Source organism: Anguilla anguilla, chromosome 8, assembly GCF_013347855.1.
Source record: "Anguilla anguilla isolate fAngAng1 chromosome 8, fAngAng1.pri, whole genome shotgun sequence".
Classification (NCBI taxonomy): domain Eukaryota; kingdom Metazoa; phylum Chordata; class Actinopteri; order Anguilliformes; family Anguillidae; genus Anguilla; species Anguilla anguilla.
Window position 1 is genome coordinate 4,634,839 of NC_049208.1, and position 72,089 is coordinate 4,706,927.

General features: G+C 39.4%; 2 protein-coding genes across 2 annotated transcripts; both read left to right on the plus strand.

Moving 5' to 3' along the window:
- Positions 1-17,618: 17,618 nt before the first annotated feature.
- LOC118233488 (probable E3 ubiquitin-protein ligase ARI7) lies at positions 17,619-33,986 on the plus strand. Its single transcript, XM_035429286.1, has 4 exons — positions 17,619-17,824; positions 27,366-27,479; positions 29,551-29,792; positions 33,052-33,986. The coding sequence occupies exons 1-4, from the start codon at positions 17,755-17,757 to the stop codon at positions 33,505-33,507; spliced, it is 882 nt and encodes a 293-aa protein (XP_035285177.1). The 5' UTR covers positions 17,619-17,754; the 3' UTR covers positions 33,508-33,986.
- Positions 33,987-49,716: 15,730 nt separating this feature from the next.
- On the plus strand, positions 49,717-53,769 carry LOC118233489 (putative ubiquitin carboxyl-terminal hydrolase 50). Its single transcript, XM_035429287.1, has 9 exons — positions 49,717-49,765; positions 50,362-50,480; positions 50,827-50,897; positions 51,270-51,395; positions 51,628-51,711; positions 52,156-52,272; positions 52,911-53,039; positions 53,537-53,568; positions 53,733-53,769. The coding sequence occupies exons 1-9, from the start codon at positions 49,734-49,736 to the stop codon at positions 53,767-53,769; spliced, it is 747 nt and encodes a 248-aa protein (XP_035285178.1). The 5' UTR covers positions 49,717-49,733.
- Positions 53,770-72,089: the final 18,320 nt, after the last annotated feature.

Consider the following 72,089-nt stretch of genomic DNA (forward strand, 5'->3'; position numbering starts at 1 on the left):
TTGATTCCTCTTTCCTCATATCTCATCCCTGTGTTGTCTTTACATTACAGGCATTTTGCAGACTCACCAGAGCAACTTACACAACTTTGACATAGTATTTACATTGTATCCATTTATACAGTTGGATATATACTAAAGCAATGCAGGTTATCAAAGTATCAAACCAGCGACCTTTAGGTTACAAGACCAGTTCTTCTTGTGTCCTCTGTTGGGTGGAGTTAGGGGGAGAGGAAGGTAAATTATAAAAAGCTGCAAGTGAAAATAAGTGCTTGGAATGAGCCCTAACTAAAAACTAGATTCTATCTTATGCTGGTAGCTACAGTTTTCACCTGGAAAGTCCCTGGAATTCAAACAACTTTCACCACTTTCATGTTTACAGTAAATCATGTGATTTGCAAACAACTGGTGCCCTTTCACATTTACGGGAAGTCACATGATTTATATACTGGTATCAATCCTATCTCAATTTACGATTATATTATGATTATGTATTATGTTTCGATTGTATGATTTCTTGTAAACCTGAAAATCTCTAGTTGTTTGCTTCATCTGGTCTGAGGTGCTTGAGCCCTCTGTCACATCTTTACTGGGGGCGACATAGCTCAGGAGATAAGAGCAGTTGTCTGGCAGTCGGAGGGTTGCCGGTTTGCTCCCCGCCCTGGGCATGTTGAAGTGTCCCTGAGCAAGACACCTTACCCCTAATTGCTCTGGTGAATGAGAGGCATCAATTGTAAAGCGCTTTGGATAAAAGTGCTATATAAATGCAGTCCATTTACTTTATGATGGAATTCCCTTTATGATGTTCAAGGCAACATCACGGTCCTGCAAATTCCTCCTATACAACATCAGGAGGATTCGACCATACCTGACGACGCACTCCACCCAGCTGCTCGTCCAGGCTACGGTGACCTCTCGCCTTGATTACTGCAACTCTCTCCTTGCAAACCTGCCAGCTTGTGCCATACAGCCACTACAGATGATTCAGAATGCCGCTGCCCGACTCATCTACAACCTCCCCAAATTCTCCCATGTCACTCCTCTGCTGCGATCACTTCACTGGCTACCGGTCGCTGCCAGGATCCGATTCAAAGCCCTGACCCTTGCCTACACTGCCGCCAACAGGGCAGCCCCCATCTACTTGCAGGACATGACTCAATTCTATGTGCCTGCTCGACCACTCCGCTCTGCGGCAGCAGGGCGTCTTGCAACCCCTCCCACCCGCCCAAAGGGATCACAGAGCTTCTCCACCCTAGCTCCCCAGTGGTGGAACGAACTCCCCGTCCCTCTCCGAACCTCCCCCTCACTATCCATCTTCCGCCGTGGCCTGAAGACTCATCTCTTCAGACTATACCTAGAATAACCACCACCACGCTGTATATATTTAAAAAAATAAAATAAAATAAAAAAACCCTTTTCCTATCACTTGTTACATGTTGCCCCTTCCCTGCACTTCTTGGTAAATTGTATTCGTCCTAATACTGTAGCTTATTCTTCTGCCTAGTTTGGCTTTGCAGATGTTAGACCAGGATAGTGTTCTTTGTTCTCGGCTAGAAATAGCTTTACAAAATAAGTAATTGTACCTTACTGAACCCGTGTTCAGCAGTTGTCTACGATCATGAAAATGCACTTCTTGTACGTCGCTTTGGATAAAAGCGTCTGCTAAATGAATGTAATGTAATGTAATTCCCCATCTGCACACTTAAATGACAGGTTTTTAAGAGTACACAAAGACAATACTGACTTCAGAGAAATCAAACTCTGCATGGAAGTATTGTTTTGAGGGACAAAACACTTAGACCCTGTACACATGAAGCTTTTTCAAAATATTTTGGGAGCAATATAGACCCAAATGAAGAAAAAAAAATCCAGTTTGTCCTAGACACTCATTTGAAAAATGCCAGTTTGTACCTGTATATAATTTCAGTCTTTTTCACTGTACCATGTTTCTACTTATTAGGGGTCTGGGCAGCTAAGCATTATATGATGAAAAACACATTTTCAATGTACAAAAATGTTACTCACACATTTAAAGCACTGTCTATAAGTCATTAAATCAAAGTGGCATAATCTAGGCCTGCCATTAAAAGCATTGATATCAAAATTACACTAAGTTACAAGAAACAATATTGGCTATCTTACCTTACACAAATTAAACAAGCTGTATTCCATAGCAATGCTACCCAATGTTTCCTAAATTGTTTCAAGTAACTTGGCCCTTACTGTTTTTAATTCATGTTTTTAAGGGCTGAGAGTCTGAGGTCATTGTGGTTATTTTTGTATGGAACCTTAAAAAGTGCCAAACTCTCAGTGCTGTATACTGTACGTATGGGGCATTCCGCTCCAACAAGCTGTAACTTGGCAGGATGGCATACCTGCGTAGGAATTTCTTAACAAAAATTATGGTGTTGCAGATAACAATAAACAACAAATTCAGGAGCTTCTTTTTATAATTTAATAATACAACCAGTCGGGAAGAGGTACAAGTACAATCTTCAAAAATATAAAGTCCAGTACATGAGTTTATATAGCTTTCAAAGAACTGTGGTTTCAACCTATGATATCAATTCAGTCACCATATACAACAAATTCCATTTGTGGCTAATTATAGTTTGGGGTCAGGAGTTTATACTTATAGGCTGGACATGTGAGCTTCCTCCAACTTAACAGTGTCAGGGGTCCTTTTGTTCCCATTACATTACATTAGAGGCATTTGGCAAACGCTCTTATCCAGAGCGACATACAACAAAGTGTATAACCATAACCAGGAACAAGTATGACGAAACCCCTAGAGAGAAGTACCGGTCCAAGTGCAGGGAACAACCGCATAGTTCAACTTGGACCCTGAAGGTTAAACTGATTAACACTTGGTGCTCTTGATCTTAAATGTTTACTGCAGTTGGGTTCTGTCTCTTTCTTATAACAGATTAACTGTAAGGGGAGAAGCAGTGTACAATAGGCTAGACATTCAACACTTCTTGAATTATATTAATCAAATTATCATTTGGTCAGTATTACATTTTTTATATATATAACTGCTTATATAACGCTTTGTATAGTTAAACTTTTCAAGCATGACCCTTCACCTAACATCCCAATTCCATACATTAGAAGCAATATTCTATACATTCTATACATCATTCTCTTAAAATGAGTTCTATCAAATATTACAAGACTGAGGATAAACATATTTCTTTCTGATTTCAGAGTGGCATTCCTGATCCTGATCCCTATGTACTGCGTATTGCAGCTGTATTTTATTTTGTAAAGTTAAATGTTTGAGTTCATTTTTTGTTTCGCAGTTCTGCTGCCTTTCTAATGAATTAAAATTAAAGTTACAGTATTAACAACTAACATTTGACACATTAATGATAAAAATCAGCGTTGCTACATATACACCGTTATGTAAATTATTTGCTTCCAGAAACCTGGTCACCCGAATGTAAGTTAAATGCAATTTGGAAACAAAAACATGAAAATATAATACTTATATTTACAATGCGATATCTTGCTTAATATACAGACAGCAACGACACAGATTAACTAATGTTCCTTCACAATATGTGTCTGCAGGCCTGCACGTGGATGCTACTGCTCGTTGAAGGCAGCAGATGTTTCTCGTGGGATTGATTGCTCATGGGACCGACTGAGACTTCCATCCCCCTGGCATGCGGGTGACCATCATCACTGTGGACATGTTCTGGATACCATAATCAGAAAACATCTTCTCGTCTTCCATCGGCGTAGATGCAAAAACCAAACGCAATGAATCAGTTTCCATACCTAAACGATGATTTAAAAGGTATTAGAGCTCACATTAAGTCTCAAGCAGCAAGAACTATATTAATGCCTATTAAACCTCTACAAGTTAATGTACCTTTTATGTTAATGATTAAAAAATGATAAAGGATTATGTGCCCTGTAGTATTACAATATTTAGCCATCTGTAAAGAAATTTCATAAGTAAGTGTATGTATATGGCAAACTGTGATGCAAGAATGCAGAATACTCATTTACACCTTTCACACTATATGAAACACTGAAGGTTAAATCAGAAAATTTAGCAATGGTAATTGAGTTCTGGTAATTAAAATGTGTTGGTCATCAAAGTAAAAGATATAACATTAAAGTAACAAGCTATTGGAAGTTGGATGTTTGTATCTGTGAGTGCCATATTTCTGATTTATAAAAAATTCCATGATGTTTAGTGGAAGAATGGTTCAGTTTAACAACTAAATCACCAACACAAATGAACTCTGCTCAGGTGTTATCCTGCAATAAAAACATACATTTATTCATAGACCTTAGCAGTGTTTCAGTGCAAGGAGTTAAGATATTTTGAATTTAGCTACTGCTAAACTCTCATGTTTTAAATAACACAATACAATCATGATAGCTGTGATAATTAGGGAAGCACAATTTTGAAAATAAGTTGATTACCTGAATTTTCTAAATGTTCAGAAATTATTTTTTGCTTCAGCTCCAGAGTTGTAGTGTTGTCAAACTTTGTCTGTGAACACTTAAATTTAATCGCTGTGGTTTTATCACTGAATCCCTTCACTATGATTTGGAAAATCCCGTTTTTCTTCTCCTCAACCAGCGCGTGCTGCACAAGGTGACTTGTTCTCTCAGTTTGGCTTGCTACTCCTGCCATCTTGAGCTTCTCCTCAACCAGCTCGTGCTGCACAAGGTGACTTGTTCTCTCAGTTTGGCCTGCTACTCCTGCCATCTTGAGCTTCTCCTCAACCAGCTCGTGCACAAGGTGACTTGATTCTGATGCCCCCATTGCTGTTGCCGCCCCTGGCAGACATTGGATGTGTCAGTGATGATACAGTCCCATCCCACAGAACTTATAAACACCCACTGTCATCTGACTAACTGAGGGCTTGATCATTTTAAAGGAAATATGTACCACCTGTGTGTCACATGAAAGCAAGATACACCCAATACATGGGTGGCAGTGTAGCGTAATGATTAGGGACCTGTGTTTATAACTCCATGGTTGTGCATTTCAATCCCAGTTGGGCCACAGCCATTGTGATGTTGAATCAAGTATTTACTTGATACAGTAAACATCTACCTGTACAAATTGATAGTTTCTAATAGTATATAAGTTGCTATTGATTAGTTTCTGCAATCATTTTGCAACTAATAAAAGTGTAGGCAATTCTGAAATAGGATTTATATGTGCAATATTAATTAACTCTCTCCATTATTTTGACTTTTTTTCTAAAGGAGTTGTCCTTTAACTCTGGGTAGTGCTAGTTTAATATATGACTCTGGTACAAGCTAGAACATTGGTGGCAGACCACCACTAACAGGGCTCATTCCAATCGCTTATTTTCACTCCTTGCATCTCTTTCCTCACTTTCATTCCTCTCTCCCCAGCTCCATCCACCGAAGGATGCAAGAAAGAGATGCGAGGATAAGTTATGAGGACGTAGGAATCAAGGAAGCATGCATTCGGCAATTGGAACATCCTTGCTCAGTCAAGCATCTGTTTGAAGTGACATCATTTACAGTCATCAATTACAGATGTGTAAAATGTGTAGAGGTGGATCCACTAGTCGATCACTTATACATCACATGTACCAAAAAAGACTTCCACAAAGGCTGCACTTGTGTTTCCTCTCTGAAGCATCGTCTGGAAGCTTATTTTATCTGACCTTGTCTCCTTGGTCCTCGTGTGACTTAAAAATCGATACATTTCAACCATCTTTAAGGACATTCCAATCTGTTAAATGCTCATTTAAGGACCGAGGAGGCTCCAGGAGGATGCTTCAGCAAGGATACACAAGTGCAGCCTTTGCGGTCTTTATTTTGAATGAGTGACACATAAATCATCCACCTGTGGATCCACCTCTCCACATCTGCTACATCTGTAATTGACGTGGCTTCAGTCTGATGCTTGAGTAAGCAAGGACATTCCATTTGCTTAACAAATGTTGCCTCGATTCCTCCATCCTCCATGGAAAGTGTCACTTGAAATTTTTTTTTAAAGGCATGAGTCTACCCTTCACTCCATGACAAATCGTGGACATTATTAGTAGGGATTCAGCAATACTCGAATAATGCATTCTCTTGTAATGTTTTCTCCTCCCAAGTTTGCCCAATATAATTATAATTAATTAATAAAACACTATAATTAATAAATACAAACGTTGAAAAAAATTTCCAGCTTTTTATTTAAGACTCACCTAAAAAGAGGTCCATAGCAGGTTTTGCAACTCAAATTTAGTTGTGTCTTTTATTTCAAGAAAATAGTTTAGCAATATATGATTTCATAATCTTTATAAAATTAGGTTGTTAGTGGTGCATACATCGATGGTATAATGCTGGATATGTCTGACACCGCTGTCAGCTCATATGCAGGATCTTGTCTTCACAAAATACAACTTGGGGAAATTTGAGTAAGAGCATAATAGCTGAAGCAGGGCTCGAAATTGCCACCATTTTGGTCGCATATGCTCCCGAAAATTAATCTGTGCGACCTCGAAATATAATTGGGAGCATTTGTGCGAGTGCACTTATTTGTTCTGGTGCGACCTTTTTTTTTTTTTTTTTTTCCAGTCGAACGTCTCTGTCCCTGTACATTCGCTAGTTAGTACTCTCAGTATGTGCCTTGTGAGCTGACAGTGACCCTTCTAACCAATCGTGAGCTTGACATTCTTACCTTAATGCTGATTTTAAATTGGCTAATATTAGCCTTAAATCACTTCGTTTCGCTGCACTCCACTGTCACGCGACAGAGAGAGCTTAACGCGTTAACTAATGTTACCTGAAGACAAAAGTGTTCAATTTGTGCGCATTATCGATACCTGAAAAGTTGAAGCGAACGATTAGGGCATTTTTTTAGAAACGTTAGTGTTTTGTGTAGCGACCCGGTTGAAACAGCTAATTTCTCTGATGCAGTTTACTGGCGGTTGATTTAATTAGCGGTATTAATGTGACGAGAAGAGCTTTGTCGTTTGAATGCAAGATAGCCTATATTGTTTGTAGTACTGTAACTTGCTGTCATTTTGATATCAATACTTTTAATCGCAGGCCTGGATTTTGGCAGTCTGAATGAATGAGTTATAGACGGGGTATACCTTGTATGTGTGAGTAACTTTGCATTTTTGTACGTTGAAAACGTGTTTTTTATGAGATATGAATATAAGAGAATTAAGCACTTTGATGAGGAGTGACAACTGTATTTCACTGCGGTGTGAATGCAGCCATCTTGTCCTTATTTTATTATTCATGATTTTTTCATTGTTTCTAAGCTAATATATATATTTTTTTTTTTTTTAGATACTGTGCTTTGATGACTGTTATAGCTCAAACGGCAACCAGTCCAGTTTAGCGGCACCTCAGTCCATTGGGTAATTAAAATACGAGATAAAACAAAGTATGCTTTTTATTATGTTCTTAACTGGATTGTTTCTGGTGGAACATGTGGCCTGTTGTTTTTATTACCTTCTCTCCTGTTCATTATTAATTTTCATTTTTTTACTCAAGGTAACACCCCAGACAGCACACAGAGAAAAGCGGCATAGGGTGACATAGACATTCTGTCGCATTCCATCTGTGGGAGGTAGGTTGGCCAGACGTATATATGTCTATGGGTTGGCCATTACGGTCACACGGGGCGACACAGGAGGGAGATAAACCGTTGTCGCTTATGGGCGTTCCTGGCTTGTGGTTACCAGGTTACAGAACTGAACAAGTAGGCTAGACACAAAAAATAAACTTTTTTCCCCAATCAATTTTTTTTTTTTTTTTTTTGCCACGGACACGTTGATGACCCCTGCTCTAGTCTAATTTCTCTTGTCGCTGTAAATCGCCAACTCTCATTGAAAATGAACGGTCGCCGGTCTCTCTCCTGTGTCGCCCCGTGTTACCACGGGGTTTAGGGACATATCGCAGCTACGCTGCATCAGAGCGCCTATGTCCGCCTTACGTCGCTGTGCTGTCAGGGACATGGCAAGAAATATTTTACTTACTGGTTTGTATTAGCAGGCTACTCTGTGCCAACAAGTTGGCCTGTGTTTCTCCACATCATTTTGGATATCAGGCGCCAACTTTAAAGCCCTTAACGTATGTTTATAATTTGTATGTAAATTTGTATTTGTAAAAAATGCCTGTAATATAATATATAATATATATATATTATATATATATATATATATATATATATATATATGTATGTAACTTTCCTTCAAATCATTCTGATAGCATAAAGGTTAGTCTGTAGGGAGTCCATCACTGCAAATATTGCTTTAGTTTGGGTTCCTTTTACATTCTGTTCATTATGTCTGTCGCCGGTACAACTTAATGCGAAAAGTGCCGTGTAGATTTCATTTTCGTCTGGAGACGCGCGAAAGTAAAACTAAATAAATAAACTCATTCACTCCTTTCTGTTCTCTGTAGACATGGACACTGTCTCAATGTAAACCTTTCTTAATTCACGGGAAATAAAACACCCCATACTCACAATTTAATAAGAGACAGTTCCACAAATAACTAAAATGCAATCCATCGATACACTGAAAAACATCCATATCCTGTATCCTCCGTCTGTTAACATGTCGTGTTAATTTTGCCAAGTATACATATCGCTGCGTAGCCGGCGTTTCAATAATTGTACCAATCTGAGAACAACAAATTTACAGCTACGTTGTGAATAGGCTACGTACAGAATACTTTTATTTTATTATACATTTATTTTGTCTGACAAGGAAATGTTTTATGGACTCACCCGATTTACTGTCGAGAGCACAGATCATGTTCTTAAGAGTAGACTAGGTTATTCTAAAACATACCAACTAATGACTAAAAATAGCCTACAACCTTCTCGTGATTTGTTTTTTCTGCATGCGTGTTGTTGTTGTCTTTTAATATGGCGGTTTATTATAATAAACAACTTTTTAACGTAAAAAATAAATATATGTGTGTCAGTATTTGTTGGCCAACTTAGTCGCTAGACATATGTTTCCGATGTCGAATTTAATCGCGTATTGTTGATTAGCATTATGAAATTAAAGGGTAATAATTTAAAACAGTGCGCTTTTACGGACCACATTTTAATATCGTTCTATGCAGTTATCGTTTAAACAATTTTCATTATATGATGAAGAAAATCCATCATACATATCTAAATGCCAAAATTACTGTCTGACGAATTATTACTATTGGCCTACAGTACAAATCTTATTGTTCAGAGGCATGAATGCAAAAATACATTTTCCTCTTTTTTAGATGTTACATTAAAGTTACATTTTACCTTGGTATAACTCGTGTGTTTCTTGCGTTCTTCCTCAGTTCTTCAATTGCGCGATCAAAACAGAAGAGCTTTGCAACATCACACACTGATATAGGCTTATGCCGATTATATCTAGCGTCATTCTGACGCGGAAGGGCAGAATTTTGCTTTCAGTTTCATTCTGACGCTGGTTTGAAGTTCAACCAAATGACACATATCCAGTTTTAGTTTATTGTTAACAACGGGTTCAACAGTGTTTCGTTTTAAAAAATGATTATCACAACCATCGTAGGGGGTTGTACTTTCTAACGTCAAAGTTCTAAAGGTTATTTTGCAGTAGAATCCCGTGTTGTGAAAGAGACTATGACCCTGTACACGCGGAGCTTTCAAATCCGTTGTACAACGAATTCTACACGACAGTTGCGGTACAACGGAATTTAATTATGCGTATGCAGACCTACGCCTCAAAACGTTTACAGAATCGTTGTAGCAAAAACACATTCAGGAAGTAGCCTAGTGTACAACCAAGCGGCCAAAACCAGACTTCGGCTGTGTCCCAAACCGCAAACTTCCATGCTCCACACTACCGTGCTCCGGAATACGCACTCCAGGCAATGCTTGGGACTATGCACTCCGAACCATGGAAGTGCAGTAGCACGGAGAAACAGTTAAATGAGTGGGATGCACTTCGTGATGACATCTGACCCATAACCTTTAACCTTTGCCGTAACTATCGGTAAAATTCCGGTAATAAACCTGAGAGGAATAACGTGAGAGTGAGAGGGCATATTATCGACCATCTGAAATGCTACCGCATTTATTTCATATTTAATCAAGCGGACTGGACCTTACCTATTTAAATGCAAGTCTTGTAAAAATTACACATAACTGTGAAAAATGGGAAAAAAATCTTACTTAATACATATACATTTTAGTTATATTGATATTCTAATTAATTCCATAATCGCGAACATTAAGTAGTGCAAATGTCGCTTCTTCTTAATGGCTATTTTGCTTCCTGCTACTTGGGTTACAACTGTGAATATGTAACGGATCGCTAGAAATGCTAGTAGGGACCAGCCTTTTTCATATTAACCTGAAATACACACGACGGGACACTTCTACGATCTCAAGTAAAGACAAGTTCCATTAATCTCTATGCAGTGGTAGATACACGTCCCCGTAGCAGCTAAAGCTAGCACTGGGCAACCTCGGACTTATTTGCCGGCACAGAAAAAAATCGCGAAAGTACTGAAAAAATTACATACGGAGGATAACAAGGACGTTTTTTTCTACATAACTAGGTACAGGTTGTTACTTATATTTCGCCTATTTTATATAGACTACAGTTGAAAATCTGATGTTTTTCTGTCTACCGAACGAACCCGGTCGATAGATGCTCACACTGAAGTAGTAGTAGGCTACTGAAATATTATGATCTAGACTAACCAGTAGGCTAATATCAGCAACTTTTTGCGAGCTAGCCACTTCAATTGAATTCTCCTTTTTGCTGTCAGAAGAGCAGTGGAAGGCAACGATAGCTTGGAAAATATGAATTGCAGTTTGGATAGCTTTCAGTGTACTGTCAACCACATAATAAAGTTGCCATTTCATTGTAAACAGTCGTGTCTGTTTTTTCATTATTTTCGCGCTGTGTAGCCTACTCAGTTAGGCAACATTTATGGAGCCAGTCATGTTTGTGGTGGCTACTCCATAGGCAAGGGGTGTATTTCAAATTAAATGAAAAGATGGGCAGTGGCGAGGATAAAACGGCAGTTTATAATTCAAAACGGGACCCGACGATTAGCACGTATTCAGTATAGCTAGTTACACTCGTTAAAAGTACATATCTTTAAACGAAAAAAACAACTGATACTTTACATATTGGGTTATTAATTAACACTGTACCACTTTATTTATATACCAACTCCTGTGTACCATTTTCCTATGACATGATTTCAGTTTCCAATCCGAGAAAGTAGCCTACACTAGACTGTCATCCGCCATTACCGTTGTTTTTGACAGTTTTCGCGAAAGGAATTATGGGATTTTTCCCAGTCGGAGCATGCACGGATGCACACTTCAAATTTTGATCAAATGGAGTGCGCATCCGGGTACTTTATCCGTGCTCCGCACTACCGAACTTCGGTTTGGACTCGCACTCCAAGATGGAGGCATGCTCGCTATGCGCACTCGGAGCATGGAAGTATGCGGTTTGGGACACAGCCTTCGTTTTTGAAGCTCATTTCCTGGTGTTGTAGTTCCTGGTTGCTCACTAGCGCCACTACGGATGGCTCCAGTATAGGTGTTTTCATATCCGGTTTCCATGTAAGTCTACGGTACAAATGCGATCAAAATACAAAGTCAATAATTTTTTCTCACAAGAACAAATAGTCATAATATGTGTATTTTATTCGTCTTATGACTCTCCATGGGTCGATTTCATGATTTATTGTGTCAATTGGGCACAGTGCCAATATTTGTTCTGGACCAATGAGGTACAGCTTGCGTCACTTCCGGATTACTGCGGAGGACTCAGCTACAGTAGGGGCTACAATCTGTGGTCACTGGGGTGGGAGGTGGCGTGTCTTGGCCTTGACATTGCGGCTCCGACCACGGTCCACCTGTGCGAAGTCAGAAAATGCAGGCATCCCATTTTGTAGTGGTTTCATTATAGCGTGTGCTATTTACAGCTGCACTAGACGACCATAAAATAATCCTCCTCTGAAGTTTTGCGGTAGCCGAGTCATTTTTACTATTTCCTTTAGCCCACTTAACCAAATAATTAGTTGGCAGAAAGCGTAATCAGCTAACGCTTATTTGCTATATGTGGTAGTCCAGTAGCCTATGCTAAAACAGTTCGCTACTTCGGCTACCAAGCCATTTGACTAGCTAGCTAACCCTAACCGGCAAATATTCCATCTGTCAAACGTGTTTGACGGCTTGTCAGTCGTGTACATTCCGTAAATGTCTACCTGGGCTATGCTGCACGAATGTGACAAAGCTAGAAGCTAGCAAGAAAATAATAATAGTTAGAAATTCAATGTACATTATTTTTGTCTTTATGCAACAGGTGGAAAACTTGCTCTTCAAAGTGCGTTGTCATATTTACACGCCTGTAGATCAGTTATTAAAATACTTGGTAGATTTGTTAATCACCACTGACAGTGTTATTTTTATTCGGTAAAAATGACTTGCAAACGATCGGCCCAGCAAGCAAACACCGCAAACGGCGATGGAGTAGTAGCAGTTAATGGCTCGTTAACTGATTGTGGCGAAAACCTACGACGATAACTTGCTTGGTTAACAGCAGGTCTACCAGACAGTTATATGAAAATTTGCCTAGTCAAATCACCAGTAGTCTACACATCTCTGATTGAGTGACCATCAGTGCAGTCGATGTTCTTCCCCTGTAGTTCATATTGCCAATGCGTGAGCTAACCACGGATAGCTTACCTAGCTCACTGGAAAGCTGATATGCTAGCTAAGCATATTAGTTTTGCCGAGAAACATAAATTGAAGATAACTGAACATAATTGTATTATTAATGTCATACGTATACCGTGATTACATGACACAGTACAGTCACGGATGGAAATTAAACTCCGTAAACATCAGATCATATATTTTAAAACATAGTGGCAGAGTCAGCTAGCCTCAAGTTCGTTCTGCAATCGTTCGTTCAGGCTGATGGGCTTTTCCGCACCGGACTGTCAATCACATTGTAAAAATCACAAGACCGCTTAACTCTATGGTTTTGGCTCCAAATCGAGAACATGGCTGCGCCCGCCATTGAGCTTCAAAACGTGTTTTACAGACCCACGGAGAGGCAATGGGTGACGTCACAGTAGCTTTGTCCATATTTTTTACAGTCTCTGTGTACAACGCATATCGGTTGTAGCTGTTACAACAAATTTGATCGGGGCTGCAAAAATGATCCCGGTGACGCAATGACATTCTAAAACCACCGTAACATAGTCCTCAGAAGTCGTATAGTCATTCCCTTCGGTTCGTTGGCATTTTCGAGACTTCCGGTTCAAAAAATAGACAAATGGCTGGCTATTTCCGAATTCCTTTAACCCTCCTGTTATCTTCAAATTTACTAACATATTTTATCCTTGGGGTCTACCTAAAGGACTACCTAAATAGCCCTTTAATCCCCCCCCCCCCCCCCCCCCCCCCCATACAAATCACCATAAAATCTTACTGATTGACCTAAAATTGGGAAGAATTTCTTTTTGTTGTTTTAATGTTTTTTCTCACTGTCCCCAACATGGCAACCTTCCTTTTCAGCAATTCCTCACCCAGGGCATATGATGTGAAAAAATGATCACATGTAATGGTATGACCATTCAGTCATTCAGCCATGTCTAGTACCACCCTTATGCCCTGGTTTTTTTTCAGGTGCTTCCCCAGGGGATTTACCAGTGTACACCGGCATATTCCGGGCATAGCTGGATTGTGCATCACATGCTGCCCATATTTTGATGCCGTGTTTGGCCGGTTTGCTTGGTATGTATTGTCTGAAGGGACAGCGCCCACGAAACGCAAACAGACATTCATCCACAGTCACGTGGGGGCCTGGATTGTAAAGAAAGGGTAATTGCTGAACCCACTTGTCCCATACATCCCGTATTGCTGCAAGTTGGTCACGCTCTCGTCGGCCCTGACTTGTTTCTCTGTCATCAAAGCGTATGACACGGGTGAAAACATGGAATGTCTTTAGAGACATGGTGGCTGGAAATATTGCCCTTCCAGTGTCAGCATTCCAAAGACTTGGCCTTTTGACTTTGGTACACTCCTACCAAAATGAGCAATCCAATGTAGGCTTGCAAGTGGGTCACATCCAAGTCTTTCCAACTGTCCCCATGCATGCGACTCCTCTCTAAGTTTGTCATCTCAAGTATATCCTTTTCGATCGATGGTGTTACAAAAAGCTCAAATGCTGATTTTATGTCTTGGACATGGCTGACAACATATCTGGTGGGGCCTGGAACCATTCTGATGAAATTAGCAGCACTAAGTCTACCCTGTCGTTCAAGTAGGGAGAGGGACCATAATAACTTTTCATTTTTTGAAGGTAACATGTCTGCTGGTGGTTGAGAGACAACAGGAGGGTCAACACTAAGGGCTTCATTCTCATCAGAGGAGGATGCCTCATAACCAGGGTCCTCCTCAACATTATCCTCTGTCTTAGACACATTCTCCTCTATGTCACTTTCACTGTCAAAGAGCTGTGACAAAATCTCATTGGCAGAAAATCTTTGCTTAGAGGTCATTTTTATTATTATTATAAGTATTATTATTATTATTAACCTTTATTTAACCAGGTAAAAAAAAAAACTTGGATTAAAAATCTCTGTTTCAAGATTTTTTTTAGTTCTTTGGGGTCAAATTGACCCCAAAGAACACGGATGCATACAAAATGGGTATAGGACATTGAAAACATATAGTCGTTAATTTTATGTTTAGGCCTACCCAGTTGTCCCCATTAAATTAGGAAAAGTCATTAAATAGGCCTATGAAGCAAAAAAATGATGTCAATCATTTATTTCGAGACGTTAAACATTGAATTGGGTCGAACTGACCCCAAAGATAATAGGAGGGTTAAAATAAATTATGACATTTGGACGTTTCTTTGTATATGAAAAAATAATGCTTTTTACCAATTTTTTATAATCTAAAAAATTCTGTATCATTTTAAAGGAGTACCATGGTGATTTTCACACTTTCTCGGTTTTATGTGCTATTTGCACAAGAGGCATTAAAGAAACACAGTGAGTGAAGTATTAAATATGTCCGTTCTTGTATTTTTGGAGAAATATGCGTTTTAAATGTATCGTCCTATTTTCAACCGATTGAGAAAGTTGTCAACTTGATGCGTCACGAACACAGTAACCACTCCCCTCGCCCCGTAAACCTATGGTAAACTCGATATTTTTTACAGTCTCTGCTACAGTCTCATAGTTTGCGCAGCTGGCTTGCGGGCAAGACAATGCAAATATTTGACTAACGTTAGGTTCACTTAAATTAGAGTGCCTTTTTAGGACTATTAGATTGTTTCTGGTTATATTCATTTAGCTATCTAGATAGCTAACGTTAGCTAGCTAGGTAGTTTGCTTTCATAAGGAACTGTTATCGATAACGTTAGCTAGCTAGTTTGCTTTTATGAGGACGTTATAGTTGTGCTTTTATCTTAACTTGGCTAGCTAGATAGCAAAATTATAATTGGATATAAGTCAACGTCCATACCTTAGCTATCTATCGATACTTGATATACTACTAAGCTAGCTAGCTTGTGAAAAGTCTCCCAAAAAGAGCGTTTATCATGGGGGTAGCTATGGTAACGGGGCACGGTCTGTCAATCATAGCTAACTGACAGTTCTCATTACCACGCCCACACGGTTCGGGTGAACTTTTATTTAGGCTTAGAAAAAAACGTTTTAAAGTACATTGAAATGACTGAATAATTTTTTAAAAAATATGCACATTTGTTTTGTTGTTGCCTAAAGACAACTGGGAAGTGTCACGTTCAACCACCATGTTACTCCTTTAAAAAGCCACTTGCTAACGGCTAAGTGGTAGCCACCGAGATGACCCGTCGCACAATTACATCACACATAGAACTGTTTCGATCCACGCACGAAAACCGTTTTCTTCCTGTTGTTTCCCGTTAGTGTACTAAATTATACTTTTTTTTTTTTTTTTTTTTTTTTTTACAGTTACACACAGTGGCATCGCTAAGGGCGGGCTTCCGGGGCTGAAGCTCGTTCTGTGGGCGAGTACGAATAGTTCTCGTTTAGTAACGTTAGTGTCAGTGAACTGTCTAAAACGATGGATCTCCGCGGATTTTTAAAGAAAATATCGAGACAGGTTGTTGAGGAGGAGATTCAGGAGAATAATGATGAGATTGACAATGTAACTAACGTTAACGAGGATGTTGAGTGCCAGTCAGCAGCTGAGCCGGAGAGTGCAGAGCAGCTAGCTTTAGCCTGTGCAGGGCATCACGATATTGGCTATACATGCAGCTAATTGTGATTAACTAAAAGTAGGCTATTATTGGCGAGCTAAAATCAGATTTAGAAGTGTAACGTCAGCAAAATAATTATTCGTGATGCCAACTCAGTAACTAGGCTACGTTAGCTAACAACGTTTGTTAGCTAGCTAACTGGCAGTCTAAGCCTGTTAACGTTGTTAGCTTGTATTCTTTTTAGCTTGCCTGTCCAGTGCCTTGCCAGTTTACATGCTAGTATGGAATATTTTTTAAAAAGCCATTACATATCATCACTCGCAGCTGCATAGGATAAGTAGCTAGGTATTTAGCTAGCTATAATGGGTAGTGTTTTGTTTATCACTTACAGTATATCTTATACATATTCTGGTAACTAAGTGTGTTTGTATAGCCAGTTATGTTGAATTACGTAGCTATTTACTCTGTTAGTCTGTTTCTCTACTGTAACATAACCAGTTACATTAATTGTGTAACTACGTCTAGCTGTCTTCATTCTGCTTTGCACACATATACATATTACATTAATTCAACCTCCCTATACTAGCCAGATTAGTATAGCACTGTCATTATTTCTTTATTTATTTATTTTATTTTTTTGTAATGGACAGTAATGTTTGTGTGCGCTAAACTAAAACTCCCCTTGGGGCCCCTGATGTTTTTGAATCCTAGAAACGCCCGTGGTTGTATATATTGTTGTTGCTAGGTTACTTGCGCTTCACAAGCGTTGCCAGGGAACCGCAAGAGCAAACAAAAGAGCAAAAATCATGGATCAAACATAGCACACAACTGTAACTCTTTTATTTCCAATATCCACAGTGTATAGCGACTGTTTACGTGTTAAACAATCACAGATCCTCTGGCTCCATACTATCATATTGATCTCTATTGATTTAGATACTACTTAAGAAAAATATTACACTTGGTTAATATATCAGATGAGTTTTGAAGTAAGATGATCAGAATCCTTTAGTTCCTATTCAATATATTTTAATAAAATCGGGTAAAGTAGCTACACAATCTACCCTTGAATAAATTTAGAGGCAAGTTTGTACATTTAGATTATAGGCCGCACAAGCTTGTACAAAAAGAGATATGGAGGAAGGCCAATTGGCTTTAGAACATTGTCAAATACGTTAATTATACGTGTCCTTTCGCGTTCATACAAATATTTTTCAAACAAGTAGCCTATGGTCGCTACAAATATTCTGAATGGGGCCAAATACTGTAACTTTTGTTTACTGTCAATCGCCTTGACGAAGTCCCCCGTGACGTTTGTAAACAAATAAAGGACTGTTTGCATGGGGGACACTGTCGCCTACGTCTAATCACGTGGTTTCTTGTTAAGCGCAAGTGTTGAAAGAGAAAGTTAAAAAGCAGGCTATATGTTGATACCGGATAAAAAGGTGTGCACAAGTAAGCTACATACTCCTCACCCCTCTTGGCTACGCTTGGACGTGTTGCTTTTTGGGGGGAAAACGGGTGATAAGGAAAGCCAGCCTGAATGATGTCGGAGAAACGCTACGACCCTAATGATAAAACATTCAAATACGTGAAAAGGATCGATGATATCGGTAAATCTCAACCTTTACTATAGGGAAATATAGTTATGTTCAGTTACTGTCTGCCATCGCATTTTTCGACAGGCTACTGTGGTGAGAGTTTTATGGTGCTTTAGACGGGATGTAACATATTCTCGTCATTGTTAAGTACACATTTATTATGTTTATCTTAGCCAGTTTTTACGATTCAAATAGGCTATAACATGTCGATATTGGCTAACATTTGCTGTTACGCTGCAAAATGTTTAAGATCAAGGTTGTTTCCTAAAACTAAAAAAGTAGCCTAGAAGTCTTCTGACGGAAATTCAGTCAACCAGCTACATTTTTTACCGAAATATACGAAAGGTTAAAACCGAGTCTACGATAGACGGAGTTCTTGCTAAATGACGAGAAACAAAATCATAAACTACTGATAGTTTACGCGTTGAGTAACATTCTCCTATTGATCGGATTATCAAACGGGTAACACAACCCCTTTCAAATCGAATTAAATTTCAATTGGAATGGGATAGTCTGTTCCGATTTAATTGGTTACAAGAGACATTTTATTCAGATTGGGTTGTTAATCCTATTAGAGATGGAATATGAGGGCGAACCTCTGTGATAAACAAATAAGCGGCTTTATGAAAACGTAGGTACTGTGACTTACGTTGATTACCAATGCTGTGCAACTACTCAAAAGGAAGGAAGTACGCCTAATTCCTTACATTTTTAATTAGTTGACTCTTTTCAACATTTGATTTCGATAAATGGAAAACATTTTAGTCAGACGAATTGAATAATTCAGTGAAAACCTTTATGCCAGATTCATAGGAAATGTACTTGTGTTTAGATTCTGGTGTTCAGGGTTTTAGGGTGAACTGTTACGGTTCTGAATAAACACCACATTGTGTATGTAACCTATGAAGTCTAAGAGCAAAGTGTTGACCCTTTCTTACAACCTTTTGTTTGAATCAGCCTCCTTACTGCTGTGTCTTCAGAGTATGTACTCTTTACTAAGCATACTGCCTACTGTTTAGTGTGTAATGGTAGTACACAATTGGCAGTATGCAACAAATTTCCTCCATTTCCTCCTAATTTCCAACCGTACTGGGGAACTGTTGTAAGACATTCCACCCTGTGTGTGCTCCCCATAGGTTTCTGTTGGCATCGCTGACACTACTGAGCTGCTCCATTTCTCCGCTCTTGGCTAAGTGCACTTTGGTACTTACTCACTTTGTTGTGGTGTATTGTGATGTGGACTGTACAAATTAGTTTTAAATTTAAAAATGTTAAGAACCAATAAAAGATACATATAGTGTGTAAGTGTGCATTAAGTGCCCAAGTGCACTGGGATTTTTGAAACAATTAGGACACAGTTTTTGCTCCATGGTCTTTATTCCAAATAATCCATTGTAGTCACAGTGCTATTAATAGCTAGTAGTAGCAGTGTAAAGCTAACTACAGACAAATTAAACAAACTTGCTAACATTATATTCACATTAACAATACCATCATGATGCTACAATATGAATAAAACATAAAGTTACAAAATTTGCATCTTTGCAAACATCTTTCTTACTATTTCTTCAGTGTAATTTTCCTAAATGTCACCAACTTGCTGCATTGTGGGTCTGGGTACTTGGCCAAGTACCGCTCTGGAACAGTCTTAGCGTAAGCCTGGATTAAGTGCACATCAAGCACACTGCATTTTTGACTACTCCTGCACTCTTACGCTGAGCACATGAATGTGCACAGCAAGAGTGTCCAAGTGTGATTAAGTGTGCATATTGGGACGGCCTCTTAGTTTTTCAGCCCTGTCAAGTACACCAAGAGAACTTCTTGTGAATTCTATGCATACTTACCTGGTTGCATATTTGAGTTTGGGACACAATTGTGCACAAGACCATTTATTCCATACTTGATATATGTGGAGACTAGTACAAAAACATTCAATTTTAGACAGCCATTGGCTGAGATGAAAAAAACACGGGGCCAAGTTACATGAAATAATTTAGGAAATATTGTTTCGGTAGAACTTGTTAAATTTTGTGTGAGCTAAGATAACCGATATTGATTGTTGTAACTTGGCCTCATTTTAATATCAAAACATTTAATGGCAGGCCTAGGTTTTTCCAGTTTTAATTAATGACTTATAGACCGTGCTTTGTGTGCATGTTTTATTTCTCTAAAATAATTTAGTGGAAACATCTGTATTCACATCACACTCATATTCACATGTACAGAGGTGGGTAGTAACGTGTTATATTTACTTAAGTAACTTTTTGAACAAATTGTACTTGTAAGAGTAGTTTTAATGAAACATACTTTTCACTTTTACTCGAGTATATTTGTGAAGAAAAAATGTCCGTTACATTTGGCTACATTCCGCTCGTTACTTTTATTTTTTACCCATTTTTTATTCAATGCACGCTCTGTTAGTTTCATCTCTCAGAGAGACTTCAGCCAAAGAGGCTGACTGGTGTTTGCTTTGGCTCTGTCATAGCCCCACATGACTCCGTTTCACCAATCAAACGTAGCCAGTCACAGCACACAGAAGGATGAGTGGGCAACGACAATGGCTGAAACAACGGCAGGTGATTCGTAGGAGGCAGAACACCCCTGGCCTCACGTTCAAACTACCGCAGGAACTTTACCCCGGAACTAGGAACCTTTTGAGGAACAGACTACCAAAAACAGTAGTTACATTATGCGCTGCCTTCTTTGTCTGCCTAGAAACTTCGAACTTGAGAAAATATGTGGCGGTAAGTTGTAGGTTAGTTTCTGCTGTGGATAGCTAACTATTTGACTGAGTGGTCATTTATTGTCTTGGACAATCCGTTTGTGAAATATGCGTGCATTTGTGATGCCTCCGTACCTTCCAAAATAGCTGTGCGTAATACCACACTCGTTGTTTACGGCATTGTCGCCCTTTTTAGTACAGTCTAGCTTGACTGACAATTCATTAATTCAGTAGGTGAGAATATAAGCTTTCTAACTATGTATAACGTCTAATTTTGCTTTTGGAATAGCGTTTTTTAGGTCAGCGTAACCTAAATTTTTCTTATCATTGCATTCACTTATGCATTCACTCTGTGGTAGCAGTAAAAGACGCAGCACGAAACGTGGTCAACGATTATTCGTAATTTCTTGGGAAATACTATTATTATTGAGGACTTCTGGGCATAGCTAAGCCGTATGTTTGCTGGTAGACCTAGCTGACATCGTTTTCTGGAGCAAAACAAGCAGATTGAACTGTATTTGTTGATTTACTATCTCTGTCTCCATCTACTGAACACAGATGAGATTTCATCAAAATACTTCGGTTATATACGTTATTTTTGAAATTGAGTGTGTTTAAATAAGTTACTGGTATTAATGTAGATATTTCACACTGTAATGCAAGCGTTAGTAGTGTAATCGTTTTTGTGAAGCATGCAACAGTGAGCGCTGGAACATTGCATAGCATTGCATAGCATACATAGTTAACGTTTGCTTACACTAACCCGGAAGTTCTGCACATATTCCGCGCAAGGCGTCATGGGATACACTTTGGAATATTATGGACAAGTGCATCATAAGGTACAATAATGGTGCGACAAAGCATTATGTCTTCCACATATAAAGTTTATGTTTGAATTTGAGCAGGCTCCTCTTTGTTGTGATGATGAGTCTATTTTAATGGATAAATCCCCTGTAGCCTCATTAATATTTTTTCTGTCAACGGAGGGTTCACCCCAACAAACTGACTAGGTACACAGACTTAATAGAGTCCAACAGAAAGCAAAAATCCTCCTCTTCTGACAAAACCTGTGTATTGTTTTATTTAAAGGGATATGATTTAGGGCACATTTGAATTTGCACATGGCTATTTTATATTTTGTTTATTTCTATTGGACAAGCATTTACAATTTTATATTTTGGACATTTGTATTTTTACGTTCATCTTGCTCTGCTTATTTCAACATTAAATCAGATTATATGAAGTAACTCAGTACTTAAGTAGTCTTTTCACAAGATACTTTCTTACTCTTACTCAAGTAATTATTTGGATGACTACTTTTACTTCTACTTGAGTCATTATTATTTTAAAGTAACAATACTTTTACTTGAGTACAGTTTTTGGCTACTCTACCCACCTCTGCACATGTATAATTGCTCTCTCAACTGAAATTACCTCCACTACTGTTACTACAGCGAAAGCTGTGTTCTGCCGCTGTAATTTGTAGGCAGCAACAACTGCTAATTTATGATAAATTAGCTAGCCTTGTTAGCTAGTCACCTAGTTCACACATAGCACCATTGCACAGGGATGAGCATCGGTTAACACTGATTACCATCAACTACACTGACTATCAGTCAATCACAGATGTGGATAGATTTTTTTTAATTTTTTTTTTTTTAATGATTTTCTTGTAAATGTCCCATAGAGCTGGTGCAAGCTATCACCTTAGGTTTTCACCATAGTCACTTAAATGAGCCAACCCATCACCACCGTCTGTGTTGAGGACTTCTGGGCATAGCTAAGCCATATGTTTGCTGATAGACCTATCTGACAGTTTTCTGGAGCAAAACAGAGGCAGATAGGACTTGATTTACTGTCTCTGTCTATCTACTGAACACAGATAAAATTTCATCATTGCTATTTAAGTATTACTGCTCAAAATATTTTGGTTCGTTCCGTTGCTACCATAATATAAAAAACTTTCTTGTGTCTACAGCTGCAGTTTCTCGCTGCAGTTACTAATATTGAATATAAACAAAAGACGCAATTTATGCTGTAGTCTGCCAACGTCTAAATAAATAATACCGTACTCTGTGGACAGCACACTGGTAGCAGGGATGGTGAGATGATATTTCATTTTTTGTTTCGTTTTTTTCAATGTCATATTTATTATTTGAAAAATGTATTATTACTCTATCTGTCTCTGAGGCGCTCTGAAATGTGCATTCTCTGCTAAGCTGAGCAATGGATTGGAATATGTGTCTGACGTAGTGTTGCACGGTATAACGAAACTTAAGCACCTTTTCAGTACTTAAAAAAACGGTTTCGGTATTAGAATTTTCTGATGTTCGGTACTTTTAGGCCAAACATAAAAGCTAGGGAAATGTGTCTCCTGCATTACTGATTGAGAGGACGAAAGGTGTAATTTGTTAGAGTCTGCGCAAGATGGCAGTAGCAACTAAGGTAGCCAAGTCAGGTGATGTGCGCTTGTGCATTCGCTCTCATTGATACAGCGCAAGCTTCGACTCAGTTCACTTCAGTAGCAATAGGTGTTCTAATGTGGAAATATTTTATTATAGGAAGATGCTATATGGTTATTAAAATATGCTGTTTTTAGATCTATTTAAAAGTGAAAGACCTGTTTAAAGATTATTTAGTTTACATTTGTTTAATTTTTTAAATATATTTACGGAGTGTAGCACAGTGGGTAAGGAACTGGGCTTGTAACCGAAAGGTCGCAGGTTCGATTCCCGGGTAAGGACACTGCCGTTGTACCCTTGAGCTAGGTACTTAACCTGCATTGCTTCAGTATATATATCCAGCTGTATAAATGGATACAATGTAAAATGCTATGTAAAAAGTTGTGTAAGTCGCTCTGGATAAGAGCGTCTGCTAAATGCCTGTAATGTAATGTAATATTTAATAAACTTTTCTATTAGTGTTGTAACACTATAGGCCTATACTTATTAATATGTTGAAGAGGCTTCAACTCAAAGGTTGTTAATAAACCATGAATTTGAAAATGAGGTCAACCCTTATGGACATTACGTTTCTGATCTATTAAGGTAATTTCAGTATCGTTTAAGTTTCAAGTTACATTACATTACATTACAGGCATTTGGCAGACGCTCTTATCCAGAGCGACGTACAACAAAGTGTATAACCATAACCAGGAACAAGTATGACGAAACCCCTAGAGAGAAGTACCGGTCCAAGTACAGGGAACAACCGCATAGTTCAACTTGGACCCTGATGGTAAACTGATTAACACTAACAACGAGAACGGCAACAACGCAATCTATGGAAAAATAAAAATAAATAAAAATACAAGTAGTCATTAAGACAGGCGCATCAACTAAGTCACCTATGAAACAGCTGCCTAGTTACAACCCTAAGTTTAGTCATTTACAGGGGGGAAGGGAGGGATGGGGAGAGGTGCAGCCTGAAGAGGTGGGTCTTCAGTCGTCGTTTGAAATGGGTCACAGTCTCAGCTGTTCTGACCTCCACAGGGAGGTCATTCCACCATCGTGGGGCCAGAACAGACAGGAGACGTGTTCTGGAAGTGCAGGTGCGAAGAGGGGGAGGTGCTAGGCGTCCTGAGGTAGCAGAACAGAGGGATCTGGCTGGCATGTAGGGTTTGAATATCTTGTGAAGGTATGCTGGGGCTGATCCCTTGACTGCCTGGTATGCTAGGACCAATGTTTTGAATTTGATGCGAGCTATAACAGGCAGCCAGTGGAGGGTAGTGAGCAGGGGAGTTACGTGGGAGTGTCTGGGGAGGTTGAAGACCAGACGAGCCGCAGCATTCTGAATGAGCTGCAGGGGTCTGGTGGCAGATGCCGGTAGTCCAGCCAGAAGAGAGTTGCAGTAGTCCAGGCGGGATAGAACCATTGCTTGGACCAGGAGCTGGGTTGAGTAGGTGGTGAGAAAGGGGCGGATTCTGCGGATGTTGTATAGGAAAAATCTGCATGCCCGGGTTACTGCTGCAATGTTGTTGGAGAGGGACAGCCTGTTGTCCATCATCACTCCGAGATCCAAGTATCGTTTCAGTATCGAGTATCGTAATACTAAACCTGGTATCTGTTTCAAAGTCTAAATTTTGGTATGGTGACAACACTAGTCTGACGCCTTTTTTAGTTGCCGCGCAGAAGCCCTGCAGCTGTACATACACACTGGGCCATCTAAATGTTACGACATAGTAAATGCCTTTACGGCAAGCAGCTAGGACACATCCATGGCAATGCAACTAAGTAATCCGACAGCATCTCTTAGCACAAAATTGGCCGTAAGTCATCAATATTTTATACAATCATCATGATATTCAGTAGATGTGTTGGGTGAAGGTATATGAGCACGAGGACAAAACCATTTTAGAATTGCTCCATAGGGCTTCATTACATTACATTACAGGCATTTAGCAGACGCTTTTATCCAGAGCGACTTACACAACTTTTACATAGCATTTTACATTGTATCCATTTATACAGCTGGATATATACTGAAGCAATTTCGGTTAAGTACCTTGCTCAAGGGTATAACGGATGTGTCCTACCCGGGAATCGAACATGCGACTTTTCGGTTACAAGCCCAGTTCCTTACCCACTGTGTTACAAATGGAGTGAAAGTTAAACTGATGAGCAGACTGATGTTGGGCTCAGGTTGTTGTGCTGTGGGGTGCAACCTGACCTCAGGAACAAACTACATTTCAAAAATTTGTAAAAATATATAATTTAACTTTGTAACCCCACTAGGGAATTGCGAAACTAATTGCTTGAATCCCTGCAATTATTATAGCTGGTGCTTGCCCGTTGCATTTTTGAGGAATAACTGGACATCGTTACCTATTGAAATGTAAGTCCTGTAAAAATACACATAATAAACTGTATTTAAAAAATCTACTTCATAAATACACATTTAGTAATACTAATACAGCTTTATTTACTATATCAACTTAAGACAAGCAACACGCTCATAAATATCGTATTATTGAAGTCAATGGTGCAGATAATTTGCTTCATAATTTTAAACTGCTTTCCTAACGGCTATTTTGCGTCCTGTGACTTGGGTTACAACAGTGAATATGTACGGCTTCGTAGACGTGCTGATAGAGACCACCCTTTCTCATATTAACCTCCAATACGCACGACAGGATACTAGCAAATTTATGTCAAGTTCCATTCATTTATATGGGGTGGTCGATACACGTCCTTTTAGCAACCAAAAGCTAGCATTGGACCACTTCGACATATTTGCCGGCACAGAAAAAAAAACGTGAAAGTACTGAAAAAATAACTACAGGAGGATAACAAGGACATTTTTTTTTCTACATAACTAGGTACAGATCGTTACCGATATTTCGCCTATTTCATAGCTGCAAATCAGTTTACGCTTTCCTGTCTGTCGAATGAAGGTGGTCGAATTGTTGTTCTCACTCTAGCACTGACTTTGTTTCAGGTAAGAAACTCATGTAAGCGATAGCTAATAGCTAGCTGACCAGTAACAAGTCTGCAATAGATATGTATTAGCTAACTAAACGTAGCTAACATTGTATAAATTATGCACAGTAACGTTAGATCAGTGCTAAAAGTTGATACGCTTTAGCTACATTTTGAACTAACGTTATGATACCTGTTTCCAATGACTTGACAGCATTACATTGCCTGATCATTTTTTGTTGTGGTAACCTAGCAAGATGACCCAAACTATTAAGAGCCATGATGTTTTTCCATCAATGTATGCTATACAAATAAATAACCTACAGTAATTGCATTGACTACACATGCTGCCCATACTGTCAACAGTTAAGACTAAGAGTTATCTGTTTCTGTCACTTGTTTTTCTGGTAGTGTAACGTTATCGCATTTGAGTTTGGCCAAGTAACGGTTCTTTTATTCGACTCGTAACCCCAAATAATACTGGCTAGACATAGGTTTAACTAGCTAGCTAACGTAATTTACTTGTTATTTATTTTGCTTGTTATCAGAAATAGTCTAAAGGGACTCTGTTGTTATTGATTGTTTGCGGAAGTCTTCCGGAAGTTGAGTTACGGCCAGAACAACACAAACGTGCACTAACGTTTGTTTATGTTGTTACCGTTGAAAGCGTCTATATTGTAGGCGGTTAACTGAACGTGTAGATGGTATGGCAAAATGCTTTCTATACATTTGGTGAACGCTGGGTAGATCTGGTGCAAAAGCAATAATTTAGAAGTAATGGACAATTATTAGTGAGCAAATGAGCACATATAAGAAATTTGCTTCAGGTGGATTTTGACCCTGTGACTCAATGATCCGTAGACCGCAACATTACCACCAAGCCACGAACTGACCAGATGTAGAAACTGGCAATTTTCTTGGGGAAAAAGATATGTCCATTTTGCGTGTGTGTGTGTGACATTTTGATTGGCTGGTGTAGGTGAAGGATTGGCTGGTGTACAAAAAAATGACCAGTGTGAAGACATATTCTCTGTGGGCTACCAGCATTTCTGGCAGGAAAAAGAAGGAGGAGAAAACGCAAAATCCCATAAATTTGGGGTTGTATTGTGTGGACATGTGAAGTTGTTTATGAATTCTGTGTGTTGAAATGGGTTCAGAATGTACAGAAATTAATGTTTTTAAGGGCTGAGAGTCTGTGGCTGTTGCGGTTATTTCTGTGGGAAACCCTGAAAAGTGCCAAACTCTCGGTGCTGTATAGGTATGGGGAATGCCGCCCCGCCAAGGCGTAACTTGGCTGGATGGCATACCTGCCATCCCAAAAAGACAGACAAAAATGAATTAAAATATGATATTGCACTTTTACTTTGAAATAATCCAATAAGAATGGTTAATTTTGGCTTTGCCATTCTTTCAGATCTGGATGATGACCTGAGCATTCTTCGGGCGGAGCTGCCTTGTGGTCATGCCGTCAGTCCAGAATCCATGACGGAGTATTGTAAAACAGAACTGAAAAAGGTAAAACATTCAAGTGACACATTAAATACATAATACAGGCAGAATATGTTTGTAGTGATATAGTGATAGTTTGTGTGTGTGTGTGTTTTATGGGTGGTGGGCGTACAGTACAGGCCAAAAGTAATAGGCCACCTCTGTTTTTTTTTTAACTTTAGATATAGAATTCAGTTCATTTAAGTGCATTTATTGAAAAGCAGACCCACACAACACAATTCATTCTTTGTCATTTCTCGCAGCTTTAGTGCCTATTTCACTTACACTACGGGTCAAAGGTTTTTGGCTATCTGTGGTTTTAAACTTCGTAGATATTTCCGTAAATTTAACTTCCCCTCCACCTCCCTCCGACCACTCAACCTCCTACTAAATGAGTAATGATTGGATGGACTTCCAAGGGTTTGTTGAGCAGTAATTAATGCCAAAAGCAGCTGTTTTCAGCAAAGTAATGTCTGAGATTACTTATGACATAGAACTCTTTGTGGCAGTCAGTCCGCCTGAGAGGCCGATTTGTTTCGGCTGCTCCGGCTGGTGGAGAGAGCACACACACCTGGGCTGCGTTGGCTAATCAGCTCAGGTGTGTAAAAGTGTGCTGCTCTCCACAGTTCGGGGCTGAGACCGGGAGCTCACAAGAGAAAGACAAAGAAAGTGATCCTCAGCTGGGATGCTGGAGGAGCTGGAACAGGCTGGGAAGGCAGGTCAGCTACGGGTGGCGCACGGGAAAGTGGTCACGCCGTTTTACTTTCTTTTGTCTTTGTTATTTTAACTTGTTGTTTTACTTTCTTGTTTTTGCCCGGAACCTGTGAGGGGGAAAGGTGAAGGCACCCGTTTATTTTATTTAGTGTTTGTGGGTGTGCGCTCTCTGCGACAGACAACGGTATTGTTGGAGGACGGAGTGTAGCACAGTGAGTAAGGAACTGGACTTGTAACCGAAAGGTCGCAGGTTCGATTCCTGAGTAGGACACTGCCATTGTACCCTTGAGCAAGGTACTTAACTGAAATTGCTTTAGTATATATCCAGCTGTATAAATGGATGCTATGTAAAAAAGTTGTGTAAGTCGCTCTGGATAAGCGCGTCTGCTAAATGCCTGTAATGTAATGTGTTGTACTGTCGCATCTCCCTGCCCGGTGTGTGACACTCTTCTTTTTGTGTTATTGTGGGTAGAAATTGAATGAAAAATTTTGTACATTGGTCTGCTATTCAATAAATGTGCTTAAATTAACTGAATTCTTTTTTTTCTTTAAATCACAGGTCGCCTAATACTCTTGGCAGTGTACACTCCTGGGTAAAAAAAAAAATGGGCAAAATATTAAGCATTTAATGGTCTTAACAACAAATCTTTGGTCAGAAAATTAGCAAGAATTAAACAAATGCACTCCTGAGACCTCCCGTGTCACCATTTGCTCATTTACTTTTGCTGCAGTGCACTGTTTGGGGAAAAGCTAGAAACAGGGAAATTCACTACAGTAGACAGTAGACAAATTAACATAATGTCAAATAAAAAAGTTGTGTATTTGGTTGCATATAATTTGCATGCCATGACTTCCTGGTGTCTGTGACCTATCAACATCATCAGAGTCTGGATATCTTATTTTCAGGTTGTCCTACAAGCGATACAAAAACTCTTTGCATTTGAATGGATCTCTGTGGGAATTGGGGGGTGGGACTAGATTCAGCTGTAAATTATGCTGATACAGTATGGAACACATGTGTTGGCTAAATGGCTTTAAGTCATCAAGGGTCCAAGGTATCAAATGAGCTTCAAACCACCATGCTGCTGCCAGATATGCAGTAGATACTACAAGCATTGTTTCTCCTGAATATTTTGCTCCATTGAGTTCAACAGGGAAATTAATCAGGAGAAACAATGCTTGTAGTATCTACTGCATATCTGGCAGCAGCACGGTGGTTTGAGGCTCATTTGATACCTTGGACCCTTGATGACTTAAAGCCATTTAGCCAATAAATGTGTTATAGTTGTCATAGATTTATAGTATCATCAAACCAGGCAGTCGTGTCAGATGATAATATTAATTGCAAGAGATTCCCATGTAAATTTCCATATTCTCACTTTACTTTAAAAAATAAGAAATAGTTCACAATTTAAGGTGGTTCATTTTTGGAGTGGATTTAGATCTAACACTGGCTGGGCATTCTGCTGCTTTCCAGGGCAAAACCACATTCAGGTGCCCTGCCCTTAATGATGGAAACACATCATGTGATGCAGAGCTGCCCTATCATGTGGTGCGCAAGTTCGCCCTGCTGACCCCTGAGGAGCAATGCTACTTTGAAGAGACTCTCGGAGATATGGCTTGCACAGGCTATAGCACTGTATGTACCCCTTCTCACAAAAGGGCCTGGGGCCTCATTTATAAAAGAACTTGCAATCAATTTTGATCTTAAGTATGACTTACGCAGAAAACCATGTACAAGTAGTTATTTATAAAACCTTACCAGGGTTTCCCCCAGAAAAGTTGTTAGACCCGGTGGCAAGTATCTTTTGACAGGGGCCGGCGGCCAAGTGTCTTTTTTGACGGGGGACCGGCGCGGGCCAGCGACAGACTGTGGCAGGATTAAGGTAGGGCCCTGTAGTTTCTGTGATAACAGAATCACGGACGGAATCGCGGAATTGAGAATTTAAAAAAAGCTATATCACAGATTCCATAGGGCCCTACATTAAGTCAGTGCTAAAAGCTGACTGGAGATTTGAAAATATGCCCACGTAATGTGAATGTTATAAATAAGTCATTTATTCAACACACATTTTTTTAAAAACGGTAAATGGACTGCATTTATCCAAAGCGCTTTACAATTGATGCCTCTCATTCGCCAGAACAGGTAGGGGTTAGGTGTCTTACTCAAGGACACTTCGACATGCCCAGGGCGGGGTTTGAACCGGCAACCTTACAACTGCCAGACAATCGGTCTTACCTCCTGAGCTATGTCGCATAACAACTATTTACAGCATAGCATATTCACAGCTTACAAAGAATCTGGCAACAATGTACAGTCTTGGAATCATGTGTTTTCAACAACAACAAAATAAATTAAAATAAAATAAATAATATCAAAGTTTTTGCACTCTACAAAAAACTTGGAAAAAAGTCCTGATTGGCTACTGATACGTACAGCCTTGGAATGCTGGGCACATTTCAACGACAACAAAATAAATTAAAATAAATAATATCAAAGTTTTTGCACTCTACAAGTCCTAATTGGCTAATGAATCTTACAACAAGCCTTGGAATGCTGGGCACATTTAAATAGGAATGGGAATCGAGAACCTGTTCCAAGTTGTCCTATTCATTGGAATCGTTTATTTATCGATAGTTTATCAATATCGCTTATTGAAGCCAGCATGTTTTTACGACAGCTGCCCATTGCAAAACAATGACGTAACGCCGTGGGCTAGGCACGCACGCAGGCAGCCTCTCTCAGGTGTTTGTTTTGGACGGCAGCTGTTACAAATTCGATCCGGGCTGCCAGCCTTGATTCTGTTGCCATAAAGATTCTAAGACAACTCAGAAATTTCTCTGGATTAACGGGTTATTTTCTAGCCTGAAATGCGAACGTATTACTAAATGGCTACACATGTCATGAACCGTGCAAGTAGTTGGCTGTCGAACTGGATATGAAGTAAATGCTTTTAACCAATAAATAATAATAATAAATGCGATTATTTATCCATGGAAATAGCTATACAAAAAAGGCTAAATAAATGTTGTGGTTGCGATTACCGTCGTAGATGTCAGAAGGAAATGTCACTGACAAAAAAAAAGGTTTGCTCTCTTTGCAGTGGTTTGGGCTGGAAACAAGCTGTAAGAGGGAGATATGCACAACACTGCCTACTTATTGGCTACTAAATCTTACAACAATGTACAGCCTTGGAATGCTGGGCACATTTCAACAACAACAAAATATCTATGTATCTGTGTTGCTGACTGTTTGGCTAGCTAGCTAAGTTAGCTAAATCACCACGTTGTCGTGCACATCAATGTCATCAAGCTAACGTTATTAATAAACAAGTGAAGTCGTTATTTCTATGGCGATTAATCAGTCATGTAATGTTACAATGTATCGAACGTTACATTCATGCTATTAGTTTAACGTTACCTACACACTACTTAACTTAAAAAGAATGTACTTACCGACGAGATGAAGTAACAACGCAGTTTGTAACAAGGTTAGTTAGCCTACTAAATAAGAAATGGTGGCTTGCTAGGTAACATCAGCTTGTGATAGCTGGAAGCGTCAAGTTTTGAACGTCACTCTACGCACAATGAGGGTAAAGAACACTGATCTCAGACCACAGACATACGTCTATGTCTCAGGCCTGCTGTTTTCCTATAGTGCGTTCACGTTTTAACCAACAGATGTCGCTGGGGAGCTTTCCAACCGAGCCGCCCCACTGTAACTGTAGTTTAAAAAACACATTAAAAATACATTTATAAAATGTAATTACATAAAATGTAAATAAAATAAAAATCCCTGATGCTTAGGGCCAGCGGGGGGTCAACTTAGGCCCGGCGGGCCGCCGGGCTTGCAATACACTGGCGGAAACCCTGCTTACTTTGAGTTGGAAATTATCTTATCGCTACACAAAGTCTAGACTTGACGTAAGTGATCTTCCTGCTGGTTATGTAGGGGTATTGCAGTTTGGGACACATGCGTCCAAGCCTGTGGTGAACTTTGCATTAGCTTTATTAACAATTTGATAGGAATTATCAATTAAAGGTGTGAGGAATTCATTGTTTGTCAACCCACTATGTAGTCCACCAAAGGATACGTGTTGCCTGTCTTCAATCTCCTCTACCATCGCCGTGGTCTCGTCTTCCAAAAAGTTTGCTTTTCTCTTTCGGTCCATGGTTATTCCTGACTAAACCTTTATTTGTGCTAGCATTATATAAGGGGAAATCGCTGATTGTAAGGCACGTTCAGGTGCCGTCAATTTTAAGTTAATTTGAGATTTATAGATCACAGGTGTGTAAGTTACAAATGGGCTTCTTAGAACCTGCGTAAGCAATGTTTTTTATGCTCAGTATCTTTTATGAATCGAACGGAAATGATCTTAAGACTAAGTTCAAGTATAAATCTAAGAACATTTTATAAATGAGGTCCCTGCATTACCCATGTTAAATGATGATGTTCTTTTATGAAACACTGCACATGTAAGCTAAATTAGCAGCATTTGTTGAGTTTCCAGCTCAGGTTTGTTCAGCTAATTGTGAAATTTACTTGCAAGGTTAAAAAAAGTTTTATCTTTACACTGATTTTACACAATTCCTTTGAAAATTGTTCACATGATTTGAACAGAAAATGGTACAGCCTGATAATTCTGAAATGGGACATCGTTTCAGTGAGCGTCCAGTCCGTTTCATCTGTCAAACATCCCACTTAAGTCACCTTGTTCAAATCATGTGAACAGTTTTCAAGAGAACTAAGCAAATGAAACTAATTTTGCACATTTCCATGCAGTGGCTAATTGAACAGTAATAAGTATACTTGACGGTTTTCCAAGAAGAATTGTTACATTATATACCTGACCTAACTTTGTATTATTTTAAATGTTAAATGTCTCTTTCTGCTCAAGTGTCCAGGCTGCAAGATATTTGTAGAAAGAGAAGACACCCGCAATTTGAGTGTGGAATGCAGGATTTGCACCACCAGGATGAGAAGAACGTACGAGTTTTGCTGGCAGTGCTCAAAGGAGTGGAAAGGGAAGAGACCCCGTGCTGATCGATGTGACAACGATGGCTGTATTGACAAGCGCCTTGATCTCATACGGACATGCAAATATATTTTCTTTGAGAGTATAAAAGAGGTGCGGGACTGTCCCTCTGTGCGGGCCTGTCCCACTTGTGGCAAACTGATAGAACACAACGGGGAAATGTGTAAAAACATAACTTGTGACACATGCCAAGTCGAGTTCTGTTTTGTCTGCCTGAGGCTCACTGCTGATTGTGCAAAGACAGACAGCAGCTACTATGGCCGCTGCTCAGTTGGCACGGCACCAAGGCAGACATCCATACCTGTCTGGAAGCGCTAGCTGAGTTCTCTGAATCAACAATAGTGATGTTTGTGAGGGGAGAGACATTTAGAGGAACATCCTGATTGTTCAATGCATGTAACGTGACATTTTTTAAATTCTGAAAACTACTTGTACAGGAACAGAAAATGTATCTGAAAAAATATGTAGCATGTATTACCAAAAGTATCTATCTGGCAATCGGTGTAATCAAAATAAGTATATCTGTAATGGAATTAATGTCACATAATTATGTGTTAATAAATAAATAAACTTCAGTGTAAACTTGTTTCGAAAAAATTCATGAGGTCAAGAGATTTACTGTTGGTGTCATGCAACATTTTGCACAGGGTACCTTCTGCGCCTCAATTTTACATCATTTTAGGCAGTTATTGCCAGTGCTGGTGTCAGCTAGCTAAGCAAAATGTACAAAAGCCTGGAGTAATATTAGTATGCCAGCTAACGTAAGCCCACTTACATCCAAAACAAGCTAACGACAGCCAGCCCGCCCTATATTCCCGCAGCTAACGTTAGTTAGCTAACTCGTTTAGCAATCTCTAAATCTGATCAATTTCTTAATAATATCAGCTCTACAGTGTGCTGGTTATCGAACATGCTGTCATGATGAGAGGCATAGCAAACATTTCACGGGGGAGCAATGTTTCACACAACAAAAGCTGTTTTGTTGTCTGCTTTTCTATCCTGTTGTATCCTTAGTCTCACACACAAGTAACGAACAGAAAGCTCCAAGGTAAATACCTGAAAAGATGTTGAGCTACCACTGTTTTTGATTGAATTGGTATGTCACTATCCTGAATCCCAACAAACAAAAAAACATCTAAACTGTAATACGACCACACAAAAAAATTAGTTGTGTTGAGTTCTGTTCTCTGTCTTTGCGGTGGTTTAGAACAGCTATCAGTGACTGGTTGTATTCTGGTAATCTCTTATTTTACCTGTTGACGTTTCTGACAACCTGCTGTTCCTCCGTACTCCTCCTCTAACCCAACACTGTTATAACCCAACACAGTTCCTTTGACCCAATACATCCCCCAACCCAACACTGTTCATACCCAACACATCCCTCAACCCAACACTGTTCTTAAAACTCAGTGTTTCTGTGAGTCAGAAATGCTTGTTTAACCCAACACTGTACCTTCAATTCAATAATGTTCTTCTTCCCTGGCACTGTTCCACCTACTCAAAACTGTTCCTCTAACTCAACACGGTTCCCATAAATTAGATGGTCTCAACCCTGGTAACCCATTTCAGTTTATAAAACAATGTGCCATATTTGTATGTATTGGATATATAGCACACAACAAATTGCATTAGTCTTTCACTGTCTTACACATCATGTGCAGTTTTAGTCCATATGAAACTTTGCAAAACAATTCTACAACCTGTACATAATTTATTAAAATGAGACAATGACAGGCAGTATTAATGTAACAGCTCCACATTAGTCTGTATTCGCCATACATGACCAGAATGTGTTCTGTGGTCTGACAGTGGTGAAGGTCTGTTTAAAGGGCCTGGTCTCCAAGAAAAGTCTAGTTCCTTTCATTAATGTTACCCTCCACCCAGCCCCTGCCCCAGAGAATAAGGGAAAAGGCTACAACACTGGTTGGCTGTTCTTGGATGTGCGGGTTGCCATGGTAGTGGAGATTAGGGGTGATGCTGTGGACAGCTGCCCCCCCACTCCCCACCCCCCGGTCATGTTTGAGGTCATTTCTGAAAAATGTTCTCCCTGAAAAAATCTGCATATATTGTACATATTTTTATGGTCATAGATACCCAATGCTACTAGAAAGAATTTTGGCTCATCCAAAATCAAAAACGAACCCATGTCCTAACCTTTCATCAACCCGCTGAACACAGCCGTAAACTTTGCTCAACCCTCAGACTTAGTTTTTTCGAACCCTAACCCCTAACCCTGTATGGAAGCATAAAAGAGACGCAGGCTGTGTCCCAAACCGCTCCGAGTGCACATAACCAGCATGCCTCAACCTTGGAGTGCGAGTCCAAACCCAAGTGCGGTAGTGCGGAGCGCGGATAAAGTACCCGGATGCGCACTCCCTTTGATCAGAATTTGAAGTGTGCATCCGTGCATTATCACGACTGGGAAAAATCCCATCGTTCCTTCCAAGAGAACTGTCGAGAACAACGGTAACGGTGGATGACCAGTAGTGTGGTCGCTGCCTCTCTCTCCAAGCCTACAGCCAAAAAAACAAAGGCCTGACGTGAAGAAGGATAAAGAGAGAAGAAGAGAGAGAGTATTAAATGGGAATTGCACTTTATAACACTTCTGCTTATCATGACTGATATTGTCCTTCTAATGACTGTGTCGCCCTTCATTTTTCGATCAGTTATTTCATTTTGAATGTCTAACGTTAGAAACAAAGACTTTTTTTAGCGCAAGTCCACATAGTAGTACGGTATCCAGTTTTTTCTTCTTTTTCAATTTGCTTTCACGGCAAATCGAATAGAAGCGAAGCAAAACATTTCGTTAACTTAGCGTTGAAATCGAACAAACTAACATCTGGTGCGGTCGCAACAACCTGGAGCTGAACACGCTCAAAACTGTGGAGATGACAGTGGACTTCAGCAGGAGCCCCCCATTGCTGCCCCCCCTCACCATACTCAACAGCACGGTGTTGGCTGTGGAATCCTTCAGGTTTCTGGGATCTACAATCTCCCGGGATCTGAAGTGGAAGTCTAACATCAACACAATCATCAAAAAGGCCCAGTAGAGGATGTACTTCCTGCGCCAGCTCAGGAAAACAACCTGCCTCAGGAGCTGCTGATCCAGTTTCACACTGCAGTCATTGAATCTGTTCTCTGCACATCCATCACTGTCTGGTTTGGATCGGCCACTAAACAGGACAGGAACAGACTACAACAGACAATCAGGTCTGCAGAAAAGATTATCGGTGCCGACCTGCCCACCATCCAGGATCTGTACACCTCTAGAGTCAGGAAACGGGCAGGGAAACTCACTGCAGACCCCTCACACCCTGGACATAACCTGTTCCAACTTCTCCCCTCTGCTAGGCGCTACAGAACACTGTACACCAAGACCACCAGACACAGGAACAGTTTCTTCCCCCTCGCCATCACACTTATGAACAGTTAACTCATTGTGGCACTGTGCAATAACCCTGGAACACTATTTAATATGTATCTCTTCACTCCTTGCACTGTTCACTTCTTTGCACTATTTGTCAGCACTATCTGTATCCTGCACTATTTATATCCTGTATATAGTCATTCCTTGTGTATGTCTCTGAAGATTGTTGTTGTTGTTGTGTTGTTACTCTTTTTTTTTTTTCTTTGTGTAAGGACATTGAGAGCCTTTAAACCGGAGTCAAATTCCTTGCATGTGTAAACATACTTGGCAAACAAAAACTATTCTGATTCTGATTCTGATCTGCTAGCTTTTGTCTGATGCGATATCGGTGTAATACCGAGGTGCATTGTACCGGGTTGTAATAATGCCCCCGTTAAACTTGACTTGAAAGCACATTTTTATAGTTTTCCAGGCGATGCAACTTTGTGCCAGACATGGCTGGATGTAATCAGCCGAAGAATTTCACAAACGAGGACTAAGGGTATGCAGCGACCACTATGAAGGCACCGACTACCAAGGTGACCGTCCAAAGCCTGGAGTTGTACCCACCGTTTTTCCATCGTTGGTCAAACCGCTCGAGGTAGGTACTATGCGGGCTGGCTGACGCTATCGCGTCTGTCTGTGATACATAGGATGTGTACCACCAGTGGCCGTTTGTCCTGGGAATAGCCTGTGGTTCCTCAATCTCGGCCCGCTCCTGACTCGCTCTTGCTCTTGCACGATCAGCCTGCAAATTAGCCTGCTCTTCTTCTGTGTATCCCAGCTCGAATCGATAGGGCACAACAATCCCATGATCAAAAACAAAATCTCCTTCATCCTCAGACATTTTCGATTTCACCAGCTAGTACAACACTATTTCTACGACCAACCTAATGTTATTGTCTGCAGGTACGCCCACATCAGAAGTCGCACAATGATATGCATCCTCGAGTTCGATCCTAAACTGCCTGGGTCTACTTACTGCATTTGTAAAGGAAAACATCAAAACAGTGTAAAATATTAACATCATGAAATAACTAATCGAAAAATGAAGGGCTTCACATTCATTAGAAGGACAATATCAGTCATGAGAAGCGGAAGTGTTATAAAGTGCAATTCCCCTTTAAAACCAGAATGGAACAAACTGGTATTTCCACCAGGTACGTCAACCTTATTTTCAGGACACACCTTGCGCCACCACTGCTCATACACTTCAGGTCAAAGAGTGGAATATAAATTATTTATGTCAAATACTTATTCAGTGAAGTTTCCTGTCATTTCTAACGCAGTTGGAAGACTCCTATAAACTAATAGAAGAGATAGGTAAAATATAGACTGTTCTGTGCTTTATCTGTAACTTAAAAACAGTTTAAAAAGCCATGTGTTCATTTCTTAAGAATGAATACTTAAACCGGGGGAGGCTGTAGTATCAGCAGGTATTGATGGTTTCCTTACAGCCACCGGCAAAAATAAGGGAATGGTCACTTTTAGGAGTTTTATAAAATGTTATTTCCATTTTTGTATAGGTTTTTTGTATGAGCACGAACAGTGTTTGCGTGCAATGAAACATAGTTAAGATAGCCTAATCAGAGTAGCATTTGACAGCCTGGCCTGATCAAAAATAGCAGATAGGGTATTTGAGGATTTTTGGTCTAATGCAAATACTTACTAGGTGAGGTTTACCGTCATTTCTAGAGCACTTGGAATGTTCCTATAAACTAATGCAAGACATACTGTATTTACAATAAACACTGTTCAGTGGTTTATTCGTAACTTATAAAACGGTTCAAATCCAAGTGTTCGTTTCCTAAGATATAATACTTTAACGAAGCAAGCTAATTAAGAACATATTTTCTTTATAACACGGATTGGATTGTAAAAGGCCTTTTATGTTTTTGACTTGTACATTATGATCAATCTCCTGTGATTGCAGTGATTATCTTTTTTTTTAAATGGAAAACTGTTGAAACAGATATTAATTATAAACTATGGATACGTGTGATTCAACTGAACTTAAAACTATGGATCAAAATGAAAACTGCAAGCAAAATTATATCGCCCCGCCTTCTTGTTCCCGTCATAGATCAGCCTGCCAAGTCGCAAGGATTCACAGTTTGATCGTGCAGTTGAAGAACTGAGGAGGAACGCAAATAACTCCTGTATTTAAATCACCAGGAGGAACTCGTCATTTGTACAAAGGTAACTCAGTGGAAAATAGATTTTTGCTTTCATTCAACTGTACCATACAATTTGTGTTGCACAAATTGTAATAATTAATCAATGCAATAATTTAGACGTTTAGATACAAGTGTGATTAATTTTTCTTCATCATAAAATGAAGCTAATTTAACCGACGATAGAATGATGTAAAAATGTGGTTCGTAAAAACGCTGTTTTAACTTTATCTTTTCGTTTCATCATGTTAATCAACAATATGCGATTAAACTCAGCATTGAAAATAGATAGGGAGGCGATCTGCGTACTTTTTGGCCAATCATTTACAGAAATAGAAAACAAGAAATTAATGGGCATTTTCCCAAGGGAGAAGGGTCCAGCCGCTACGAAGCAGCCTAGGGGTTAAATGTTGAAAAATATTAATGTAGAATAAATATTAATGCAGAAAGCTGAGAGCATGGATTAGTAGCTTAAACTGTAGGCTACCAGTGTGCAAACAAACTAGAAAAGGTTAAGGCCATTTCATACAGGTAAATATTTCTCGCTCATCCCTACCACGGAGCATCTCCACCCTAGCTTCCCATTGGTGGAACGAACTCCCTGTCCCTCTACGAACCAATACCTCATTGCCCATCTTCTGCCGTGGTCTGAAGGCACATCTCTTCAGACTACACCTGGATTAACTAACTGTCACCATTCTGCGGAACATATCTATCATTTAAATTCCCCTCTTTCATGCTACACATACTTCCTGCACTTATTGTGCCTTGTATCATTGTCTTAATGCTGTAGCGTGTAATTCCACCTTGTTTGACTTAGCATAGGTTAGGTCAGAGGAATGTTCACTGTATGAACTGCATTTAATGTGTTCATGGCTATGAATAACTGTACAAAATGAGTAATGTACCTTATCGGACCTGTGTGTGTAGTTGTTCCAATGACCTTTGGCATGCACTTATTGTACGTCGCTTTGGATAAAAGTGTCTGCCAAATGAATGTAATGTAAGGCAAGAACTGGAGTGGATTCAAAGGGATTAATGAGCAAACACAAAATCTACTCAGCAAACACAGTATTAGGGCGAGACAAGAATTGAAGTAGAACAAAATAGGGAACACATACAGTCAACAAAGAAATCACTATCCAGTACAAATTATCCAAACATATTCAGGTATTTGGACTGACAATCAAACTGATAAAATCAAAGTATTCTGTACCTACTAAGCCCAAACTTACTGCTGCAAACCTAGCATAGAACAAAAGAGCAGAAGCTCTATTACTTAATGGGCCAGTTGATTGGTGTTGCCAAAATAAATAATAAAAAAAATCTTACATTGATGGACATAAATCAGGTATCCTCTTCTGGATTCATATGGGAAAAAACATAAGGACCAACATACAGTTTTTCAATGCAATGACCAAGGTGTCAGAGTAGAATTGTAAAAATTACCCCAGTGATTAACTGGGTTAACTTCTAAACCACAGTGACACTTTGTAGAAGTACATGGTGTTGGAGCCAATTCACACTTCGGTTTATGGTTTATTAGTATTCAAAGCAGCCTATTACGGGGAGCACAGCAGGGGGCGCTGGTTTTTGAGTTGCACATAAGGTGCGCTACAGCAGGGCAAGAGGTGTTGCCTGATTGAGGAGGCATACAGTCTTTCTACAGTGTCAACATGCTTAGCACTGCCACTTGTAGGAGCTAGGCTAGCTGCACATTGGGGTGTTTTTTCTCCTTTTGTTTCATTTGATTTCATTATTATTTACAGCATCAGAACTGGCTGCAGTAATGGATCGCGTTCGGAACATCAGAGACGAGAATGGTGAGCAAAAACTCATCAAAAGTTGTCACGGTACGGGTAGGGGGGACCCAAACGCAGAGGGGAAAAAAAAAACAAACTCAAAAGGGAAAATTAACAATGACTTTACTAACACGACAGGTAAACACAAACAGGGAACAGGCAAGGCCACGAAGGGCAAAAACACAAACTCAAAAAAAATCTAAAAACAGAAAACAAGAGGAACTCACAAACATGGGCAGGGCAGAACACAGGCAGGTAGAGGACAAGGGCAGGTCAAACAGAGCACAATGGCAGGTCAAACAAAACGCAGGCAGGCACAAAATACAAGCAGGTACATACGGTCTTGAAACACCGGAAACAAACACAAGCAGGGCAGAACACGGAAAGGCAGAGCACAAGGGAAGGTCAAACAAAACAGTCAGGCACAAAATACAAGCAGGTAAATACGGTCTTGAAACACCGGAAACAAACACAAGCAGGGCAGAACACGGAAAGGCAGAGCACAAGGGAAGGTCAAACAAAACAGTCAGGCACAAAATACAAGCAGGTACCATGGGTCTGAGGAAACGCAAGTTGGGAACAAAGACAACTCGGGAACAAACACAAACAGGTAAAAAAAAAACGCAGGCAGGTATAAATGGTCTGAACATTCATCGGCAACAAACACAAGGCAGAACAAACGCAAGGAACCAGCACCCGAGTCAAGGGAACAGAGAACTTAAATAGACAAGGGGTAACAAGACACAGGTGAACTCAAAAAACAATCAAACCAGAAGGAGGGGATAACAAGACACAGGTGGGAACAATGATGGGATAACGAGACAATTGAAACAATCATACAATTAACAGGGGGGGAGCAGGACACAAAACAGAAGTGCCGCCATCTGGCGGCCCAACAGGGGAAACACAGACAGGAAAACAGGACCATGACAGAAGTCGTATCAATCAGGTAGCCAAGAGACTTAATTGGTTTGTGTGAAAGTCAATACATGGTTAATTGCACTTTAGATAGGAGGGCAGATTATAGGCTAATTTTACTGTGGCTTTTTAAAGACCCCACACTAACAAAAACGTCATGTTTAAATAGTAAGAATAATGAACCAAAGAATGAAATTAGAGGCTGTTCTGTACTTCTGTTCTCTAAACTAATATATGCCATTTATTTAATGAATTATTTAATTCCCTTCCACACGATTGAACAGCAATAATATTTAGCATTTAATTAATGGCCATGAATAACTATACAAAATGAGTATTGTACCTTATCGGACCTGTGTGTGTAGTTGTTCCAATGACCTTTGGCATGCACTTATTGTACGTCGCTTTGGATAAAAGCGTCTGCGAAATGAATGTAATGTAAGGCAAGAACTGGAGTGGATTCAAAGGGATTAATGAGCAAACACAAAATCTACTCAGCAAACACAGTAGTAGGGCGAGACAAGAATCGAAGTAGACAAAATAGGGAACACATACAGTCAACAGAGAAATCACTATCCAGTACAGATTATCCAGACATATTCAGGTATTTGGACTGACAATCAAACTGATAAAATCAAAGTATTCTGTACCTACTAAGCCCAAACTTACTGCTGCAAACCTAGCATAGAACAAAAGAGTAGCAGCTCTATCACTTAGTGGGCCAGTTGATCGGTGTTGCCAAAATAAATAATAAAAAAATCTTACATTGATGGACATAAATCAGGTATCCTCTTCTGGATTCATATGGAAAAAAACATGAGGACCAACATAAAGTTTTTCAATGCAATGACCAAGGTGTCAGAGTAGAATTGTAAAAATTACCCCAGTGATTGTTACTACAGTTGACTAATGTTAGATCATTTTAGTTATGATTTTCACTGAAACGTATAGATTAACTTCTAAACCACAATGACACTTTGTGGAAGTACATGGTGCTGGAGCCAATTCACACTTCACTCTTTGGTTTATGGTTTATTAGTATTCAAAGCAGCCTATTACGGGGAGCACAGCAGGGGGCGCTGGTTTTTGAGTTGCACATAAGGTGCGCTACAGCAGGGCAAGAGGTGTTGCCTGATTGAGGAGGCATACAGTCTGTCTACAGTGTCAACATGCTTAGCACTGCCACTTGTAGGAGCTAGGCTAGCTGCACATCAGGGTGTTTTTTCTTCTTTTGTTTCATTTGATTTCATTATTATTTACAGCATCAGAACTGGCTGCAGTAATGGATCGCGTCCGGAACATCAGAGACGAGAATGGTGAGCAAAAACTCGTCAAAAGAAGTCGTATCAATCAGATAGCCAAGAGACTTAATTGGTTTGTGTGAAAGTCAATACATGGTTAATTGCACTTTAGACAGGAGGGCAGATTATAGGCTAATTTTTCTGTGGCTTTTTAAAGACCCCACGCTACCAAGAACGTCATGTTTAAATAGTAAGAATAATGAACCAAAGAATGAAATTAGAGGCTGTTCTGTACTTCTGTTCTCTTAACTAATATATGCCATTTATTTAATGAATTATTGAATCCCCTTCCACACGATTGAACAGTAATAATATTTAACATTTAATTAATGGCCATGAATAACTGTACAAAATGGGTATTGTACCTTATCGGACCTGTGTGTGTAATTGTTCCAATGACCTTTGGCATGCACTTATTGTACGTCGCTTTGGATAAAAGCGTCTGCCAAATGAATGTCATGTAAGGCAAGAACTGGAGTGGAATCAAAGGGATTAATGAGCAAACACAAAATCTACTCAGCAAACACAGTAGTAGGGCGAGACAAGAATCGAAGTAGAACAAAATAGGGAACCCATACAGTCAACAAAGAAATCACTATCCAGTACAGATTATCCAGACATATTCAGGTATTTGGACTGACAATCAAACTGATAAAATCAAAGTATTCTGTACCTACTAAGCCCAAACTTACTGCTGCAAACCTAGCATAGAGCAAAAGAGTAGCAGCTCTATCACTTAGTGGGCCAGTTGATCGGTGTTGCCAAAATAAATAATAAAAAAATCTTACATTGATGGACATAAATCAGGTATCCTCTTCTGGATTCATATGGAAAAAAACATAAGGACCAACATACAGTTTTTCAATGCAATGACCAAGGTGTCAGAGTAGAATTGTAAAAATTACCCCAGTGATTGTTACTACAGTTGACTAATGTTAGATCATTTTAGTTATGATTTTCACTGAAACGTATAGATTAACTTCTAAACCACAATGACACTTTGTAGAAGTACATGGTGTTGGAGCCAATTCACACTTCACTCTTTGGTTTATGGTTTATTAGTATTCAAAGCAGCCTATTACGGAGAGCACAGCAGGGGGCGCTGGTTTTTGAGTTGCACATAAGGTGCGCTACAGCAGGGCAAGAGGTGTTGCCTGATTGAGGAGGCATACAGTCTTTCTACAGTGTCAACATGCTTAGCACTGCCACTTGTAGGAGCTAGGCTAGCTGCACATTGGGGTGTTTTTTCTCCTTTTGTTTCATTTGATTTCATTATTATTTACAGCATCAGAACTGACTGCAGTAATGGATCGCGTCCGGAACATCAGAGACGAGAATGGTGAGCAAAAATTTGTCAAAAGAAGTCGTATCAATCAGGTAGCCAAGAGACTTAATTGGTTTGTGTGAAAGTCAATACATGGTTAATTGCACTTTAGATAGGAGGGCAGATTATAGGCTAATTTTCCTGTGGCTTTTTAAAGACCCCACACTAACAAAAACGTTATGTTTAAATAGTAAGAATAATGAACCAAAGAATGAAATTAGAGGCTGTTCTGTACTTCTGTTCTCTTAACTAATATATGCCATTATTTTAATGAATTATTGAATCCCCTTCCACACGATTGAACAGCAATAATATTTAGCATTTAATTAATGGCCATGAATAACTGTACAAAATGAGTATTGTACCTTATCGGACCTGTGTGTGTAGTTGTTCCAATGACCTTTGGCATGCACTTATTGTACGTCGCTTGGGATAAAGTTGTCTGCCGAATGAATGTAATGTAAGGCAAGAACTGGAGTGGAATCAAAGGAATTAATGAGCAAACACAAAATCTACTCAGCAAACACAGTAGTAGGGCAAGACAAGAATCGAAGTAGAACAAAATAGGGAACACATATAGTCAACAAAGAAATCACTATCCAGTACAGATTATCCAGACATATTCAGGTATTTGGACTGACAATCAAACTGATAAAATCAAAGTATTCTGTACCTACTAAGCCCAAACTTACTGCTGCAAACCTAGCATAGAGCAAAAGAGCAGCAGCTCTATTACTTAGTGGGCCAGTTGATCGGTGTTGCCAAAATAAATAATAAAAACATCTTACATTGATGGACATAAATCAGGTATCCTCTTCTGGATTCATATGGAAAAAAACATAAGGACCAACATACAGTTTTTCAATGCAACGACCAAGGTGTCAGAGTAGAATTGTAAAAATTACCCCAGTGGTTGTTACTACAGTTGACTAATGTTAGATCATTTTAGTTATGATTTTCACTGAAACGTATAGATTAACTTCTAAACCACAAAGACACTTTGTAGAAGTACATGGTGTTGGAGCCAATTCACACTTCACTCTTTGGTTTATGGTTTATTAGTATTCAAAGCAGCCTATTACGGGGAGCACAGCAGGGGGCGCTGGTTTTTGAGTTGCACATAAGGTGCGCTACAGCAGGGCAAGAGGTGTTGCCTGATTGAGGAGGCATACAGTCTTTCTACAGTGTCAACATGCTTAGCACTGCCACTTGTAGGAGCTAGGCTAGCTGCACATTGGGGTGTTTTTTCTCCTTTTGTTTCATTTGATTTCATTATTATTTACACCATCAGAACTGGCTGCAGTAATGGATCTGATCCGGAACATCAGAGACGAGAATGGTGAGCAAAAACTCGTCAAAACAAGTCGTATCAATCAGGTAGCCAAGAGACTTAATTGGTTTGTGTGAAAGTCAATACATGGTTAATTGCACTTTAGATAGGAGGGCAGATTATAGGCTAATTTTACTGTGGCTTTTTAAAGACCCCACACTAACAAAAACGTCATGTTTAAATAGTAAGAATAATGAACCAAAGAAAGAAATTAGAGGCTGTTCTGTACTTCTGTTCTCTTACCTAATATATGCCCTTTATTTAATGAATTATTGAATCCCCTTCCACACAATTGAACAGCAATAATATTTAGCATTTAATTAATGGCCATGAATTACTGTACAAAATGAGTATTGTACCTTATCGGACCTGTGTGTGTAGTTGTTCCAATGACCTTTGGCATGCACTTATTGTACGTCGCTTTGGATAAAAGTGTCTGCCAAATGAATGTAATGTAAGGCAAGAACTGGAGTGGAATCAAAGGGATTAATGAGCAAACACAAAATCTACTCAGCAAACACAGTAGTAGGGCGAGACAAGAATTGAAGTAGAACAAAATAGGGAACACATACAGTCAACAAAGAAATCACTATCCAGTACAGATTATCCAGACATATTCAGGTATTTGGACTGACAATCAAACTGATAAAATCAAAGTATTCTGTACCTACTAAGCCCAAACTTACTGCTGCAAACCTAGCATAGAGCAAAAGAGTAGCAGCTCTATCACTTAGTGGGCCAGTTGATCGGTGTTGCCAAAATAAATAATAAAAAAATCTTACATTGATGGACATGAATCAGGTATCCTCTTCTGGATTCATATGGAAAAAAACATAAGGACCAACATACAGTTTTTCAATGCAATGACCAAGGTGTCAGAGTAGAATTGTAAAAATTACCCCAGTGATTGTTACTACAGTTGACTAATGTTAGATCATTTTAGTTATGATTTTCACTGAAACGTATAGATTAACTTCTAAACCACAATGACACTTTGTAGAAGTACATGGTGTTGAAGCCAATTCACACTTCACTCTTTGGTTTATGGTTTATTAGTATTCAAAGCAGCCTATTACGGGGAGCACAGCAGGAAGCGCTGGTTTTTGAGTTGCACATAAGGTGCGCTACAGCAGGGCAAGAGGTGTTGCCTGATTGAGGAGGCATACAGTCTTTCTACAGTGTCAACATGCTTAGCACTGCCACTTGTAGGAGCTAGGCTAGCTGCACATTGGGGTGTTTTTTCTCCTTTTGTTTCATTTGATTTCATTATTATTTACAGCATCAAGACTGACTGCAGTAATGGATCGAGTCCGGAACATCAGAGACGAGAATGGTGAGCAAAAACTCGTCAAAAGAAGTCGTATCAATCAGATAGCCAAGAGACTTAATTGGTTTGTGTGAAAGTCAATACATGGTTAATTGCACTTTAGACAGGAGGGCAGATTATAGGCTAATTTTTCTGTGGCTTTTTAAAGACCCCACGCTACCAAGAACGTCATGTTTAAATAGTAAGAATAATGAACCAAAGAATGAAATTAGAGGCTGTTCTGTACTTCTGTTCTCTTAACTAATATATGCCATTTATTTAATGAATTATTGAATCCCCTTCCACACGATTTAACAGTAATAATATTTAGCATATAATTAATGGCCATGAATAACTGTACAAAATGAGTATTGTACCTTATCGGACCTGTGTGTGTAGTTGTTCCAATGACCTTTGGCATGCACTTATTGTACGTCGCTTTGGATAAAAGTGTCTGCCAAATGAATGTAATGTAAGGCAAGAACTGGAGTGGAATCAAAGGGATTAATGAGCAAACACAAAATCTTCTCAGCAAACACAGTAGTAGGGCGAGACAAGAATCGAAGTAGAACAAAATAGGGAACACATACAGTCAAGAAAGAAATCACTATCCAGTACAGATTATCCAGACATATTCAGGTATTTGGACTGACAATCAAACTGATAAAATCAAAGTATTCTGTACCTACTAAGCCCAAACTTACTGCTGCAAACCTAGCATAGAGCAAAAGAGCAGCAGCTCTATTACTTAGTGGGCCAGTTGATCGGTGTTGCCAAAATAAATAAAAAAATCTTACATTGATGGACATAAATCAGGTATCCTCTTCTGGATTCATATGGAAAAAAACATAAGGACCAACATACAGTTTTTCAATGCAATGACCAAGGTGTCAGAGTAGAATTGTAAAAATTACCCCAGTGATTGTTACTACAGTTGACAAATGTTAGATCATTTTAGTTATGATTTTCACTGAAACGTATAGATTAACTTCTAAACCACAATGACACTTTGTAGAAGTACATGGTGTTGGAGCCAATTCACACTTCACTCTTTGGTTTATGGTTTATTAGTATTCAAAGCAGCCTATTACGGGGAGCACAGCAGGGGGCGCTGGTTTTTGAGTTGCACATAAGGTGCGCTACAGCAGGGCAAGAGGTGTTGCCTGATTGAGGAGGCATACAGTCTTTCTACAGTGTCAACATGCTTAGCACTGCCACTTGTAGGAGCTAGGCTAGCTGCACATTGGGGTGTTTTTTCTCCTTTTGTTTCATTTGATTTCATTTTTATTTACAGCATCAAGGCTGACTGCAGTAATGGATCGAGTCCGGAACATCAGAGACGAGAATGGTGAGCAAAACCTCGTCAAAAGAAGTCGTATCAATCAGGTAGCCAAGAGACTTAATTGGTTTGTGTGAAAGTCAATACGTGGTTAATTGCACTTTAGATAGGAGGGCAGATTATAGGCTAATTTTACTGTGGCTTTTTAAAGACCCCACGCTACCAAAAACGTCATGTTTAAATAGTAAGAATAAGGAACCAAAGAAAGAAATTAGAGGCTGTTCTGTACTTCTGTTCTCTTAACTAATATATGCCATTATTTTAATGAATTATTGAATCCCCTTCAACATGAGTTAATTTTAATTAAATTTACCAAATATTTTCTTAAATGTCTACATTTTTTAAATGTTTAGATCATGAAGCATTTTGGCAATATCGGAATTATTCATTACACCTATAAGACATCTTTATGAAACTATTACTACAATTAGTCTGATTAATAAACTAATGCTTTGATCAACAACTAATTTTATATTAAATTTTATGTTTTTTTTTCTATTTTATCATTTCATATTGTAATTTCATAATGCATTTGGTGAGCAATTTCTGTGGAAAATTAAGTAGTGCAAAATAATCCAGGGCTGTCTCCGAATCAGCGCACTTGCCTACTATTGAGTATGCTAGTTTTTTCAAAAGCTGTTAAGTTTGAGTGCATGTAAAAATACCCCAATGAAATACTTCTTTCTGCATTTTTTTAAAGAATGTTCTGGAGCATAGTATTCACAAAGTAAATGAACACTTTGGTCCTTTGCATATCACATGCTACATTTTATTCCATCAACAAACAAACACAGATGATGCTGAGGCTGTGTTCGGTTAAAATGTAGGTCTGTTCACTCGTTATGGTACATTATTAAAACTGACTTCACACTGTTTACATAACTTCAAAAGAACTCATTGTTACCTGAATGAATCGGAGCGTAAAGTACTCAGGCGCGGGAAGATTTATAACACTCCCATTACGGATAGAATAGTATAGTGGTATTTTTCTCATACTGTTCATTACTAAAAAGTGTTCAGTAGCTTAGTATACAGTACATAATTTGAGGACACAGTAGTTAGGAGGCTAATTCGGACACAGCTTGGGTGTTTCAATCTGTTGCATCAAATGGCAGAAATCCAAAAATGGAGGAATATCCATCCCTCAAGGGAATTCTCATGGGCATTAGAGTTAGATCCATAAATTAGGTAAAACAAGTAAAATAAAACACCCTGTCTCTATTGTGAACAACTTTTCTTCTGTGGCCTTATGATGGTAATGCGACTAGTTTAGAGTATCACCTGCAAGGAACATGTCCTTTCATATCTACCACTTTTACTGGCCAACTAAACAAAAATGGTAATGGGCAAACTTCCAATGATCCATCTGACTCAGCTAGACTAGCAGAACCTATAGTTAAATAAAGGACTTTGGCTATCAGCTACAAACAGTATCCAATATCCAGACAGTATCCAGTATATGGGAGATAGTAACAGTTTCGAAAAATGGCATTTTAAAATATGATTTTGGGTCCTAAGAATTTTGTAGGTCACATTTGTCACAACACACTGTATACCAGGCCTTTTATTTTAACTACATTTTTATTATATCAAGGTCTGCAAAATCAAGGCTCAACTTGCTACACAGTACTGCAGATACTCTTCATGACAGATGAATGTAGAGAGGCTGTCATGAGGTAAGTGAATATGTGTTTTTTTCAGTTTCTTTTACAATCAAGCACTATTTTGACAGTGCAAAATTTGGTGTAAAAGCTGTACTTTGTAGAGGCATGTAGACCCAAATTGTAGTGCATGCATCATGCAGAAATACATACGAGCAACAGTTAAAGCATGTACCTGAAACCTTCACTCTTGCATCTGGGACCTGCACTCAATACAGAAGCCTTATAATACATATTTGAAAGGGGAAAAGTGCACTTTTTTGTAACTTAGAGGCAAAAAATGAAATTAAGTAATATGTCCACTCACCTGGAGTACTATCTGTCCAGATGGGATTCATCACTGAGATTTGATTAATTTTATATATATCCGCAGCAGCTCACCTTGATACAGCAGACCTCAACGGGACAAGGCTTTTGTGGCCACAAAGTGCCAAACAGTTGCATTTGAAAAACTTCTAATTGGTAGACTAAGCAACATTTATCTTTATAATAATGATCTGTGGTACAATAGTTGCCATACAGTAGTTGTGGTACAATGGTCGTATTCAGCTACATTATACACCACAGATAATTTGTATTCCATATTGTGACAATTTTCGCTATGATTTCAGGCTAAATGAAGCCGATGGGAATCCTGTTTCAGAGGAACTGAAAAAGCTGTTTGACAAGCTTAATAGAAATCAAGTCCCTGACACCAGAGGTATAACACATAGTCTTGGGATCGCTGACGGTGAGTTATTTGCCCTTTTCTGTCTTTAATAAAGTAAGCGTTCCTTCCTTTGGCTTCAGTATGATATTTTATATAAGAAATTACAATGCTTCATTCAATGTGATCATTTACACAATAGCACTATTTTGTAACCATTTTTTCTTTGCTCAGTTTAGACAACCAGATGTTTCAACACATAAACATCCTCCCTACACAACTACATGTGGGCCCTAAAACACTGCAGTATGCAGTACACAGCATTCAGTATGCCGTACCCAGTATGCAGTATGCAGTATACAGCATGCAGCATGCAGTCTGTGGTGTATCAAAAATATGTCCTTGGTGAATTTATTTTTTAACTTTTCAGTGTGTCGGCAAGAAGATGCATCAGAATACTTTAAGAAAATATTAAGTAAACTCAATCCTGATGTCACAAAGGCAAGGTGCTCTTTTCATTGTTCACTGTAATTAGTTAGTTTTTTCTTAAAGATGTGTTTATTTTGCTGCAGTTGACAGGGTTTTGTTGCAGTATTGAGAGCTTTGTAATTCTGGAGTTTCGTACTTCAGGATGATTTATAAAGTAAGTAAAATGCAGTGAATTAGAATCCAGCACTTAAAGATAGTAGGCCGTGTAGTTAGGTATTTCCAAAAATATATTATTCTACAGCCAAGGTAGTTAAAATGACAACTGTAAATTTCATTAATTATTCACTAAGCCTTCACTCAGTGAGAGTTAAACTGAATGTGACAACTGCATAGTAAATTGCTGCTGTGTATCTGTTATGGAGGGTGACTTTTTTCGGCTTTCAGATCTATGAAGGTACGATTAAAGAGACAGTAACTTGCGAGAACGGACACAAGCTTAAGAACGACTCCAGCCCATTTACCCTCATTCCACTGTCAATTAACAACGCCTCTTCTGGAATCATCAGTGTGGTGAGTAACAGCAAATCTGTCATCCTTACGGAGGGAAATCTTACAAAAATGCAGACAAGCCAGGTGTGTTTTGAAAATACTGGCAGCATTTTAAATATCTGGAAAAATGTAATAAAAAGCTTTGGTTTGTTTGGTATAGTTGTTGAGTAGTTTCACATTGTTATTCCTTTTTTAAAGTGCCATTGTGAAATTAAGAAGAGACTGTGTTTGACTGTTAATAATACATTTGCAGGAGGATGCCTGGAAAGACCATTTCAAAAGCACAGAAGCAACACTTTACTGCAGCTCATGTGAATATGAAACATTGGCTCAATTTGTGAGTGACTTGTTCTTGGGAAAAAAACAGTGTAAAATGTAAATCGCATATGCTTTATTTAGCCTCAGTACCCAATAACTTAATATTTCCTGAGATTTACAACCCTCCCTTCCTCGAAAACCGTTTACTGACACGTCGTGAATGAACACCTAACATCCTCACTGTCACTTTCTTTGCGGTTCGACATGCCAGAACTTCCACACAGCTCAGCAATCTGTGCAGTGCATGCGCTCACGCAACGCGCAACAGAATGGACGAAATTTCCTCATTATTTACAGATCTGAACACAAAATTTTGTAATTTGTACAACTAGGGACATACATGTTATGTCACATTTTATTTAGGTTTGACAGATGATCTACAATTTCTAATGTATTATTAATGACATGCTTGATGTCAAATATTTTATCTTATGTGATGCCAATTATGTTATCTTCTTTTCAGGAATCTAAAATAAATGTGTTTCCACAAATACTAGCCCTGCATCTGGATCGGCTTGATATTTTCTCTGGCCAAAAGAATACCTGCAAAGTGAAGATTCCATCCACACTTACCGATAAGGTATTTGTCTAGCTTTTTTCCCATTCAAATAATTGTGTTTGCTTCATATACCATTTAATTACATGTACAGTTGTGTTAAGGATGGGACTTCTCCTCTCAGTGATAATATAATAGAGAATCTGAAGAAAATTATCTCCCAAGCTTGCTGGCTGACAGCAAAATCTGCTTCATATTATATTCCCCTGAGATCCAGCAGAAAATTAGTATTTAGGTTTTTGGCATAATTCAAGTGGCCTGGATGACATAAAACAAGTTACAGCGAAAATATTTTCAAAAATGTTATTTATTTAATTTTTATTGAATGTCCTTGTAGTGTGGGTTTTACCATAGTAGAATACGTTCTTTTTGAGATTAAAACCACAGTTTCATATCCCCTACGAGGGGAAAAATTTATTGGGCCACTGGAAGTCTTCGTTTTAAGGGAAGGGTTAATGTGCAAAGGCCGTGCAGCTGTGTTTTTGGTGCTACAACCCATATCCTTGAGCAAGGTACTTAACCTTAATTGCTGTAGTAATCATTGGTCATGATTGTGCTGTTTGCACACTAACGTGTATCATGGCTGTGCTGTATGCACTTTAACATAAATAAATGTAACATAATCATCATTGTGATCTTTCTCCTTTTTTCTCGTCCTTCAGGGGCAGAATTATGAACTGTATGCGATCGCCAACCACCATGGCTCTCCCAGGGGCGGCCATTACAATGCATTCATTAAACCATATGGAGACAAATGCTGGTGGCGTTTTGATGACTCGCATGTCAGAAAGGTAGGACTTCCTTTCCTTTCCTCCAACACTGGGGTCTGTAACCCTGGTCCTGGGGAGCCAGAGAGTCTGCTGCTGGTTCTTCCTTTAATCTTAAAATCAGATATGAGTTCAGACCCCAGAAGTCAGGTAAGACGATTTATTTGTAATTAGGTGCTTTAATTGATCAACTGAGCATTGAACAACAATGAAAACCAACAGCCACTGTAGCTCCCCAGGAAGGAAGAGCCCTGTCCTTTTATAATATATTATTTTTATCTTAATGATGTTCCTTCACCTACGTTGTGTTATAACTAAAGATTTCTAACATCTTGATAAATTTGTAAACTTTCTACATCACATATTTATTTAAAGAGGGATTGTAACATGATTCAAACAGGGCTTAATTGATGGCTTAATTTATCATATATTTCACAGTATTTTCCTTTTAAAACGTATTACAATATAACAAAAATTTTACTAATGCATATTTGTATTTCTTATTTTTTTCATTGTATCAGATGGAGGAATTGCAGAGAGAGAACCTTCTAACGTATGTTCTTTCTTTGATTCAATCAATCAAAACTTTATTTCGGACTCAAGATCCATATAAAAGACAAGAATTGTTTTAACCAATATCTATTCCAGCTCTTATCCCCCAATTTGGTGTGCCCAATCAAATTCATGAGCCGCTCCTATCTCTGCACTGTCCTCTAGCTCAGGAACAGGAGGACTGGCACATGAACACCTCTAAAGCAACCAAATGCAAAGAAACAAACCAAGGACCTCATTTACAAAAATTCTTTTAAACTTAATTGCAATCTCAAGATAATTTCCCAAGTTGTGCTTAGGCTTGATTACTTAAAATAAGTGAGACTGAAAAAAGCTGCTTATGTTGGTTTAAAGTGGCGTATCCGTGTCTTACGCACTTGTGATATATAAATGTCAAATGAACTTCTGTTTAATTTCCTGAGCAGCTGTGAATAGTAGTTTTCTCAAGCAGCACACTATTTATACGTATTCTTGTCATGTCTTAAATCACCTAGAAGTGATCACGATTCGTCATACCTAAAATTGATTATAAATCAATTTTAAACCAATTCTTAAAGCATGCATACGGCTAACTTTGGGGATTTGCACATAGCCCTCAAACTCCCAGTACCTGCACATAACCAGCAGGTAATTTTCTTAATGTCTAATGTACACTTTACGAAGAGATACTACCATATCCATGTCGAAGTGGGAAGCCACTATTTAAGACTATTTAACACTATTTAATTGTAAGACCATCTTACATATGAGGTCCCAGGGGTCTAAATCATGCCAGAAAAGCAAGAGCAAGTGAAATAATACATATTAAGCAAAATAAACAGGGATAAAATCATTTTCTCTCTGGTGAATTATGAAGTCTTGACTATTTTAAATTTGATCAAAGCACACTTAATGTCAACCACACCATTATTATTTCATTTGTATTATTTGTATTAGTTTGCTGGATAATGTTACTAATGCCATGTATTAAATATAAGTAATGGTAATGAATATCTTTCCAATAGTTCACCTGCAGCAGATTTGCTCTTCTACAAGAAAATCTCTTGTAAGTGCATTTTTGTTCTGTGTCATTTTTTTCCAATTGCTTTTCTGTGGGTACTTATGTCACTAAACTGTGTATTTGCATAGCAGACATGTTCAATTTGACAATTTACCCAACTTTAATTTGTACAAATCAACTTATTACACATGTAATATATTCAGCAAAATACTTCGTTCTAGAGAAGTCTGAATGGCAGGATTACTAAAGGAGGGCAAAAACACAAAGTTCTGCACTTTATGATGTGTTGTGGGAAAACTTATGAAGAATGAGAAAATTGCAGTACTTTTACAGATTTTTTAACTGTTTTTTTTTTGTTTTTTTTGTTACATGCTGTTAACCTCATGACCTCATGACAATATTTTCCTTTGAGCCTTTGAACCTGTGGCCCAAATAACATTGTCATGTATTGAGTATGAGATGGCAAAATATTTTAATTGCACTCTTAACAAAATTTCATGTTCGCACCATTAGATTAAAAAAATATGACTTACTTTTAAGTATACATTCCTGTGTTTGTGCATGTATGAATGTAATGTTTTCACTTCTAATTCTCAAGTTAATTGCAAAGCCAACATATCAGTGGTATACATATAAATGAAAGAAAATCTCTGTATGGGTGTAAAGATACATGGGAACAGCATCACACTTTTACTCTTTGAATATTTATCTTTAAGTCGATGATCTCAAGGCAGAAAATACCCTGGAGAAGGGAAATGATCGTTATCCATCACAAGACCATCGAAAGCGTCCATCCAAAAGCAAACCCGTAAGTGAGAAGGAAGCAACAAGCAATGTTGTTTGTTGTTTCAATTGTTGTTTAGTAACTGTAATTCTATTTTGTTTTCTGCATTGTTACGACCTGGCTTTCCAGAGGTGTGGTTGATGAGGTACGCAACATTAAATAGAAATAGTGAACGTCCAGGAAACTCTCAGCCCTTAAAAACATTCATTTCTGTACCTTCTGACCCCATTTCAACAGACAGAATTCACAAACAACTTCACACATTTGCACAATAAAGCCCCAACCATGGCGGATTTCGCGTTTTTTCCTTCTTCTTCTTCTTCGTCTTCTTTTTCTTCTTCTTCTTCCTGCCTGATTACATCATCAAGAGGAGTCCTGTCTACAGCTAAGCGTATTATATTTTTTACAATCTCTGGTATTAATATGCCTTATAGCGTAAACCTTATAAACACAAAAAGTGCATCTCAGAGGAGAAAACGGAGAAGGAGAGAAGGCTTCATGAATTGTGAGCTTGGGAGCTGAAATTGAAGAAGATTGCTGATACTTTTGTAAATGAAGGCTCGTTGGATGTTCGTCAAATCAGTGAGTATGTGAAGTGCTTTTTCAAGGCGATTTGCATTCGGTTTCAGCATGTTATATTTTCAATAGTGCTACCACGCTGTTTGTCTCAGCAATACTTTCTTATATAGCAAAGCGCCAGTGCTAAACATAAACGTAAATCACACTGTAAAGATTCACATAAAGATAACCAGAAGCGTTTCTTAAAGGATGTAAGAGCCATGTACATATTTTTGTCTCCTTTTCTATCGTATTTTGTGTTGCGCACCACCACTGGGTGTTATGGTAGTTTTGTCATGTGGGTATGGGTGGTGGTAAGGCTAATTATATGGTCACCTGTTCACCTGTTCACCTGTATGAAGACACTGAGTGGGGAGCAAGTACTCTTTTGTTGACCGCTATCGCTATATGGTACAATTTGGATTTTTTTGCTAAAGTAATAAACGTATTTAGCTCAGTCTCTGAATTTTGCGTGTCATACATGCTATGCTCCTTCACTTAGCCTCTCAGCGACTTTTAGTTTGTTTTAAGTAGTCGCTACATTTTAGTCAACAAAAGAAATTATGCCTTACAAACAGCAGTTTATGGCAAGAGTCTTGGATGGACTCATCGGATAATCACCACAACGCTTCACATTTTGGATGAGGACGTTCGCACGGATAAAGAAAAGGATCGGGCGTATCCAACACGGATCGGATTCACGGAACGCACAACGAAGCCATGGCTGTCTCTACCATTGCAACACAGAGAGAGCACGTCAGGCAACGCACGCAGCAGCTGAAGCGCGTAGGCTTACCAGCTTTGTGTTTGTTCATGCTGTGTATTTGTCGATATTTGAACACAGTTTGAGCGATTCATTGCTGCTTGTCCATTGGGGACGTTTGCGCGATTGTGCAATGTTTGTATGGTGCTTTCTCGTTCTGTTGATTGAGGTACCCAGAGCTCTGGTCTGTGTTGTGGGATAAGTTTGTGAATGCTGAAATAATATTGTGCCGTTGTGGGAATTTCAACGAATGCTGTTCGTTTGGTTTATTGAGCGTTGAGGATAGGCGAATGGTTTATGCATATTGAATTAAGTGCCGTGAATTCGGTTTTGTGGGCGTGCTGTGGGTGCGCAAACAAGTGATTGTGCGTTGTCTTGAGAAGGCAGCAAGTGAATCAAACACTGGTCTTAACGTCAATAGCTCTGAAAGGGAAGAGGGCAAAAGAGAAGTTAAACTCACTGCCAAGGCTTTGGCAATTAAAATTGAAACAATTCAAAAGGAACGTAAAACAAATGTAAACAAGATTAAAGGTTTAATACCTGCAATCAAGGATCTCATGAGAAAGAAGGAAAAGGTGCAATCTCAATTGGAGAATTTAATCCAACTTTGTGAAGCTGCCCCTAAGTTGATTCAGTGCTTCCTTTACTTACTGAGGATGAACAGGAAAGACAAAAAGAATGGTTCACAAGCATTGAAAAATACAGCAGTGCATTCAAAGAGGATGTGAAACAACGGTTGACTGAAACTGAGAAATCATTTTTCATTGGCCAAGGTCAATCTGATTCTGTTGCAATAAATGAAGGCATACCTCACATTCAATCCAATGATGTGCCTCAAGTGCCAACGTGTACTATGACTCCAGTTATAACGGATGACATACAAGATGATGATGTGAAACCTAGTGACAGTGTGTCAAAAGCAGAAGGTCCGGCACACACAACTCTGCTACAGGAAGAAAATCTTCTGTATCAACTACCTCCCCTGCACGCATTAAGGCAGAAGCTGTTTTGGCTGCTCTGATGGCTCATAAAAAATTATTAAAGGACAAACATGCACTGGAAGAGCAAGAGGAACATCTTCGAAAAAGAAAAGAGAAGCTGAACTTGGAGGAAGAAATTGCTGCGTATATGGCTAAAGTGAGCGTGCTAAGAGCCTCAAGTGTGTCTAGTGCTAAAAGTGCTGCAACAGAACAGTCCAATGGCATGAAGTCCTATTTTGAAAAGGCACAATGGAAAACACAAACACTTAGTGTTTATGCAGATTCATTTGTTCCTCAAATGTCTGGGAAATATAAACAAAACCCACGAGCATGGGACTATAAAGATCCAGGCACAAGGCCTAAGGTGGAAAACGTCTCTCAGGATGTTCACTCTCAACCTGCACCATTGAGACACTCTGAACCTAAGTCACATCCAGTGGTCCTAAATGCTCAAGGGAGCACTTGCTTACAGCCAGGAAGCAGAGATCAAAATCATATTTTCGACATTATGAAGAATCAAAATGAAATAACAACTTTACTGGTACAACAACAGTGTCTCTCATCTTTGCCTAAAAGAGAGATACAAATCTTTGATGGTGATCCGTTGGGTTATCATGCATTCATGAAGGCTTTGGAGAACAGTGTTGAAAGCAAGACCAACAGCTATAGTGACTTCCTCTACTTCCTTGATCAGTACACCAGGGGTCACCCTAGGGAACTCATCAGGAGCTGTCAGCATGTTGACCCTAAGAGAGGATATATCAAGGCTAAAGCTTTATTACAAGAACATTTTGGTAATGAACAGAAGATTGCATCTGCCTACATGGAAAAGGCTCTTTCATGGACTCCCATAAAATCTGAAGATGTGAAGGTTCTTCAAGATTACAGTCTTTCTTCAAGGATGCTGTAACGCCATGGAAGAAGTACAGTACATGTATGAGCTGGATATGCCTGCCAATATGTTGACTGTTGTAAAAAAGTTGCCCTACAAGCTCAGGGACAGATGGAGAACGGTGGCCTGTGACCTGCGAGAGAATCGCAACCAGAGGGCTACTTTCATTGACATTGTTAATTTCATTGGAAAAACAAGTGAAGATTGCAGCAGACCCTGTGTTTGGCAATATGCAGGATAGCCCAGCACCGGCAGTAAGCAAAGGTGTGAACAAAATCAAGCCACACCTTCGCTCTAGAGCTAGAGGAAGCAGCTTTGCCACTACTGTGGCCACTGTGGAAAGGAAAACAGAACCTGGAACTAAAGGAAGGGAAATCGTCTCAACGGCCAAGAAGGTTTGTCTGTTCTGTGGTGGTGGACACACATTGGATTTGTGCCCTCAACTGGAGAAAGGGGTTCATAGTGAGAAGATTAACTTCCTAAAGGAGAGTGGTGTTTGTTTCGGCTGTTTGTGTACTGGACACATAAGTAGAGACTGTAGGAAGCGTCTTTCATGTAAAGTATGCAGTCTTAAGCATCCCAGCGTACTTCATATCCACCCAAGGGAGAAGGGAACCGATTCAGAACAAGCCAAGAGAGAACTGGACACAGCACTGGGCAGTGTTCTGGTATCCAGTGGTCTTACTGGGGCTGGCAACCATGATTGTAAACTCCCTATAGTTCCAGTGCAAGTTAAAAGTAAAAAGGGTAACAAGACAGTGGGTACTTATGCTTTCTTGGATCAAGGGAGTACAGCAGTTTTCTGTACAGCAGGCCTAATGAATAAGCTCAACCTCACAGGGAGAAAGACACGCATTCTCTTACGCACCATGGGTCAAGAGAAAGTGGTAAGTAGCTACATTGTTTCAGGATTGGAAGTGGCTGGTTTAGATGATGACAATTACTGTGAACTACCCAACACCTATACACAGGAAAGTATGCATGTCCACAGAGGGAACATTCCACAACATAAAGATCTTCAGGGATGGCCTTACCTGAGACACGTGCATCTACCTGAAATTGACTCAGATATTGAGCTGCTGATAGGAACAAATGTGCCCGAAGCATTGGAACCCTTGCAAGTGAAACGCAGTATTAATGACAGACCCTATGCAGTCAGAACAATGTTGGGTTGGACTGTGAATGGACCACTGAAAGAAGACAGTGGTGATGGAATGGATTGTGCACATCTAGAGCTAACAGTCAACAGAATCTCAGTTTTGTACTTGGATGATCTTTGGCAGCTGCAGTTTAAGGAAGACTTCCCTGAGTGCAGTCAAGATGAACAACCTGGTTTGTCAAGAGAGGACCACAAGTTCATGAAGCTGGTCACAAACTGCGTAAGGCTTGTGGATGGCCATTATCAGATTGGCTTACCTTTGAGAAAGAAGGAGGTTAACATGCCAAACAACAGGAGGATTGCAGAACAACGTGCTCTAAACCTAAGGAGGAGGCTTAAGAAGGATATTTCCTTTCACACTGAATACAATTATTTTATGAAGGATGTTCTCTCCAAAGGTTATGCGGAGATAGTGCCAGTGGAAGATCAAGAACGCAGTGATGCTAAAATGTGGTATATTCCACACCACAGAGTTTACCACCCTAGAAAAAAGAAAATCCGGGTTGTGTTTGACTGTGGAGCGACGTGCCAGGGAACATCATTGAATGCTCAGCTCTTACAGGGACCAGATCTTACCAGCTCACTGATTGGAGTCACAACCAGATTCAGAAAGGAATCTGTGGTGATCATGACAGACATTGAATCCATGTTTTATCAGGTGAAAGTACCCGCAGAAGACGCAGATCTGCTGAGGTTTCTCTGGTGGCCTGATGGTGACCTCAGTCAAGATATGGTGGACTACAGAATGGTGGTACATCTCTTTGGAGCAACTTCATCGCCAAGCTGTGCCAACTTTGCCCTTAGGAAATGTGCAGAAGACAACAAAGAACAGTTCAGCCACGAGTCGGTTGATAAAGTCTTGCATTGCTTCTATGTTGATGACTGCCTTGTTTCAGTAGCTACAGAGGGCGAAGCAATGTCTGTCTATCATGACCTTGTATCCATCTGCGCTAAAGGTGGCTTTCAACTTACAAAGTGGATAAGCAACAGAAGTAGTGTGTTGGCTTTGATACCTGAGGAACAAAAGGCGAAAGATGTGAAGGATTTGGACCCAGACCAAGACTTACTTCCTGTGGAGAGAGTACTGGGTGTACAATGGTGCATTCAGTCTGATACTTTCAAGTTTAATACCATGATTCAAGATAGACCTCTCACCAGAAGGGGAATCCTCTCCACCGTTAGTTCCATCTATGATCCTTTAGGAATCTTGAGTCCTGTGGTGCTATCTGCCAAGAATATCCTACAAGATCTATGCAGGAAAGAGCTTGGCTGGGATGACACCATACCAGCTTCAGTGGCTCAGGAGTGGACAAGCTGGCTTGAGGAACTTTCTCAGTTGGAAAACTTCAAGGTTGAAAGACGTCTGAAGCCCCTAGACTTTGGAGAAGTTACTGCTGCACGGTTACACCACTTTACAGATGCAAGTGAAGACGGCTATGGAGCAGTGATCTACCTACTGTTACACAATGCCCATTATCAGGTGCATAGTGCTATTGTAATGGGAAAATCAAGGGTAGCTCCTCTGAAGACAGTCTCCATCCCTCGTATGGAGCTTACAGCTGCTACCATGGCAAGCCGTATGGACACATTGTAGAGGAAGGAGTTGCACATGCAGCCTCATGACTCAATTCTTTGGACAGATAGTACTTCTGTATTGAAGTATATCAAAAATGAAACCTCCAGATTCCGCATTTTTGTGGCAAATAGGGTTTCAGAAATTCTTAAAGTCTCACAAGCATCCCAATGGAGGTATGTAAACACTTCAAACAATCCAGAAGATGTGACCTCTGGAGGGCTGAAGGTTGAAGCATTCCTGAAAAATGAGACATGGGTGTCAGGGCCTCCATTTCTTCTTCACCCTGAAAGGGAGTGGCCTATGAATCCTGATGGTTCTGGAGAACTCCTGCCAGATGATCCAGAGATCAAGAAGAGTGTTACAGTGAATGCTGCGCAGACCGAAGAAGAGGTGGATGTAGTCACATGTGCAATTCATCACTTCTCCTCTTGGACCCGTCTGAAGAAGACAGTAGCTTGGATACTCAGATTAAAGAACCTGCTCTTGTCTCTCAGTCAGAAGAGAAAGCAATTGAGCATGTATCTTGATCAGTCTGGCTTGGATAAAGATCAACAAATGTATGCTGTGGAGAGAGAGATGCAAAGGGTCAAAACTCAGACTGGCAGAGGATGTCTGTCTGTAGAGGACCTCAGAGAAGCTGAAATTAAGATAATTAGGTTTTGTCAAAGAAAGAGATTTTCTGATGAATTCTCCAGTTTGCAAAGAGGAGAAAGTGTGAAAAGGAACAGCTATATATACAAACTCAATCCAAAACTTGAAGATGGTATTCTGAGAGTTGGTGGACGGCTCAGTAAGGCTGTTGTGCCTGCAGAGTCTAAACATCTAGTTATACTGGCGAAGGATCTCCATATCTCAGACATCCTTCTAAGACAAATACATCAAGAGGTGGGACATGGTGGTCGTAACCACATGCTATCCAGATTGCGCAAAAAATACTGGATTCCTGGTGCTAGCACGGCTATAAGGAGAATTCTGTCCAAGTGTGTTGTCTGTCGACGGTTGTGAGCAGTTCCAGGGAACCAGCAGATGGCGAACTTACCCCAGGACAGGGTCTCTCCAGACGAACCTCCGTTTACACATATGGGGGTCGACTATTTTGGTCCTTCTGAAGTAAAGAGCAGAAGGAGTACAGTGAAGAAGTTCGGGGTCATATTTACCTGTCTAGCTATATGAGCTGTTCACATTGAAGTGGCATCATCGCTGGCCACAGATTACTTTATTAACGCACTTCGTCGCTTCATAGCAAGACGTGGACAGGTTTTGGAATGTAAACAATGGAAATGAATGTGACCTTTTATCTTTTGAAGATGCCATGTCTGCTCTTTTTGATAAGTGCTTGTGTAATTATTGTGTCATCATAATTAGGGGCTGGTATGTAAGAGCCATGTAAATATTGTTGTCTCCTTTTCTATCGTATTTTGTGTTGCGCACCACCACTGGGTGTTATGGTAGTTTTGTCACATGGGTATGGGTGGCGGTAAGGCTAATTATATGGTCACCTGTTCACCTGTTCACCTGTATGAAGACACAGAGAGGGGGTGAGTGGGGAGCAAGTACTCTTTTGTTGACCGCTATCGCTATATGGTACAATTTGGATTTATTTGCTAAAGTAATAAACGTATTTTGCTCAATCTCTGAATTTTGCATGTCATACATGCTATACTCCTTCACTTAGCCTCTCAGTGACTTTTAGTTTGTTTTAAGTAGTCTCTACATTTACTTTCGTGTATCCAGATGAAAATGAAATCTGCACGGCACTTTTCGCATTAAGTAGTTGCGGCGACAGACACATTGAAGAGAATGCAAAAGGAACCCAAACTAAAACATGTCAGCAGTAATGGACTCAGTTAGCCTGCAGACAAACCTTTTTGCTATCACAATGTTTTGGAGGATAATTACATACAAATTATAAACATCTTTAAAGTTGGTGCCAGATATTAAAAATGCTGTGGAGAAACACAGGCCAACCGCTATGTCCTGTCGATCCACAGGCAGCCTGGATTGCAGCAGAAGACTTGAGCAGTAGCAGAAGGACAATCAGGGAGGGCAGGAGTCCAGAACCAGTTGGAGCAGGGGCAGCAACAGCAATGGGGGCGTCAGGATCAGGACAGCATAGGCAGCACAAGCAGATTGAGGAGAAGCCCATGGTGGCAAGAGCAGCAGGCCAAGCTAAGATAAGAGAACTCCATGGGCAGCATGAACAAGCTGTGAAGCAGAAAACCCCGATTTTCCAAATCACGATAAAAGGATTCAGCCACAAATTTGTGATTTGTGAATTTGAGTGTTCACAGGCAAAGTTTGACAGCACTACAACTCTGGAGCTGAAGGAAAAAATCATTGCTGAACACTTAAAAGGTTCAGGTAATCAACTGATTTTTAAAATTGTCCTTTCACAATTATCACAGCTATCATTATTGTATTGTGTTATTTAAAACAAATGAAAGTTTAGCAGTGGAAAAAGGGCTAAATTCGAAATATCTTAACTCCTTGCACTGAAACTGTTTTTATTGCAGGACAACACCTGAGCAGAGTTCATTTGTGTTGGTGACTTAAGCCACGTTTCCACCGCAGGAACTTTACCCCGGAACTAGGAACCTTTTGAGGAACTCAGTGCGTTTCCACCGCAGGAACTAGGGTCTAAATTTAGTTCCAGGGGCTTTATTTTACCCCCCAAAAAGTTCCTGCTCGGGGGGTAGTACTTTCCGAAAGTACAGGAACCTTTTGGGTGGAGCTTGCAGCGCTGAACATTTCTGATTGATTGATGCTGATTTTTTTGTGTTTATTTTCAGCCGCCATGTTTAAAAATATGCAGCCGCAAACCGATTTATTTTCATAATAACTTCAAATCAAACTTGTATGTTATGCGGCGCAGTAGCCTAGTTTTGGTTATAGCCTGCCAACGTCTTGGAATTACAACGTGTGCTCTTCTGTTCTTTTCTTGATTTAGTATTCGTTTTATAAAATGCTAAGCATTCGTGCTGGGACAGCATATTACGTACCAGAACATTCAAACGGATTAATTCGGTTGCTGAATATTTTCTTCCGGATTTTCTTTGTTAGCCCGTTGTAATTGACTCAAAACATTTGATACAGTTATGTGAGGTATGCGGTAGTTCTGCGTAATTCACATTGGTGATACAGTAAAGAAAACTGGAAATCACCTTCCGCACTTTTTGTCAGGGTAAAATAACAGGTTAATTCTAGTAATCGTCCCTTTAGTTTTTTCAGACTGTCGTAATTTTACTCTGCCATTCTTCAATTCCCCAAAAAGACCAGGAACACTATGGACTAATTTATGGTGCATGGTTCGCATCTGGAGGGCACACTTCGCTGCTCGGCTAGCAGTAACTTCGAAGGAAAGCAAACGGTGGCTGTACCACTGCTAATTTAAATTTTCACGCAAGTCCAAGTTTTCGTTCTATTCTTGTCATTTTGCGATTAGCCTATATGGAATTGACGATGAGAAAATAATCAAACAGCAAATAGTTTACAACGTGTGCATGTTTTCTGCTGTTGTTGCCAGTTATATTGGAAATGTGAATGCATTCTGTCGCCTCGGATGTCAAGACATGAAAGTGAATGTTCGCATAAAAACATAATGAATGTGTTTGAGAGGATATATAAAACAGTTACAATCTGAATATTGGCCTGCTATATCCTATTTGTTGCATAACAACGGTCCAAGTTCAACTACCAACGACAGTTTAGCTTGACAACGGTAAAATATGCCCAAACGGCTGCAGAAGAATATTTCAATTCCAGGTGATTAAATCGATAAAAATCAATAAATACAAAAGTAACCATATATAGTCATTGTTGGTAACCCGTTGTATATAAGTGGAATAAACCCCTCCGGGCTGTCCCGGTTATTAGAAAATAATGTAGGCTACTTCGGTGGTAGTATGGGATTACAGAAGAAATCATAGGACATATGGACCGAAGACAACGTCGCTTTTTCATACGTCAGTGGGCTAATTTGCCTAATCTTCGCGGGACTTTAGACCGCGGTGGAAATGCAGACAACCATGGGCTGAAGGAACCTTTTAGTTCCTTGAAAAGTAGTTCCAGGTACTTTTGGTGGAAACGTGGCATTAGTTGTTAAACTGAACCAATTGTAATCAAGAGTTCCTCCAGTAAACATCATGGAATTTTTTTAAAATCAGAAACTTGACACACACAGATACAAACATCCTAATGCCTATAGTTTGTTGCTTTAATATTTTATCTTCTACCTTTATGTCCAACACAACAACATTTTAATTACCAGAACTATTGCTCAGTTTTCTGATTTAACCTTCAAGCAGAGTCAAACATTTTTTCACATAGTGTTAAGGGTGTAAATGATTATTCTGTGTAAAATGTCTGGTGAGTCATCATTTTTTATCATTAACATAAAAGGTACATTAACTTGTAGAGGTTTAATAGGCATTAATACAGTTCTTGCTGCTTGAGACTTAATGTGAGCTCTAATACCTTTTAAATCATCTTTTAGGTGTGGAAACTGATTCAGTGCGTTTGGTTTTTGCATCTACGCCGATGGAAGACGAGAAGACGTTTTCTGATTACCATATCCAGAACATGTCCACAGTGTGGATGGTCACCCGCATGCCAGTGGGTCATAAGCCTCAGTCAGTCCCATGAGCAATCAAACCCACGAGAAACATCTGCTGCCTTCAACGATTAAGCAAGATATCGCATTGTAAATATAGATATATTTTCATGTTTTTGTTTCCAAATTGCATTTAACTTACATTCGGGTGACCAGGTTTCTGGAAGCAAATATTTTACGTAACGGTGTATGTGTAGCAACGCTGATTTTTATCATTAATGTGTCAAATGTTAGTTGTTAATACTGTAACTTTAATTTTAATTCATTAGAAAGGCAGCAGAACTACGAAACAAAAAATGAACTCAAGCATTTAACTTTACAAAATAAAATACAGCTGCAATACGCAGTACATAGGGATCAGGTTTGGCACAAGCTAAATACATGTTAAAGGAGAATGCCACCCTGAAATCAGAAAGAAATATGTTTATCCTCAGTCTTGTAATATTTGATATAACTAATTTTAAGAGAATGATGTATAGAATGTATAGAATATTGCTTCTAATGTATGGAATTGGGATGTTAGGTGAAGGGTCATGCTTGAAAAGTTTAACTTTTCAAGCATGACCCGTTATATATGCAGTTATATATATAAAAAATGTAATACTGACCAAATGATAATTTGATGAATATAATTCAATAAGTGTTGAATGTCTAGCCTATTGTACACTGCTTCTCCCCTTACAGTTGATCTGTTATAAGCAAGAGAAAGACCCCAACTGCAGTAAAAATTTAAGATCAAGACCACCAAGGGAACAAAATGACACTGTTAAGTTGGAGGAAGCTCACATGTCCGGCCTTAGTATAAACTCCCGACCCCAAACTATAATTAGCCACAAATGGAATTTGTTGTATATGGTGACTGAATTGATCCCATAGGTTGAAACCACAGTTCTTTGAAAGCTATATAAACTCATGTACTGGACTTTATATTTTTGAAGACTGTACTTGTACCTCTTCCCAACTGGTCGTATTATTAAATTATAAAAAGAAGCTCCTGAATTTGTTGTTTATTATATTTTATCTGCAATACCATGATTTTTGTTAAGAAATTCCTACGCAGGTATGCCATCCTGCCAAGTTACAGCTTGTTGGAGCGGAATGCCCCATACGTACAGTATACAGCACTGAGAGTTCGGCACTTTTTAAGGTTCCATACAAAAATAACCACAATGACCTCAGACTCTCAGCCCTTAAAAACATGAATTAAAAACATTAAAGGCCAAGTTACTTGAAACAATTTAGGAAACATTGGAATACAGCTTGTTTAATTTTTGTAAGGTAAGATAAGCCAATATTGGTTCTTGTAACTTGGTGTAATTTTGATATCAATACTTTTAATGGCAGGCCTAGATTATGTCAGTTTGATTTAATGACTTGTAGACAGTGCTTTGTATGTGTGAGTAACATTTTTGTACGTTGAAAATGTGTTTTTCATCAGATAAAGCTTTGCTGCCCATACCCCTAATAAGTAAAAACATGGTACAATGAAAAAGACTCTGAAATTATATACAGGGACAAGCTGGCATTTTTCAAATTATTATCTAGGACAAACTGGAATTTCTTTCTTCTGTGTAGAGTTTGCATGGCAAACCTGTGCCTGCATATGTTCCCTCCGTGTATTCTGGTTTCCTCCTACAGTCCAAAGGCATGCAGGGTAGGCTACCTGGGGGGCATTACATGCATGCTCAGTTAACATACCCTTTATAAATACAGGTGTGGTGTGGGGATGGCTGGTTTAAGCAGCCACACCTGCCCTGGGTCAAGCTAATTAGACCTGGCCAATTGGACAATTGGTTAAGAATTAGATAATTGGCCAGGCTAACTACGCACAGGAGTGGCTGCACCTGTACGTAGTGAGGTAATCAGTGCGCACAGGTTAAATCTGCCATACCCACTCACACAAGGAGAGCCTCTGTCATAACTATTTTATGCCTGCTCAGTTGGCTGTAACATCTTGCCGACCCTTGTAAATAAATGTGGACTGTTGGAACATCATCTCCCTGTGTCTCTGTGCTGGAGGGCCCCGTGGAAAGCCACTTTGGTGGCCTGTGGCAGGCTTGTTTGTCACAACAGGTTAATGAATACAATTACCTAATGTTAGCTGTAGTGTCTGCTGTTTTTCGATGCTCTCAGCACCAGTGGTTCAGTCTTGATCACCTAAAGAATCCATGCACCTGATTCTCAAGGCCTTAATTGGCAGTTGATTGAAAGGACACTACAAAAACCTGCAGACACTGCAGCCCTCTGGGAATACAGATTGACACCATTGATCTGCAGTAATTGGACTACGCACACAGGATGGGCAATCGATTGAGATAACCAGAGTTTTTAAAATGTATTTTTCTGTTTGGAGGAAAAACAGTGTTTATTTTATACTTATAGTAGCATTTGACTAGCTGCCAGTTCTTAAATAGCAGGTATAGGGCATATGGTAATTTGTGGTCTAATGCAAGAAAAAACAAGCATGAGGCATTTATCTTGCGACTTATCTACATGTAGCATCTGTATTCTCTAAATATGAAGCTGTGAGTGTGAGACAGGGCATTGCTGTAAAAGAGCATATGTGCTCAGCCAACCTACCCTGTATAAATAAAGGTTAAATAAAAATAAACATATGACTAAACATTTAGTCGGTACATTTAAACATCTATTCAGATATTTGTGTTAAAAGCTGGCATCTGCATCAAACATTTTTTCAAAAACTGATAATTGAATAAGTGTTTAATGCAGACGCCAGCTGTTCAGTCAAATATCTGAATAGATGTTTAAATGTGTCACTCAAAACAACACTTCAATGCGAGATTTGATTCCTCTGAGGTCAGTATCATTGTAATGTATTCTTTAAAACCTGTCATAGAAGTGTGCAGATGGGAAATTCGATCATAAAGTAAAGATGTGAGAGAAGGCTCAAACACTTCAGACCAGATGAAGCAAACAACTGGAGATCCTTCAGGTTTACAAGAAATCATACAATTGAAACCTAATATATAATCATAATTATATAATCATAAATTGAAATAGGATTGACACCAGTATATAAATCATGTGACTTCCCGTAAATGTGAAAGGGCACTAGTTGTTTGCAAATCACATGATTTACTGTAAACATGAAAGTGGTGCCAGTTGTTTGAATTCCAGGGACTTTCCAGGTGGAAACTGTAGCTACCAGCATAAGATAGAATCTAGTTTTTAGTTTCGGCTCATTCCAAGCACTTATTTTCACATGCAGCTTTTTATAATTTACCTTCCTCTCCCCCTAACTCCACCCAACAGAGGACACAAGAAGAACTGGTCTTGTAACCTAAAGGTCGCTGGTTTGATACTTTGATAACCTGCATTGCTTTAGTATATATCCAGCTGTATAAATGGATACAATGTAAATACTATGTCAAAGTTGTGTAAGTTGCTCTGGTGAGGCTGCTAAATGCCTGTAATGTAAAGACATTACATTACATTACAGGCATTTGGCAGACGCTCTTATCCAGAGCAACGTACAACAAAGTGTATAACCATAACCAGGAACAAGTATGACGAAACCCCTAGAGAGAAGTACTAGCATAGCACAACCGCATAGTTCAACTTGGACCCTGAAGGTTAAACTGATTAACACTAACAACGAGAACGGCAACGACACAGTCTATGGAAAAAATACTAGTAGTTAAGACAGTTAATGCACCTAAGTCACCTACGAAACAGCTGCCTAGTTACAACCCTAAGCTTACAGTCATTTACAGGGGGGTAGGGAGGGATGGGAGAGGTGCAGCCTGAAGAGGTGAGTCTTCAGTCGTCATTTGAAATGGGTCAGTGTCTCAGCTGTTCTGACCTCCACAGGGAGGTCATTCCACCATCGTGGGGCCAGAACAGACAGGAGACGTTTTTTTTTTTTTTGACCTTTATTTAACCAGGTAAAATCAGACAGGAGACGTGTTCCGGAAGTGCAGGTGCGAAGAGGGGGAGGTGGTAGGCGTCCTGAGGTAGCAGAACGGAGGGATCTGGCTGGCATGTAGGGTTTGAATATCTGGTGGAGGTATGCTGGGGCTGATCCCTTGACTGCCTGCCTTGACGACACAGGGATGAGATATGAGGAAAGAGGAATCAAGACAACATGTATTAAGCAAATGGAATGTCCTTGCTCAGTCAAGCATCAATTTGGAGCCATGTCAATTGTAGATGTAGATGTAGATTAGATTAGAGATTAGATTCAACTTTATTGTCATTGCACAGAGTACACATACTGAGACAACGAAAATGTAGAGGTGGATCCAAAGGTGGATCATTTATATGTTTCAGTTATGCATTTGTATGAATTTGATTACCTTCTAACTGAGCAGGTAAAGGTGCTACTCATCCAGGAATCTTGCAAATAATGCTTTTGTGCCATGAAGAAGCGACTTTATGTTTATCCGGGTACCTAAACTAATTTATCCCAGGAGGTACACTGATTATGGTGTTTTTGCAGAACTGCATACATACATACCCTAGCCCTAACCCTTTTGTATCCAGAACTGCATACAAGGCGAATACACTGACTGGTCCTCACAGAGATGCACACCCAGGTCAGCGTATATGCAAACCACATACTAGATGCACTGAAAAGGGAAAACAGTTTATAATGGTAGAATATGACAGTTGACAATAACCTAGGATAGGCTGTTTCAACTATGCTAAATGGTAAAGATTATATTTACAAAGAAAGACAAATAAAGACCACTATTCTGTAAGAGAAAAGACATACAATCTAACAAACTGAGACTAAGGAACACAAAGAGATTATTGGTGCATGCCAAATTACAAAATGCTCGTATGAGAAGACTATGGTACCAGGTGAACTGTTAAGCAAATTCTCCCTGAATGTTTCTTTGGACTTCCCTTAAATGCAATCCTGAGCAAGCCTTCCACATTACACAGTTCCCTTTGTTTGCCTAAATAAGGTCTGGACAGGAACACCCTACACACCACAAAGAGACCCCCCTACTACTCTCCTCCAGGAAGCATACTTCCCCTCCCCTGAAGACACAGGGGAACCATTAAAAAGCTAGTGACAGTAATAAGATACTTTGTCTGGAATGTAACCTTATGCTTTTGTCATTCCATCATTCTCTTAGATACTTCTATATGGAGGTCCAAGGTGGTGGTCTTTCTATAATCCAAACACTTGTGTAGGCAATACATGCCTAGGAAAAACCTCCCTATACCATCTTATAACAGCTCAGTGTTCCTGCCGGTATAACATACGGTATCCACTGCATTTCAGATGATATTATTCACAGCCCACCACATTTATCATATCATTCCCATTTATTCACATACGTAAATAAATACGTATGTATTGTACTATATAATGGTTTCAGCGCATAATGTGGGTTAGGGTCACCCAGGATCCCATCTTGCCTGTGGGTGCTTTTTTATGACATGAAAACAGACAATGTCCCGGTCACCTGTTTGTCCTCGTTCCTGCAGGCCACAAGTGCTGGTGGGGTAAAAAGGTCGCAAGACTGTCCCACGACAATCTCCAGATTGTTGGACACTTGTCTTTTCAGTTGTGTTTACAGCCGATAGATATTTACATCCCCAATCCTGTACATTCCCAACTGTGTCTCAGCCTCTGCAACTACAAAGAACTTAATCATCCTTTACCTTGACCATGTGTTATTTCTAACCCCCATAAGGGATAATGAAAGTATATTATGTTAGCGGTGTCAGATTCCAATCCTGTAAGCTTCTATTTGTTTTCCATGCGTTTCAGGCAATAGAGCAAGTGATTAAGTTTCTTACTGCCTAAACAGTTAAATCATAGAAATTTTTATTTGTAAAAAGCTTTTTACAGAGAACTGTCACTACCAAAGGAGTCACAAGACAGCCATTATAATACATTATATTACATTACATTACAGGCATTTAGCAGCCGCTCTTATCCAGAGCGACTTACATAACTTTTGCCTAGCATTTACATTGCATCCATTTATAGAGCTGGACATATACTGAAGCTATGGGGATCAAGTGCCTTGCAGTGTCCTACCTGAACTGAATTGAACCTGTGACCTTTAGGTTAGAAGGCCATTGTACTACGCTGCTGCCATACATCCATCCATTTTCCATACCCGCTTATTGCTGGGGTGTGTGCCATTATTTTTCCCTCCTCGCCTCCTTTACTACACTCCCTCACTACCACTAGTCTTCTGCTGGGACGTATGTGGAGGA

Bases quoted from the DNA above. Each gene is read 5' to 3' on its own strand.
- LOC118233488 (XM_035429286.1), top strand. From the start codon at position 17,755: ATGATGTCGGAGAAACGCTACGACCCTAATGATAAAACATTCAAATAC. The intron at 27,480-29,550 runs GTGACACATTAA...TTAAAAAATAAG, and splicing joins GAAAAAGGTAAAACATTCAA to AAATAGTTCACAATTTAAGG. The intron at 29,793-33,051 runs GTATGTACCCCT...TTTCTGCTCAAG, and splicing joins CTTGCACAGGCTATAGCACT to TGTCCAGGCTGCAAGATATT.
- LOC118233489 (XM_035429287.1), top strand. From the start codon at position 49,734: ATGACAGATGAATGTAGAGAGGCTGTCATGAG. The intron at 50,898-51,269 runs GCAAGGTGCTCT...TTCGGCTTTCAG, and splicing joins TCAATCCTGATGTCACAAAG to ATCTATGAAGGTACGATTAA. The intron at 51,712-52,155 runs GTGAGTGACTTG...TCTTCTTTTCAG, and splicing joins ATGAAACATTGGCTCAATTT to GAATCTAAAATAAATGTGTT.